The following is a 72,089-nucleotide window of genomic DNA, read 5'->3' on the forward strand; positions in this document are numbered from 1 at the left end:
AGCAGCGCGCCAAAATTCGGGTGAGCGGGGGACGAGGAACGTTACTGTCTCCACCCGTGCTCCACCCTTATACGCCTTTTATGGGAAACCACCCATTTTTTGTAAATCCATCTAGCGGGGAATAGGATAATTAAAATCTAACCCTAAACTAACATCGACCACTAGTGACATACTCAAAAGTAAAGTAAATACTCAAAATTAATAATTCTTTAAAAATAGTAATTGAATTAGAAAGTTTGAAGAAGCATTCATTGGAAATGAACGAAAAAAAGTGAGAGATAAAAGAGTTAGAAAATTAATTGTAATATAATATTATTTTGTGCACAGACTTGCCCCACAACAATTTATTTACTCCCCCAGAAATGAAATACCTAGGTATAATTCTACTAGGAATTATTAAACGGAGACTCGATGAAAAATCATTTTTAGTCACCACAGGTCTAAAATACCCCCATGGTGTAATTTCAGTATCAACTTATGTAATTGTGTTAGTTCATCTACTAGCCACTATGGCATCACAAGCACGAAAATTCGTTCTATTTGTTCTAGAACCGTGCTGCGATGACTGTTGTTATTTTCGATGTTGCCATATTACGAAATCCACCAAGAAAAATGGGAATTAGAATTATAGGGACAGTGTTTATCAAATTAGAGTTTTCACAACTGTATCATAACGGCGCATCCACTAAATAGCAGACTTTATGTGAGTCGGATATTGCTCTAAGTAAAGGTACATTCAAAAAGTATGTACGGCAAGAGAGATATACCTATGTAAAACATTACTGAAGAATATAAATAAATCTACGCTAATTTTCGTCACATCTTATATTTGTTATAAATTTTTGGAGCCATTGCAAAAATACTGTTTTTAAAATGTAGTCTTAGATCTTATTACATGTAACTGATCACAACGACGCTGACTGGTTACTAAAAGAAATACATAGTTAGAGTTATGATTAATTTTAAGATAATTGCAGCTTTTTTAAATAAGACCTTTTTTATGGGTGATTGAATTTTCGATATCTGGTAGCACTTAATTTTGTAACGGGTCTCTCTGTCCTGATGAACACAATTTTACTTCAAATATACGTAAGTCTAACTACTTACCGAAAGATGGTGTTTTTATAATTTTAAATTTTCATGATAATATATCATATGTTTTGGTTTGTAAATAATCTATAAAAAAAACTTGTAAGATGCAAGGAAAAATGAAGCTGCTTTTTAAGGCAAAAATTGGTACCAATAATGTACATTGATTCAAGATTCATACGAAAATAATACAAATTCACTTAGAGGTTCTAGAAATGCAGCTATTCGACGACAGATGTCTCTAGCAAAAAATATGTTTTAAAGTTAAAATATTAATTACACGTGAAATGTTATCCTATGGTATGTTTGAGTTTGGATCCTGAGCAATTTCTACAATTAATGATAGCGCATTTCATCGTTTTAATCGAGTAACAAATAAAATCTGTTGAAATTGTGGTAAAAATACAACTATGACAAGATGTCAGTTAGTTAGTGTGAAGGACGGCATATGGGCGGTGTCCAGCCACGCCTGCCGTGACGTAGTCGTGACGTATTTGACCTACTTGAAGGCGCGTGACCTACCTGCGTTAGGGCATCTCCGCTAGTCTTTTCTCCTCCGTGGTACCAGTCCTTTACAAGGAGCGACTGCCCTATCTGACCTCCTCAACCCAGTTACCCGGGCAACTGTTACGTGGGATACGTTTTCGTCACTAACTTCAATTTTTTGCTTTATTATCAAATTGCCCAACTGTCATGTAGCAATATAATAATGCCCGTGCAATGTGATAAATAATGAAGTTAAGATAGTTATTAATCACTTGGCCCGATAAAGCTAGACATTATTCATAATGCTCGGGCATTATTAATAATGCCCGAATTAATCACATGGTCCATAACATATATAAAGAAAGTATATAACGAAGTACATAAGGGAGTGCACAAGGAAGTATGTAAAGGGAGTACATAAGGAAGTATATAAAGGGAGTACACAAAGAAGTATATAAAGGGAGTACATAAGGAAGTATATAACGAAGTACATAAGGAAGTATATAACGAAGTACATAAGGAAGTATATAAAGGGAGTACACAAAGAAGTATGTAAAGGGACATAAGGAACATAAGGAAATGTTCCTTATGTACATAAGGAAGTACATAAAGGGAGTACACAAAGAAGTATATAAAGGGAGTACATAAGGAAGTATATAAAGGGAGTACACAAAGAAGTATATAAAGGGAGTACATGGATGGGGATGATGGGAATCATTTGATGATTTTTGATGTCGTTAAAAAAAACAAGATTTAAACACCATGAATATGTACTTTAGTAGGTAAACTTGCATATGCAAACGACTGTCTGTGGACGTGTTGCTGACCATACCTTACAATATTACCCTTTTTTGTGAACCTTATTTTGTTGCATTTGTCTAGCTAGATGCACCTTGTTAGGTAGATATTTCTTCACATACATTCTCATTTTTATTGCAAAATAAATGCCTAACTTCCGCCAACGTTTCCACCCGGATACCGCTTCCTGCACCCGGTAAAAACTAGCGTGAAGCCTGAGTGAGCTATTTAATTATATGTATATGTGGAAAAATATCTACATAACAACCTTTTATAGTATAATACCCGTTTTTTCGCGGCTTCACTCGCGTCCCGTGAGAACTTCTGCCCCTACCGGGATAAAATATAGCCGATGTTACTCAGAAAGAGTGTAGCTTTCCAACAGTGAAAGAATTTATCAAATCCGTTGTAGCCTCAAAACTACAAACAAACAAAAAATGTTTCCTCTTTATTATTGTATTAGTATACCTAGATATCATGTAGTATAGCACTGTTACTTTATTAGAACTTTTAGGGGGTGGATATAAAATAAAACATCAACATAAAGTTCAATAATTTATGAAGTGCATAATACACAAGTTTCATTTAGCTCTTACATAAATAGGTATATACACGAATTATTTTTGAAGCTTTACATGTAAATCAAAGCAGTCTACAAATAATATCAATAATTGATGGTGCAGTTATCAACACGCACAACATTATCTTTCGTTCTGAAATGCCGCTTTTGTCCTCATTTGTGAGGACTGAGAATAAGCAAACATCAGCTCTTATACTACTTCCTTGTTTGTATGCATGAGACATTGCATGCGACTTGTTGTGCTCAACTTTCGTTGCGAAATTAGTACTTTTTAAATGCATTATATTCCTTAAATCTAAGATTTCCACATACAAAAATATTTCGCCCTAATAAATCACTATAAACACACTTTGTCTAATCACAAACATTATTCGAAATAATATAATTAAATAAGTAAGTTAAGAAAATTGAAAAGAATCAGAAAAATAATGGCGATAAGAGTAAATTTCACCACCACTAAGCTTACAACAGTCATTTCAGCTGCCGATACGGTATGAGAATTGTCAGACTTATATTACGTATGTAATACATGGCTATAAAAATTCATATGCTATTGCCTTTACAAATTGTTAGCTTATGAGAACCAGCATGAATCCATAACACTTTATTCAACCAGAATAAAGCAAACCTACTAATTATTATAAGCATGGATATTAATAATATTAATATATCTAAATAAAATACCGCTTAACCAATACATCATTCACTGGATAATAAATGCTTAAATATCTGCAACTAATTCGAGTTTAAATTGAGTATGTTAAAACTAGCATCTACGGTCAGTCGTTATTCACAAGTTGCATAAGAATATATTTCAAAACTTCGAATATTGAGGTCCAGTTGCATATACAAAAATAACATTATAGTCATTTTACATAACAGTAACAATTTGTTTCTAACCATTGAAGATTTCTTTACAAAACATACTAAATAATATACTGAGTCTTACATCTATTTATAAAATCTTTGGCATTTTCATATGCTTAAATATAAGCAGAAAATATAAATAAAAATAGTTGTGTGATGATCCAGATACAATTATTAACATTTGTAGTATCACTATGCAGTATGGAGAATGTGTTTTATGGCACTTATTGGGATGCATTTACTGTAATTTTGTTCAATATTCTTTAAAAAAAATCAGTTGTTTGTTACATTGGAAGAGCATACTGGTATAGAAACACATTATTACTGTCGTCGCGAGATTTCTGCATGTATAATTGTCGAATTTGTCATGGAGTCTTATTTACATAATTAAACACTTCCGCTGATGTCTCTTCTGCGGTTCAGGTCTTAATACTGCGCGCACAGCTTCATCAAACACCTGCATGGCAAAGAAAAAATGCAAATATAAAAACTATACCAACTATCTCCTAAGAAAATATCATGACATGGAATAGTATTGTGTGTGTCCATGGTGAGAACATAAAGGAACATAAAAGTTTCTCTTTGAATAGATTTCCATGGCCTTTCATCAATTCCTTCAGCACTAGTATTACAATTCTTAGTACAACTACATTCTGCAGGAATCTACATTAAGAAAGGATCTTGGCTTATAAAGCTGTAAACTACAGGACATTACCAATTCAATATGTTATAATTATGTAATTTGTATGCAACGGAAATACCTATACTTCATTTGAGCAAGCACGTAACTAAAGGTAACCCTTCTTGGTATGACTTTAGCGTAAATGCATATTAAACAAATATACTACTGCTTAAAATGATAATTGAATACATTTAGTAATAGTTATTATTGTATGTACATTAACTTTTTGCCATGTTTTAAACTGATTTTATAAGTAAGAAAAGTTATATCAAGATTGTTGACTTTTAGTTACATGCCTACTGTAATGTACAAGTCATTATCATCATTACAGCCTATTTATCGTCCCAATGCTGGGCACAGGCCTCCTCTCACACGGAGAAGGATTGAGCATTAATCACCAGGCTTGCTCAATGCGGGTTGGTGATTTCAGTCTTAATATTCCAGGTTTCCACCATCACTTTTTTTTTAATGTACGTAGTAGTAAAATCAATTTAACATACTTGTTTGAGTCCACGCTGAGTCAATGCAGAGCATTCCATATATTTAACGGCTCTAATTTTGTTGGCCAGCTTCTGACCTTGTTCCCTTTTCAAAGGCGACATTCCTTGTTCCGACAGCAAACTGAGGGTCTCACGATCATCCCTCAAATCAATCTTTGTACCTATAATTAGAAAGCTTTTTTAATTTACTTGTTTATGTGGTGGACTGAAAGTAACAAACAAGTCTAACAGAAAAGAGACATTATGAAGGATTTAGTTTTCACATTTCTATCATACAAATATTTTTTTAAAATAAATTAGTGATAATTATAGCAATAAATTAATGCTCATGATTTGCTAATCTATTTCACTCATAGTAACATTAACCTGTGATTAAAAGTATTTAAGTAATTAGATAAAACTAATGAATTAATCAGTGATAAATCAATTATCATAATTCATTTGATAACATAACATAGCAACTAAAAACATAGCTACCTAAAGATATAATTGCTTGGTTAAAAAATTACTGTTAAATAAATAGACCATGTTTTATAACAAATTGTTTTTACTCACCAACCAATATTATGGGAGCATCAGGACAGTGATGCTTTATCTCAGGATACCACTTTGAAGTCACATTTTCATAAGATGATGGGCTAAAATAACACAAAAAATTACATAAACATATCACCTTTTAGTCTATTCTATAAATAAATAATATTCATATACTCTAGAACCAGTTCTGCATACATTAAGCATTTAAATGAGTTCTATTTCCTACCGGGCAGACTTAGTGTAAATGTATGCTTATCAATGGAATTTTACAGGATAATTTGAAGCATACCGAGTGACTTCAACAGAACAAGTTAAGTAGGAGGATAATGCCTATTAGGCTATTAGTGGCTAGAGGTAGAACCGGTAGAAACCAGTTCAGAATTTTAGACTTGGTATTATTGGAGACACTCAATATTGTCCCTATTCTCTGAAGTTTCAATGTGTCCATTGTGGTGGCTCTATTAATTAGAAGAAGTAGAGTAATTAAAAGCATTTAACATTCTTCATTATTTAGTCACATGGAGGTTATTTCCGGATCTTCTTTCTGCAGCCATTACTTAGAATTGCATGGTTATTGTTTGATGTTTAATAGAAGAACTTTGAGCCTATGAAGACCCCTCTTTGTTCATTGTTATATGTTAACACATTCCATTCAGAGAATTACAGTGAACTGACCACTAGTGACTACATACCTTGTTACACTGAAGCATATGAGGAAGACATCTGTTTGTGGATAACTTAATGGTCTAAGTCTGTCATAGTCTTCTTGGCCAGCAGTATCCCACAGTCCTAGAGATACTGCTACTCCATCCACAACCATAGGTGCTGAATAATTGTCAAATCTGGAATTATTACAGTCATGGTAAAATTATGTGGGATATCTCTAACTTCACAATCACTTGTAGAATTAGGGCTTAAACACTATTTAGAACTTCCAATACAACGTGAATATAACTTACACTGTAGGTACATATTCCCCAGGAAAACTGTCTGTAGTGTACGATATTAACATACAAGTTTTACCGACAGTACCATCTCCGACGACCACACATTTGATCGGCCTTCCTGATGACATCTATGGAAGAGAATATTATTGATAAATAAAGGCAAACCTATGACTCATTGTAAAACCGAAACGTATGTTGAAAACAATCAGATATTATTACCGTATAAAAAGTTTTTTTCACTTCTTTTGAATTACAAACACTACACGAACAACAAAGAGTTGAAGCACTGACAAACTATTTATAGAAGGGCAAGTTTTTCAAAATTTTACATCGAATTAGAATAGGAAACGCATTGAAAGATGGATGGGGACATTTACGGAAGAGCTACAGATAATAAATTGAACTGAGTTGACGGATGATGTTGCGTTCATTTATATGCAATAATTTATTTAGTAGTTCTGCTTAAGCGACACATTAGTTAATCACTTGTCACAATTAAGAAACTTTGCATGACTAATTAAAATGAGTAATTAGGGTATTTCTTTAATGAGTGTTGGCATAACTTAAGTGTCTACCTCGTAATTTTATCGCATTCAAGTTGATTACTTTCAGAGTTGATAAATAAGTTATTTAATCATGAACTAACAATTCATATGTTTTTATAAATTGTGTATAATGTGATTTTCGCTTCTATTCCTTGCAATTTATTTATTTTTCTATCGATAATTTTTGAGTTGTAAAACTTATAATAGTGCTGTCAGTCACGTACGTCATGATGTCATGATATTATTATCTATTGTTCAACACTGATTCGGAAGCTTTAATATTTATCTAGTTTTTCCGCTGGCTTTTGGTTGTGTGACTGTTTAGTTAATATAATTTTTTGCTTAGCTAGACTCATGTCATAGAGGGAGAAAACCAGTATAATGTCTAAGTTTCAGGATAAAAAGGTAAATAAAAAGTTATGAAACTTTGTGCTTGGGTGCTTCAAACTTTGTGGATTACCATTTGTACTTAGTGATAACAATAATTGATAACATAAAACGTGGTTTTTAGATGAGTGGCTCTTGTGTGGAGACTCCGGAAGCACCAGCTTGGCTGTCGAAGCTAGAAAGTCAGAGGGAAAAGTTAAGCAAAGCGCGACTTGGGCATGATAGTGGAGCCGGTGCGCCTTGCAACTCTTGCGGTAAAGAATATTTATTAATTATACTTTTTACTTAAAAAGTATTCAATATAAAAGCAGTTACGTCTTACAGCAGGTTGTTGGTTTCTTAAATGGAGATATTTGCCAATAAACATTAGATTCGAACATCCTATTTACAGCAGAAATGACGTCATTAATAAAACAATGCAAACGTTATCATTGTGTAAGGTGCACGCGTTTAACGGATTTAGCCAATGTATGAGTGTGTCTGGAATTTAATGAATGAACATTAATATTTCTAAGAAACCACGTGTTATTTCATACTAATTCCTACATTAATTTAAAATACTTTAGTAAAATTCCCTATTTATTTAAATGATTCACCCTCTCAGGAATTATTATAAATAAGGAATAATGTATCTTTTATTTATAATTGTGTTCCTGGAAGATTTTGTATATTTATTAATAATTTTCCTAAGTGATTCATGTCTATATGAATGAGGAATTTCCCTAATGACTTATTTTATATACTTCTGGCCATTGTTAAAACCATAAGAAATTTTTATAATAGTGAAACCATTACAATAAATCTTTTCTAAGAATTATAGAATATTTTGTGTGTGATAAGGTACTTTTTGGAAGGGAGTTGCTGATTGCAACTGCCTACCGAAGATGTGGTGACTGCATGAAAATGGTTGATATCTGAGGGTGACTGTGCATATTGCTGCTGTTTTGATCTGAAACAATTTCATATAAATACATACAAAGGGGGAGGCCTATGTTCAGCAGTGGACATCCTATGGCTGAGATGATGATGATGACATACAAAGAAGTATTGCAGCTGTTGTAGTCAACAACTGGCTTTCAATATGTACCTTAAGACATTATTTTGTTCGATATTTCACGTGACTAACTATATGGTTTCAGGCATCATTACTCATGAAAAGTCTTTCCATATTATCTATCATCATCCTCCGAGCCTTTTCCCAACTATGTTGGGGTCGGCTTCCAGTCTAACCGGATTCAGCTGAGTACCAGTGCTTTACGAGAAGCGACTGCCTATCTGACCTCCTCAACCCAGTTACCCGGGCAACCCGATACCCCTTGGTTAGACTGGTATCAGACTTACTGGCTTCTCACTACCCGTAACGACTGCCAATATTCTATATTATCTATATCCCACCCAAAACAAAAATGTGAAAGGCTGCCAAGTTCGATAATATGGGAATGCTTCGCCTATAAAAGAAGTGAGATCTGAATAAGTACCAAGTTCCATACACATACCTCAGTTAAAAATAGTTACTTTTTAATGGTGTTACTTGGCAAGTTTTCACACACCTTGTTATAAACCTACTAAACGCAATGAATCAAGTATATAATTTTCTATTAAAACTTGCCAAGTTACGAACTCTTAACTATTGCACTTTTATTACCTTAATTGAAATGCATTATAATATTAATCGACAAATACGAGGTATTGAACGATATTTTTTTTACCGACTTCAAAAAATGGAGGAGTTTCTCAGTTCGTTTGTATTCTTTTCACGTAAGTACGTGCATAACTCCGTCGTTTACCAACCGATTTAAACAATCATTTTATTGTTTAAAAGGATTTACTTTCCAAATAGTTCCAGGGTCCAGGGTCTGGTGATAGAAACCTTAAAACAATAGGGAAATCTCGGAAATTGTAATCACATATCGAATAAAAACTTGTCATTCGGGTATATGTCTCCGACACCACAAAACTGTGGAGGTTAAGACCTGACCTGACGATGGAGACGACAGTGAGACGAGGGAACTCCTCAACGGTATCTATTTACTACCTCGTGTTTGAGCTTATTTTATTCGTCTTGATAAGATTTTTCCATTGCCATTACGGATATTAATTGCATGACGCTACTCGAACTTAGGACTGATTGTGGTAGATAGAGACTGAAAAGCAAGAGAAACAACAATTACCTTCAAACGTCTATTTCTGTTTTTTTATCCTGTTAACAGTGAAACCACTAACTATCTGAATGTTATTTCAAGAAAAGAGGTTGTTAGGTTTGTGGCTGCTTAAAATGGCTTGTTAACAATGGCTGGCTAACATTAGAACCGGGTTTTCTCGGGACCTCTGGGACCGATTTCAAAAATATTTGGATTCCGTCTTAAGAGTGAAGTAAAGAACCTATTTTAACCATTCCCACTACTGCGCAAATGGCTTAGGCTTTATAAAGTGACTGTTCAAGTTGAACATTGGAACCGGTTTTTCTCGGGACCTCTGGGACCGATTTCTAAAATATTTGGATTTCGTATTAACAGTGAAGTAAAGAACCTATTCTAACCATTCCCACTACTAGGCAAATGGCTTGGGCTTTATAAAGTGACTGTTCAAGTTTGACATTAGAACCAGTTTTTCTCGGGACTTCTGGGACCGATTTCCAAAATATTTGGATTTCGTGATAACAGTGAAGTAAAGAACCTATTCTAACCATTCCCACTTCTGTACAAATGGCTTGGGCTTCATAAAGTGACTGTTCAAGTTTAACATTAGAACCGGTTTTTCTCGGGACCTCTGGGACCGATTTCCAAAATATTTGGATTTCGTGTTCAGAGTGCACTATGGAACCAGCTGGAACTACTCCCACTGCTGGGCAAACTTTGAGCCCACACCCTGGCATTGTCCTTTAGTTCGTTTTAGTTCCTTAGGGGTACAAATTTACACCGGGTATAAAACACCTTCTTTATTTTGAAACTGACTCACACTTGGCCATTTTCAGATTTTTCCCTTTACCTTGACATAAAGACCTACCTCAATGCCAAATTTCAAGTCAATACGACCATTGGAAGTGGTCTAGGTTTTTGATGAGTGAGTCAGTCAGTCAGTCAGTGAGTGTATAGTAAAAATAGCGATTTTCTGACGTCAATATCTCAAGACCTACAATGGGTATTTTAATGAAATTTTGTATTTTAGATAAGTGAGGGGGTCTCAACAGATACTAGAAATTTGATATGCGTAAATAAAATATATTTTGAGTTATAGGGGGGTCGAATTTGGCCCGAAATGGTTCCTGTAATATAACCCATGGCCGGTGTGTCGCTTTTTTTTGCTCGAACTTGGCGGACACACTGCCGTGTGTCTAGATACAAACAATTCACTCCACCACAGACACCTATAGTTTCATAAAAAAATTTCAGTATTTTAGGTCATAAGTGTACTTTAGTGTACCTAACAAATCCAGTTTTTTTTTTTTTTTTTTAAATAATATCAGTACTAGACATTTCTGGTAGTTTTGTCTACATCCTGAGGAAACTTCTTCGCACACCAATAAAATCAGCTTATTTATTTTCACCATGGTTTTATTATATGGGAGATGATAAGGTTCAGGTGTATCTATACTTTTCAAAAAGTGAGTCAGAGGTGATAGCAGTATAACAATATTGTTCTATAAATAAAACTCCACAAGATACAAGTACCACTTAATTTGTGGCTCACTCCTGTCTGTTTTTAGTTTAAGGTTATCTAAGAATAAACATTTAAATAAATAAATGATGCAACCTTCTGCATAAATAAACTATTTTGATTCTTTATTTGAATTTATAAGTTTATTAATTTTTTTACTCTGGTTATACAGGACCATCATGTCCTGGCCTAGACCTACACTTCTGGAGGAAGGTGTGCCGCTCCTGTCATTGCAGCAAAGATGTCCATGATGTACAAGATGATGACCTATCGGGATGGGCACAGTTTGAGCTTCTTGGCACTGCTAGGCCGAAAAAGGCTTCATGTGAGTATGACCTCTTTGCATATTTTTATCTACGTATACTAGTAAAGTGTCTGCTTGTGTGCTTGAATATGTTATAAAGGCTATGTGAGTTTAGCAGTAGCTAGTTAAGAAAATCCTGTGTGCTTCTTATGCATATTATTCTATAAATCAAAGATATTAACAAGGTCACACACCCTTGACCATGATATTTTCAAGAGCCCTTTTAATCTATTACAAGCTGATTAAACGGACAAGGTTGAGCTGTAACTTGATAAGATACCTACAAGACTTTAGACTAACTTTAAAATGGTATTTTTTTCAGTACCACTGATAAAAATTCGAGGAGTAACAGACAAACCTGTGAAACTTGATTGGGTGCCTCCAAATGCATCTACAGAGTTGGTAAGTTATACACATTTTGTGTTTTCCTTTATTTTCTACCCAACCTGCCTTCACCTTTATGTGGACAACTGGAATACCACAGTTATTCATCACAGAAGAATCTTTCATTTAAATTCATATTATGAACAGTAATAAACACATAGACCATTGTTGTTCTAATAACCATCATCTTAAACAGAACCTCCATTGCTAGAACTTCTTAATGTCTCTCATTCCATCTTTGAATTATCTCAACAGATACCTGGCCCGTCTTACCTACTGGGCACTAGAATCGTTATTGTGAAAACCTTTTTTATTTTTCTATTCACCAGGTATCAGAGTATATGTCATGCCTGGGCTCCTTGGCCCCAGTATCCGGTTCGGAAGCGGCCCGGCGTCGTCGCGCTCAACTGCGGACGCAACTACCACCTCACGATGTCGCTCCAGATGTCAGACAACATGCCAGTGACTTTGAGAAGTCAGAACACACTGTGAGTCAAACCTCCTTTGATATTTATTTGAACCGGATTATGACTGATATCTTATCTTGCCTAATATAATTTGTTCTATAAATAGTAAGTATTCGTTGTTGTTGTCGAATTTGGGAATTTTGGAGAGTCATGTACACTTTTATATATTCCAGTCATTAAAAAGCTTTTGAAACATATAAAAAGTTCTTAAATCCAAAATTTTCATAGGTGGCTGTTTTTTTGCAAAAGACTTTATTTTCTATTGTCTTGTTTAATTATACAATGTTTTAGAAATGTTCCTGGTACTGTGTCATAGAGTCAACTGCACATTTTATGCAAAAGGGCATCATGCATATTAACCCGAGTTGCATAGACAGTTACGTCATTCAATTTAGGTCAGACTGCCGGTGATAAAGCAGTGATAGTGCGCCTTACTTACCCTTATTAAATCATAGTATAGGTACTACCTATCATATATTTTTGTATACTATATCTATATATAATTTGTAATTAAGTAGATAAATTGACTTATGTTTTTTTTTTCCCAGGAATACATTACTCGCATCAAAGATCATGTCGTGGGTATGGGTAACGTCGTCAGAGTGGGACCTCTGCAAAATGGAGATGTCTTCTCAGTCGAAAGCAGCAAAACCCATTCCGCAACAAAATCCTATGCCTTGCCTCTTAAAATATCCAACGTATCTCGAGGAGTCAAATACAATATCGTGCCTAAAAATGCTTCCGACAAAAAGTTGGTCTTAGATACACAAGGAAATGTCGTGAGCAGTGCCGCTAATCTTCCAGATTACAAGTCCAGTCCTATACTGAGTCGTATCGTCAAAGACAAACTCCATGTGATGCGCATTGAATCGGACAGAATTAAGAGCGCAGTTGAACATGGTCCTGTTTACGATAAACTGTTTAAGAACTTGGAGGACTTGAACATGCCTGTTACTAATGACGTTTATCTGCAACCAATCAAGCTCTTCCGCGAAGAGTACAACAATAATGCTCAGTTCAAGGATGAAACCACTGAGTTCTCCAGCAAATCCCTTGGCGCCCAAATCATGCCAGACTTATGGTCTAACAGCAATAACAACGTAATGGGTACAGCTAAAATGCTAGATAGCAGAATACAGAAGGGCACTATATTTGCGCCGAATGGAGAGATTTGGAGCTGGAAACATGAACCTGTGACTCCTGAACACAGCGGTACTCTCTGCTCTACAAAGATCAATCCGCAGTACTCTACTGTCACTAAGCCTATAAATCAGGTGGAACCACAACAGACTGCGCCTCTGCGAGAGTACCTTAGAAGTCACTCCGAAGATGACCTCCCACCTCCACCTCTGCCAAACTATAGCACATATCCCGGTGCTGTCCCTCCACCACCAGTACCAGACTGGAACAACCAGCCTGTTGACAATATTCACCCTGTTGGAGAAAATGCCGATTATCTGGCACTCCCACAGAACTATGGTGAAGGTACTGAGCAGATTATTGACCAGCTTGCAGACTTGTCGCTCAGTCCTGCTGAGGTGGAGTTCAACAGGAAGCTGTACAATGAAGGAGTTCCCTGCCAGCGCTGTAATAAGTCGATGTTCGCGGGCGAAGTCGCGGTGAAGGCAGAGAGGGCTGGACACGAGGCCATCTGGCATCCTCAGTGCTTCACATGCAGCAAATGTAACGAGTTACTCGCCGATCTTGTGTACTTCTTCTACAAAGGCGAGATTTACTGCGCTAGAGATTTGGCCGATGTTTTGGAGATTCCCCGTTGCGCAGGATGTGACGAGCTGATATTTACCCGTCCGTATACAGCTGCGGAAGGAAGGGCGTTCCATGTACAACATTTCTGCTGTTATCACTGCGATGCTCCGCTTGGCGGGAAAAAGTACGTCCCCGATGATAAGACGGGTCTACCGATTTGTTTGCAATGTTATGACCAGTTCTATGCAGAGCGTTGTCGCGCTTGCAGTGGGGTCATAGGGCCGGAGCAGCAGGGAGTATCGTGGGGCAACATGCACTGGCACGCAGATTGCTTTATATGTTCAGGCCGTATGTGCGGAAAGAGCCTGTTAAGCGGACGCTTTGTCGTCAAACAAGAGATGCCATTTTGTAGCGTGCCATGTGTTCAGAGCAGAATTAAGTAAATGTAATGTAAGTTGTTTGTGTAATGCAAAGAGTATATTTTGTCCCTAGATGCCAATTATAATATTTTTATATAAAGGGTTTTTTATATAAGTATACATTTTACAGTATATATATTTATATACACTAACAGATTTTTAGAAAGATATATGTCTCTCTATATTGAATAGTAATTCACGTAAAAGACTTGTAGTTACAATGTGCCTATGTATATTGTTGTGATTTAAGAAATTAATGTTCCTCCAATTTTGGGACCATTTACTTTTATGACGTATTTCTTAGATTAATTATAAAGCATTCCAACGCAGTTTCAGTTAGGGCGTAATTATATTATATAAGGTGCTTTAATATTACCTGCCAGGACTTAAATGGGGGGTAGTATTGCGTTTATAGAATATAATAGTAAGGATAAATAATTGATTATTTGTCATTTTTTTTTCACACAAAAAATAATACGTATAAATTTGACTTAATTTATTCGTTTAAAACCATCCAGTAGAGTTGCGCGTTGCCACTCGTGCAGAACAGATAGAAAGAGATAGCAGTTGTTTTGATTGACGAAGCGACACTACGCGCATAATTTGTGAACCACGTTATGCAGAATAGAGCCAATATTAATTTAACTTGTTTAATGTGTCAAATTGAATTGACTGTTCCGGGGTATAAAATTTCTTCACTATTGTAATCTATAAACGCAATAATACCCCCCATTCAAGTCCTGGCAGGTAATATTAAAGCACCTTATATATTTTTCATTGCTTTGAAATAAGATATTTAGGAATATAAATAAAACATATTTTTTCTAATAATAATTTATTTTGATGTTATTCAATTCCAAAATTTTAGTTTATTACATTAGAAAGTAAGAGCCAAGTGTAAGTTAGTCTTATTATTAAATTGTGATAATTTTAAACGAAAAGGGAGCTCTATACTAAGCAACTGTTTCTTAAAAATTTTGATTACAGCATAAGAAATATATTTATATTTAGTATTATTGGGCACAGCAGGATAAAAGTGCCATAAAATATGTATTATTTTTGGATGATATACAATTAATAAAGATTAGAGTATACATGCATGTTTTATTCATTTTCGTACCCTTCCTATACTACTTTTATAATAATTAATACTTAGCACAAAAGTTAAAATATTTCTTATTAAAATTCCTTACAATTTTATGACATCTCTGACTATACTTAAAAAGATGTATTATGCAAAAACTAATTAAGAGGTTGAGAGGTTTTTTGAGTGAAATAGCAAGCAAGTGTTCAATAATAAGAATTCCTGTGAAATAAAGTAGCCAAGTTTATATTGATGTTGGGAAAAGTTATAATCCACTACATAAGTCATTGTCTGATCGGAATCATGACTCATTTCAATGGCCTACCAGGGTCTACATTTTTTCTTCAGAATACACTGTTCTTAGAATACTGTTGTATTACAGGAATTAAATTTACAAGAAAAATAACAGCAATAGGTATTAAAAGTATAGTATAATTAGTTAAATACACAATGCAAAAGTAATTAATTGCAAACTGAAGCGTTTTCTTGAGGTATAAGAACTAAGCCTTTAACTTGAGTTTATTTATATCATTCTTTAACTTCGTCAGGTTTTCTTGAAGGGCTTCCTGTTTGTTTTCTAACGCAGATATGTGGTCATCTGTTCTTTTGATCTCTTTGCTGATGTACTCCATACGCTTTGCGACGTTTTGATTAGCTTCTTCTGGGTCCTGCTTCACGAGCACGGGCCCAATAAGTTTGTATACTTCCGCATCTTTCTTCAATAGTGATAATTCTTCTTTAACAGCCTTATTTTCATTTAACTGACTATCTAATTGTTGTTTCTGAGCGACCGCCTTACGGTATTCTTTTTGTATACCACTCAACAGTTCCAGCTCTTTCTGCATTTTTCTTTGGATTTCCTCAGTCATTGTAGCAAAAAGTTTTATGCACTATGTATCTGGTAAATGGAATAAGCTATTTTTTATTATAATTCTGCTATCCAAATCACGATTGCCTCACAAAATCTATTTTTGAAGAGAAGTGAAGTGAGGTTATAATTTTGACATTTGAGTACGTTTAGTTTTCCCATTAAATTAGGCAGACCACACAAAACTCTTTAATAATATTTTATAACCTCGTGTATGTAATATACACATGCAATTATTATTTAGTTTAAAGATATTTCTTATAAGAATGAAACTACACTAACCAATAAATTATTTATTTTTTTAATATGCTACATTCTCCCGTATAAGCTGGCACTAAACGGAAGATTTTTTTGAAATACGTTAGTGGATGTGGTTCTCCTCTTTGTTCTCCTATTCTCTTTGGGTCTCAGATTAATGCAAGATACTCCAGCCATAGATAAAATTTTCTGCTTATAATACTATATACTATCCTCAATATACTACCCCTTTGGACTATCGCTTTTTGTTTGGAATTGTGTGAATGTAGTGGACATTATACTAACTTATGTAGTCTCTCCACGCGGAGGTACTCACTCCACTGTTGTGCTGTGGAGGATGGGATGAGGATACAGAAAGTAAAAAAGTTAAATATAGAAAGAAAAATATTTTATTTAAATAAATCGGTATTTACTTAAAATAAGTCATCACATGAGATCCTACATTAGCTACATTTGTTTTATACAAGAGCTTTGATGTAATGCGCTTTTTGCTTTAATTTACATCCATTGTGGGTGATGATTTCTACATACATCGATATGAAGACACGGTCCCGGGAACATGATTGGCGGAACTCTTGTTTGATTACCGAATTTCCATAATACGTTTTGATATACTTAATTAATAAGCTTTCTCGTCAAAATAACTGCTGTGCATTGAAGCCATTTCTGTGGTACAACCTACCAATATTGTTTAAATGCGGTGTCTAATTTTTACACGCTGAATACCTATTTCACTACTACTTAAACGCTATCAGACTATCAAAAAATTATAAAATTATTTATATAACATTATTTTATTTTATGCATAACTTATAGCGTAATTAAAATTATGCAGTGTAACATTACAACTTTTCTCCATACTCAAGAGTCCACATGTAACCTGCGTTGGGATCTCCACTCTTTTTGGCTTGCTCGTCAATATCTGCAGTCTTTTTAAGAATATGTTTGATAGTTTTATACAATTCAGGATTAACAGGGTTCATAGCTTCTAATTTTTCAGACCTTTTCTCAAATGTGCCTCGTTTGCCAAATCGTTCACGAACAAACTTTTCGTACAAATCTTCGTCTTCATCACTTTCTTCGTCTGCTTCGTTCGCTTCTGCGTCCTTCTTTTTATATTGTTGTTTTTCCTCATCGTCACCATGGTATCCGTAATAACGAGGTGCGTGATCATCATTATGATCATCTGAATCATCGTCATCTTCTTTAGCATTTTTATTTTCTTGTGATTTTCCTCTATCGGCGTAATTACGGTAGTAACTTGGTTTATAACTAGAAACATCATCATTATTTTGCTTGTTGTCATAATCGTCATCATCATGACCATATGGAGAACCATCTCTAGTGTATGCTAAAATATCATCTGGCAACTTGATGTCCGGTAACTTAATAGATACATCATCAAACTTTATTTTTAAATGCTCGTCATATTTGATATCAGGTATAAAAACGTCTAGGGTACCATCGCTTGGCGTTTCTTCTGTGGCATCTTTAGGGGCTTCAGTTTGACTGTTCTCATTTTTACTTTTCTCAGCATGATTGTAATTTAATGGAATTCTTTCAAATTCTTGTTTTACGTCTCCATCTTGAGCTGCCTTCTGCTCAACTATTTTGTCATTTTGATCATTGTGTTTGTCGTTCACAATTTCTGGTTCCTTTACTCCTAGAATTGATTCTAAACTTTCAACTTCATCACTTACGTTTGACTTATTATTTTCTTCACTTGATTCGCTATCTTTCTCGGGATTTATTTCAACAACAGGTTTAACTTCGCCGTCATCTATCTGAATTAGTTTGTTTTCATTTCCTTCTATCTTAGGAGTTTCTGGAGCATTGCCCTCTGTCAACGAATTCAGTGTTCTATCATTATTTTCAACTATGTCGGGTGTAGCTGTGGAAAGGGGTAATATTTCTACAGCTTGTTTGGGATCTACGAGTTCTAGATTGTCTTTCAGCGGTTCAACTTTCCCATCTTTATTTACGTTTACCCTTTCATAGCTAAAGTCATCTAAGTCAATTTCACGAATAGGAGCTGGTGTAGCTTGATTGCTATCATCTGCCGAGTTAGCCTCCTTTTGTGGTAGTTTAGTTTCTTTACTTTCGTTGCTTTCATCACTGTTTTCATTCGATGATTCTGGGCCCTTTCTGTGATGAGATCCTACTTGATTTGGTGTTTCATAAGACCTGTCATTATCAAGGTACTTTTCATTTGTTCTTGGTGCATAATCCTTACCACGCGATTTCAAGTTTTTGTTGCCGGTTTCCGCACTTTCTTGACTTTCAGCACTATTGGGATCATTTTTCCTATTTTCACCACTATCTGAATTGTCTTCATTAATTTGTCGCGAGGAAGGCCTCGTGACAGGTCTGCGATTATTTTCATTACTCTCCGCACTACTGTAAGTTTCACCGGAACCATTTCTCTTGTTTTGATAATTTCCACGTTCGCCGCTGTCGTCTTGATCTTGTCTGTATTTATCATTTTTATTTATTTCCCGGTTTCCACTTTCACCTCTTTCGTGGCTACGTTCTCCACTGGTATCTAAATATTGACCAGATTGTCTATTTTTATAACCTGTGTGCTCAGCACTATTATCGTTTTCACGACTAGATTTCGTGTTTCGGTAATCACCGCGTTCACCACTTTCATCACTTTCAGATTTGGATGTTTTATAGTCTTCCCGTTCAGAGCTGTCTCGAGTGGGTTTCCTTTTTTGGTAATCTCTGTCTTCACCACTATTGTCATTATCACTTTCTGATTTTCTATTCTTATATTCTCCACGTTCTCTGCTATCTTCAGTATTTCTAAGGGTATTTCTGTTGCTATTTCTTTCATTGCTTGCTTCATTTGAATGAACTTCCCCACTCGAGTCGTTGTTGGTTTTAGGGGCTATATTTTCTTTGCTGTTTGCATCAGTGTTTTGATGAACAGTTTCAATATTAAAATCAGCTAAGTCGGCTCCTAATATTTTGTTTTCAGTATTTCGGAGAGGAGCTAAGGGTTCTACTTCTCTAGGTCCATGTAAAGTTTCATAATTGACTGTTATGGGTTTTTGGAACTTGCTGGGGAGTGGACTTCTGCTATGTAATTCATTTGTCGCTCGTTTTCGTCGTAAGCTGTTTTTGATATGACCTTTATCTTTTATAGGAATTTCTGCTTTGTCGCCTTTTTTGTATACGTATTTCAAAACTGTGTCTTTGTCTTGAATTTCATTTTCCTTGGTATTATTCAATGATTCTAATTTGATTTTATTGTTGGCTGCGCAATGACTGTTCAGGTCAGAACTGTTATTGCTAGTATTATTAGTGCAGTCGTCGTGTAGTATTCGAAGCGTATTGATAATACATTTTTGTAGTTCCTCATCATTATTTGATGTTTGGTTGCACTTTTCTTTGTTGGTTTCGTAGTAATTCGTGCTATTGTTTTCAGCAGTCGTGGCATTAGTCATCTGAGAAATAAATAAATGGACGATGATTATAAAAATATACGAAATAGGTACCTACATATTTGTAAAATTAAAAAAAAATACAAAATCCTACTTACCTTAGCGAACACAGGTGCAGTTTCTTGTATTTAAAAGAATAAGGTATTTGTATTTGCATATAATAAAACCAGTGCTTTATGCTAACATTTATTACAACATACTTGTATTTACACAATCTACTACAACTTAACCATGCATAATTACAAATTAAACATTAACTTGCACTAAAAATAAATAAAAAGTAACAAAACTGATTTAGGTACATATACATTTCCACCGGGTTTGATGAAGATAAAATGCTACGAATTAATTATTTTATTCATCTACTGATTGACTATATAAACTGTTGTATGCATGTGACTTCAAGCGTTCTATTGTATAAGTGCGAGTTTACTGTTTACAACCCTCTGAACATCCTCATAAAGCAATGACAAATACCTACTTTGTTTTTTGATGATATCTCGTTAGCGATTTTGTCCTTAAGTTATATCGATAAGAATAATGGGTGACCATTCGATAGTTACTTTTGTTCTGATAGTAGGTATGTGGATGTCTAAATACCTAGGGTTTAAAACGATCGTGGTTTCAGACAGACTAGATGATATAGGTCAACTACACCAAAAATTATGTGTTTAACATATGATTTTTCATGTAATGTTTGACGATGAAAATGGAGAATTACTTATGGATTGAACATTTAAAAACTCTTCTACATCAAATACTACTTACACAATACAGCTGATTTACTGAGGTTCTACTAACTACGGCAATAATTGGGTTATTCTGGAGGCCTCACACAAAATTATTATGAGGTGGCTGTTATATATGAAGAAAATTATCACTAGGTACCTTTTACATTGAAGAATATTGTACCTTTGCAAAATATTGGCAATTGACAAACATTCATTTTGTTCTGACGACCTCCAGTAAGGCATTAACTGAATTCTACTTCTACAAGTGCTTATTTAATTACTACATAAAATGTGAATAGGTATTTTCGAACAAAACTACATTTACTTAATTATATGGCAATAAAAAGCACATTAGCTCGACTAAGCCATCATCTATGATTTTGTACAAAGTTCCTATTCTATTTATAAATAGTTTTCTTAAAGCTAACATGCGTGATTGATAGATTGCACTTCGAAGTTATTTTGGCACATTTGGTGTGAACGAAGAATGTCAACCACCAAATGTAAACTAGGGTTTATATTAAAAGATGACTTGAAGGAACACTACGATAACTTAAGTAGGATAGCTTGGAATTAATCAGACATTTTATTTTTACATTTTTAGCTATCTAACCAAAGCTATCGTGTGCTTTCGTATACTTAATTTTATAATACACTATAACTGTCTAGGATAAATTTTAACAAAGACCTTCTTTCTCTACATTATACAGTGAAGACCAAACATTGTGAAAAGTATACAAAACTATCGTGGTCAGTGTTAAAAATTCAAGTTGTGCAACCTCTGCGCAAATACTACTTACATCCTTAAAAGAAGAACTTATTGAAAAAAAACTTTTACTGTATCTACTTTCCTGAATTCGATGAAAATGTGAAATCGTTTCCTAAAGTATGCGTTGCATATAGGTACTAGGATCACAGAATTTGCGAGAGGATACGCAGCTTGAACAGCGTACAGTTACACCGTTGACTACAACAATACTCTATCTATGTGAACACTAGTCTAAGTGCTGGTGCGACTACTTCTTGCCCACGTAGTGGTCGTATGAGAAGCTACTCACGAATTGCTTGGCGGCACCGGCACCGTGGAAGGGCGCGGGTTCGGCCCACTTGCTGAAGTCCATTGAGGGAATCACACCGCTTCTGCAGGGTACACGTGGGTTCCTAAAAAGAGAAAAAGGGTTTATAACGATTCGATTTTTGAACAGTTTATAACGATTCGATTTTTAAAAGTAGGTACTTACAGTTCATGGTCAGGCAGAACGAATGGGTAAAGCTGAACAGTGTCGATGATGTCCGTGTTATCACAAATGACTCGCGCTAAGCGTGCTTTCCTGACTTCAGCCAATTGCTCAGGCGTGAACGATGATGGCTGGTTGGGCAGCTCAAACCTGATAAAGAAATATCATTTGTTCAAGAAATGTTACAGTTTAAGAATATAACTTCGTGAATTATATTTATTTATTTATTTATTTATACTTTATGTACAAAAAAGGTACATTGGCGGACTTAATGCCTCAAGGCATTCTCTACCAGTCAACCATCGGGTTAAAGGGAGAAAATAAATAGGTAGTGCAAAAAAAAAAAAAGAGAAAGTCATTAAACGATATGAATAAAAACATGATACAATACATAAATACTCAATACATAATATTTATATATATATATAATACAACATAAAAATAAAATATAAAATCAATAAGATATATTATGATATATTAGATATATTATGATTGACACTTACCAAAATCTGTCACCACGTCTCGAGTAAGAGAACTGAGTAGCGATGATGCAAGCAAAAGTGGGCCCCAACATAGAACCAGGGAGAGGTCGCTCAGACACACCACCGGACCAAAGATCCACATCGATGGGGTGGTCAAAGATAGTCTCGTATTTCTGCACAGTTGCGTTAGGCATTGATCCAAAGAGGTCCTGGAAGGTTTCAGCCGGAGGAAGACCGCAGAACTTTCTGAACTCCATGTATCCGGGAATACCGAACTCACGACCTCTCTGCATGTTGAATGACACCAAGTCCATACCGAAGCGAGCTCCGACCTTCTTGAAGAGATGGTTTGTGACTTCCTGAGTGATGGAGTCGTCCATAGCTTGGGCGACCTGGTTCATTAGACCCATGACATATTCATCAAGAACACCGGCTCTGTATAAGTCGTAAGGCCTACGGATGAGGTCTGACAGTCTCTTCGATGCTGGAAATAACAAGTGTTCATTAGTTAAAAGGTACATGTGAGATGGCAATAAAATAAGTGAGTACATAATTTAGTTTGATAAGTAAAAGCTTACCGATGAATTTGTGAGCCTTCGACCATCTTTCAACAGCAGTAGGTAACAATGAGTGTCCAAATCGGTAAGCAGCTGAAGCGAACGATGCGATGACGTCAGGGTTTACTTCTGGATCGTATCCGTCCCAGTAACCCTGAAACCAATCAGTCAATCAGTTGCAATCGCTAAGTAGATCACCGTGGCGAGGTGTCACAAGTTCAATTACCTAGCTGCAACATTCTTACATAACTTTGATGGATGAACAACTTTGATCGGCATCAAATTTTGCAAAGACGTTAAGAAATTCTATTAAATCTTAAGAAATTTAGTTTTCCATTATTTTAGCTGTTCTCACCTCTTTCTCGAGCACTAGACCGAACTTCTCCATAACGTCCTTTCCGAGTAGGATGGGCAAGAACTCGTTGTAGGTAATGTGTTGTATCTCAGCAATGTTGATGCGTCTCGCTTCTTGGAACAGTGTCTCATCGTCCCAATGAGGGTTGACCTCGGCAAGCCCGTTCGCTACTCTGTTGTGTTCACGGGCCATTAAAGTGTGCATCACGGTCAAAACTAATTGCTCGTTTACTCGGATTTCACCTTAAAAAGAAATGCCATCTTATTTAAAAAGAGAACGATGGAATACAACTATTTGGAATTTCGAATGACTCATCCTTATTCTAAATTTGAATAAGGTCCTTACCAGCTTCGAAGCAGTACATGTTCTTGTTAGGTCTGGTGCATCCTTCATCAGGGATGTCAAGTTTGAGTGGCAGCAAGTCCTTGAGACCATATTCTTTGAACACTGGGTTCATGCGCAACAAACCACCGAAGCCTGTCCTCAGTTTTCTGCAATTTGCCAAATTGAATAAAATTAAGTTATGAAATGAGAGAATGGCTACATAATATTTTTAGTTTAATTTAAATAAGTATTGAAAAGTTAAGGTGACAATTGGCTAACCATTTCCTTTTCTATTTCCTGCAGATTGTGGTTGATAACCAAATGTCACTGACATTGATTCTTGTGCAATAGTTTCTAAGCCATTTCCTACATACAGTAATTATATTTAAGCAATTTTTCTTATGTAAATATGTGTACATGTGTACTTTACCTGGCAAACTTCTCAGTTACACCATAGACCGTGTTTCCATCAATAGTTCCAGTCAAAGTGTTGAAAGGAACCCTTGAACCTAAAACACCAATATTAGCTTTAACAAAACAGTTTATTTTAAAGCAGCCATGTCATGTCACATGTCTTAAGTCTGTCGTGATTAGCTCCGGTCTTATCTATGCAATTATGGACAATCAAATTATTAAATAGGTCTATTATCCATCAAGTGGACTGGTCAACCTTCAACTAGCGTACCAGATTAGCCCAGTCTCCCCATAATGTCTGTATATTTTGCTCTAGGTAACGAATTTATCGTGTGTCGTTAAACACACAATATATTAACATAAAAATTACTTTCAGTTTGCAATCGATTTCTTAATAACATACTTGCAACAGAGCTATTGCAACTTAGTTGAGTGTCTTTTAGTCCGTTGCTAGCATGAATGGCGTACCTATTCCTCATTTGTTTTTTTTTTAGTGAAAGTGTATTCAGTAAATATCTATTTTGATATGAAGCTACATTGTCTGTATAGATATTGGATACCTAGCTTGCTGGTTGATTAGTCATCCTTCACATCTCTTATTTATAAACTGAACTACCACTTCCTTTAATATCACTAGTAATTTAGGTAGAGGCAAAGCTTACCATGATAGGTGGATTATGTGAACATAACGCAACAAATAATAAAAATGCACCAAAAAATTAAAAAGTCAGTGGGTACTGGGTAGTGCGTTGCAACATTTAGCGCATAATAATTCACTGATAATGCAACACCTAATGATAGTCAGGTGCTCTCCGCATAAAGCAACCTACACTTATCTCTGAATGCCAAACACGAGCGGTCAGGCAATGTTCTGAACCAAATTGCGCAATATGAGAACAGAGGTAACCACGTAATAATCACCGCTTTCTCTGTCCGTTGGCAGATGACGAGATGTTAAGATAACCATCGGATCTAACGTAATGCGCGAACAATGCCAAGAGGGGTCACTGCGCCTGAGTACGTGCTACCAGTTCGGACATAATGCGCTTAAAACGCCAGTTTGTATGCGGTTTCCTTCGTAATCGTAAAACGAAAGCGAAATATCCTCTAGTTTATTTCCGGAGAGATAAAACTAGATTAGCGTGAAACTGAAGGTAATGTTGAATAATTTATTGCAATTTCAAGTGTCCGTATGTTCGCACAATGTGTGTCAAACAACCGCAAAGTAGACCAAACAAATGAATATCGAATTGTATTATTATCCAAGCATTGTTAAATGATTTGTTTTGGTTGGACACAATTACAGGTACAATGCTAAAGAAAATGTGAATCGTGTGTGACTCCGCGACTGTATGTGACCTTAGGAATGTCCAAATTAAATATTTGAGTTTTAGATTGTGGAACCATGACCTAACAATTTTGCGACTCAAAAATCTAAAAGTATTTGCAGACTTTCAAAAACTCGAAGGTTTTAATTTTATGTCTAGTATAGGTAGATACGTTTAAAGAGTGTCTTACCCAGACGGCAGCCGGGCCTTGGCGACGGGAAACCTCGCACGAAGTCAATGCACTTGACTCCGAACAGACGGTAGAAGTAGTCATCATCAGGGATACGGATCTCGTTACAGTAAGGATGCTTCAGGTGAGGGGGGCGCTTGCAACATTCCTCGGGGTCGTTACGGTTGACAGGGTCTGTTGGAAGATTAATATCGATATAGAGAAACGCAGAAACATTCAAGCTTCGTAATTGTTGATCGTGATATGAAACATACCAAGTGGAGTCGCAGTAAGAGTGTAATCGTGGTCCATGAACTGTCCCCAAGCGATGACCATGACAGTACCAGCGTGGTCATGGAATCCTTCATCAGGGTGCATAGTACGGGACACAACACGAGAAAGTGGCAAGTCCTTTCCATGATGAGCAATTCTCGGCGAGTTTATACCGTCAGCGAAAAGCGGTCCTATTAATCTGAAAAGAGGAAACAAATGACACACAAGCTCCATATGTGAGCGGGTATTTCTATTTTATATACCTGCTCCGGGCTTTGCACTGCGAATTTCACTTTCTCGTTGAACCAGAAATCTACTACTTATCTTGAATCTTGATTGTGTTTTATTTAGAGATAGTTCGTACAGATGCTGTTTTAAAAACAACGACGAATGTTACGGTACTTTTGGGTTGACTCGGATTTCATTATTGACAGTCAGTTAAAAATGGCTGATCACTAACTTTATGACACGATTTCTGATAAACCATTCCTTTATTTTCAACCGGTTTGTAGACATCGGCCTAATATTAAAGTTCTTTTCATACCAAACCCACGATAACTTACAGATGCACTTTATGCCATCACTTTTTTGTAAAACACCCTTTCTAAAGTACCTAAGTAAGTGTCAGTTACCTCTGGAAAGGCGCCATAGTAGCGCCCCATGTAGGGTGCTGCAAATTGTTGCAAAGTCCGTCGAATCTCCTGTACTTGCCGGCGCGGCACTCCACGTGAGAGAACACTGGGGGACATACTTCTCGGATGAGGGTGCGAGATGTGTCGATAAGTGGGAGACCCTTCTCGATTTCTTCGTAGGTTAGACCGTATCTGGGGAAGAGAGAATATGTTTACTGCTTATTTTAATGTTGATTATGAACATCGTGATGAATGGTGACGGACATATTGCTTAAAAGAGGACCTGTGCTTAAAGAGGCATTTATGATAAAGGGAATGACAATTAGTAAATAAATAAATTATTTCGCTATGGATAGAAAGAAGTTTACAAAGCATCTGAGAGACTAAGTTTCGATGTAGGGAGCTTAAATAAATTCAAAGAATATTTCTGTGAAGACAGAATTCCATTCCTTCCATAAGTACCTATCTGATCGTAAATAGCATTTCACATGTTGTAAACGAGTATCATAACGATCAAACCAAATCGAAATTGTATTAAAATATATTTAAATGAACACATACAATCGGCATTTCATTTCCCTACTTCCTTATTATCTACTACTGACTATATAAGGAGTTTCAGGTAGAAGATTATGGTTTTATATTTTGATATCTAACTTTGTGAATATCTCACACATCTGTGATCATGGGTCTATGTTTAGTTATCCAAGCTTATGAATGTCTTGCAAAGCTGCTTGGATTTGTGGATTTACTACCTACTTCGATAAGTCTTTTAAGTGCACTAAAAGTACACTTAGCAAAGGCTTCTTCGAAATTGGTATCGTTTTAATTAACATCATTCCACACAAAGATGCCGAACGACATCCTATAGGTTCCTTCTTTGGACAAATAAATTCTGACCCAGAATCATGTAACGGGATAGGTGTTTTTGTCGTATTGTAACCGGTGCAAGTTTGAAAACAAAAAAAAATGTAGCATTGGCAATCGTATCCAATAAATAAATAAACAATAGAACGAACCTTAACATGGCATTTAAATTGCCTTAAAAATTGAAACAAATCGATTCTATAACACGTTATAAAATTGCAATAGGCGTTTATTTAACAAAATAATTGATTGATACACTTTAAAGCCGTTTACTGCAATAGATTCGGTAACGGATATCCAAATGCCAAGGTTTATAGCTATCGTAACAAGAGTTTTAAGATTTATTTGGGTACACCATTTATGATGTTAAGAGATTAAGAGTCCCTTGGCATTTTCAATGTTAAGTATAGTATGAGATCATTCAAATCCGTTACATGACACATATCCTCCGGTAATTAAGTTATTTTTAATTAATAGCAAAGAATGTAGCTAATATAATTAATATCTTTGATTGGGTAATGTGTTATTGAAAATGTGAATTGATTACCTTCGTTACCTTGAAGGAAAACTCGAGAATGAGAATCTATCTTAAGTCGATATTATTCGGACTAAATAACGAATGTAATATCAATGAATGTAATATCTTAACTATTATCACCGAATGAATGAAAAGCGAAGTAGGGTTTGCAGAGCGTTTAATAATTTACTCCAGTTCGTGAGTATGAGTGTCTACGGATAATGCATCAAGATGCATGTATAACATATATTACTCCATAATATTAAAGGTCAAAAATAATCTACATGTAGTTCAAGGCATTCACATACCAGTTTCTTAATTGCATTAAATGTACGACAATGTGTTGTAGGCCAAAACTACACCCACGTTAGTTTTGCACGAAGATTTTGCACCAATTGATTAATATTTTTATTCTCTAAGTATTGGTTCCGGTATTAAATAATACCTCTTTTCACGCTATAGAACGTGACTTGTTTGGAAGTCAAGGATAACTTTCAAGTTTTAAGTTATAGAAAAGCTACGAAAAAATGTATGATATGAGGCAATATTTTTTGACAGAGGAATGGAGTACCTATTATGGTAGATTCTTAATTAAATTGCTAGAAAACTAACTATAAAAATACTTGTTTTCTTGCACAACGTATTAAGAAATTCCTACCCAATTCTTTGATCAACTGATCTTATTTATAAAATGTTTTGTTTTTTTTTTATTGTTTGCACTTACCAGCTTAAAGGTAAAGCACAAAAAATCAATGGCAACTTTCAAGGGTACACATTTAAAACAAAAGTTAGCAATGATAACCACTGTTATTAAAACTGACCTTTAAATTGCGGAACATTTGCAATTATGCATTTTGTAGATCGAATTTTATCGAGAACACGTCATTAGTATAGTTACCTACCTATAATGTAATAATCAATTATTATTCTAGGTATTATATGTTCTGCAATGGCTGTGGGATTGTTCGAAAGAGTTACTGCGGCCCTGGTACACAAAGGGCTCCAGAAGGAACATGGTGGGTTTCAGTCAGTAAGAGTCTGACACTCCCCCAGGCTGCATCCACAGCGGGAAGAACCATTTGATGATTTCACACCAAAAAGAAAAGGTATTTATTTTAAGTTCAAATTCTCAATATATTGCATTTCTATTGTGTTATATAAGTAATTGGATAGTTTCATCACAATACCAAAGAGTTCACAATAAACTAAATTATGTAATCGCATTTTTGTGAACGTTATTTTTCCTTAAATGGCAATTTTATTATATCAATATGCATACATTTCCATAAAAGTGAATTTACAACAATCTACACCTTTTTACTTGTTATCAGTTTAAGCTTAGTGGTCTGCCTCGTTGGTCTAGCTGTCGCAAGTACGGCTGACGAGCACGAGGTCTCGGGTTCGATTCCCGAGTCGGGCCGAAATCGCTTTGTGGGTTTTAGAAGACTTTCACAAAGCAGCCCGGAGCCTGGAAGCTGGTGATTGATACACCCGTGCATCGGAGAGCACGTAAATGTCGGTCCTGCGCCTGATCTCTCTCCGGTCGTGTCGGATTACCGTCCCATCGGGCTATGAGAGTTAAGGAATAGTGAGTGCACCTATGTCTGCGCAAATGCTCGTGCACTATAATATGTCCTGCGTAGTTGGTTAATCTCCTTACACGAGAACAGCCGCCGTAGCCGATAATCGGCTAGGAGGACATCATCAGTGGTCTGCCATAGTGAGAGAGCTTTTAAAATTTGACCTACGTGTTCTAAGCTAAACACTCTTGAACTTAATTGATTATACTATGATACCTATATGGTCCTCTTGAAGACTGTGATATAGTTATTGATGACTCAAACAACATTTGTACACACCTGTAATCTTAATAATTGCCGAAAAATATTATTATTACCTACTCCTTTCAATTGGATGAACTAATTAGTTTCATAACTCAATCTTTCTTTAAAAACTGTAATTACCACCGTGTATTGTAAATAAATACATTATATAAATAACAATACACAACTAAGAGTTATTAGCGATTTATTTTCAGCAGTCTATTATTTACAAGAGAACGGATTGTGTTTGATGATGCTTTAAACATAAACACAATGTAACAAATTAGATTGTATCCGTCTTTTGTTCTTTACAGAGAGAGATAGGGTACAAAAGAAAGTAAAAGTAGCGCTTTAATAATAAAACAAAGAAAGTCCTATGTTTTATAACATATCTGACTAAAAACTTTTGTAACTGTTGTAATTTGTCTACCTATATGATCGCATTTCTGTTAATATCAATGTAAGTAAAGTAGGCAGAGATACATTACACATATATGTCCTACAATATTGACTTCCTAATATCCTGTCGTTTACAAAAATATAATGTAACATCGTAATATGAAAGAAATATGATCTAGGCAATTAAATCATTATCTGGTATCGATCAAACAGTAGCCGTTTGACAAGTTACATTGAAACAATACGAGTATCTAATATCGACCTAGTTCCGTCAATCACAACAGACAGACAGACAAGCAAGAATTAAATTCTTTTTGTTTCGACCTTCACGATGTGATACGCAACGGCGAATTTGTACAGACGGAATCTAAATTATCTAGATGTTATTCAGAACGGTACATTAATTTGGAAATTATGTATTATGTATTTCAAAACTCATTAAATTAATCTCCTTTGTAGATGTGTCTGCGTGTTAGAAGGTCGATGAAAGCACGAAGCTAGATTATTCGAATTGTTTTAAGATTCCAATTGAAGGTGTGCGGGCGCTATATAAAAGTTCATAATTGAATCCTTGTATTAATAAGTACATATCTAAACAATGCGTGACGCAAACGAAACCTATTCACATTTCACATATTTGCATGCAACATCGTAATTAAGTAGGCTTGTTACAATATTAATTGCAACTTAAAATAACCTTGTTGATTATCTAAGAGTTAACATTAATCAAAATTAACTCGCCGATTTCAACGCCCAGTTTCTTAAGAGATTTGCAAACTGCTTGTGGGTCAAGTCATGCACATTATGATGTCTAGTTATACGCATACTTTATGCAAATTCTAATTTGTAATTCCTAAATTCGTAACTAACCATAGCGGATGTCATAACAATTAAAATTTGTTAGACGCGGCAAAAGTGACTCAGAGAATTTGCATCATAAATTGGTATGACACCAAATAAAACAAATGTTTGAGGTTGTTACATGCATTCAATTGCGGTTTAAATTAAAATGCCAGGCCACATAAAAAGCGAAGGAAAACGCTGGCATTTGACGAACTCCAAAGAGGTTTAAGTATATTTAATGTCTTTGGCTGACTAGTACTTATTGAAATCGGTAACAACTGGATACCTGTTAAGTTATGAATGGTAAGTATTTTTTAATGCATCCTTTTTGTTTAAGATCATGTTGGACCTAATAAGACAATGAGATCAGATAACAACCGGAATACAAAACTTCTTAAGTACAAGGTAATATTTATAGATCTGCACGAAAGATTGACAGGCTGATAAGTAAAACATAAATCGTTTAACAGATATTAAACATTTTACCGATTCAACATGTTATCTAATTACTGAAAGCATGTATGAGCTTTCAGGTAGGTACTGTCATCGAATTGTGTCTTTTGTAGTAAATTGGAGTTAGTAAACATGTTTCAATTTATCCATTCATAGATCGATAGTCAAGTCTGACTGAGGGAAAGACTTCTCTGTGCAACGATTCAAAGCACCTTTCAAACGATTAACGATGGTCGATCGTCCAATCTCTATTCGATAACCACCCTTTACTATCACACGAGGAAGTGAACGGCCATCGCACTGTCATCGTACCGTACAAAGGAACAGCTCGAGTCTCGACAGAACCACTCTCGCTCTCTTCCGCGCCAACTGTGACGTGTTCCCAGCATTCACGGCTGCCGGTGATTCACTGCTCCGGTTACCGCTAATGAGCTGAGATGGCATTTGCACAGGACATTCACTACAAAGGTCACTACACCTTGTAGGCGACACCGATCAAGGTTTAGCTTTAACACCATTTCAATGTGCACCTACATGTTCGGCACATAATTAAAATAAATCGATTTGTGCACTCAATAATTATAGCTTCGTTTTTGAGAATTTATTTTTAAATTACTTCCTCGATGTTAATGTGATTGTATTAGTCACTGACAAACTGAATCCGTCTAATTTTGCATGCGCAAATGGTCTATGTGTGTCGTTGCGGTCGAGGTTTCAAATTAAACGATCATTTTACGGCTCCTTGATCGTGTGTTCGGTCACATGAGTAGCTTGCGATTCGATACGGGGTCGACTAGAATGAGGTCCATGACAGTTGAAGAATAAATGTTATTTGATAAAGTGCTGCCACAATAGACTCATTGATTCGAGTATCTTTCCGCGTCGTGAGTGGACGTTGGCATTGAACAAATTGACATAGAAGACAAAAGAGCGGATTTGAAAGAAGACCAGCCTTGTACGTCGTGTTTATAGTTTTCAATTAAAACTTGTGTAAGGATAAAGAGATCACGTAACCTCTTTTAAGGCTTCAAGTTCAGTGGGTGAATGTCGAACGAAAGTTCACTGGAAAATAATTAATATTAATCCTCGACTTTTTATGAGCCTACATTATTATCAAAAAGGTTATGCATTGTAATAATCCCGTCTAGTTTACCTTTGTTGACATTAAGTGATCGAGACGAATGTAGAAAGTAGTTTGGAGCTTGTATATCACTGAAATGAATCTTAATGTCAGAATAATTTTAGCTTACCTTCGGGCCAAGTTGATGGATATGTCGAGTATGAGCTCTCCGACGCTCGCGAAGTGTTCAGCCTTCCAATCGCCTTTCGGTTGTGAGACCACTGTAGAACAAACGAATATTAAGCTTCAAGAAAGATTATAAAGTCGTTTATTAACACGTTTCCGATTTTTCTATCGTATTCTTACCTAACGCAAACTTTAACGTAAGTTTAATAAACTTTGGCACCTGTCACATCAAAATGCTAAGGCTAAAAGTTTTTTTATAAACAGAATAATGACTCAACGTACAATATTGGACGTGATGATGTAAATAGAGATGTTATAATAATGTTGTTGCATTATAATAAATCGAAAGGTGTATTACGGTAACTACATAACGAGTTGAGATGTTCACGCACTTGATGGCACAGTAACGTGACTTGCGTGTTTGCGGTCGCGTATTATTTTTATTATTTATTGTGTCATACAACTTCGTACTTACATTACCAATCTCACACATGCAAATATGAATAAAAAAGTTAAAATATTTGTGTTCATAATCACGCAATATGTTTGATATTTACCAAAAACGGAAATATTTAAGAAATCACAGATATCAACGGTCAAAATACTTACAAATTCTGTTTCTGGCTTCGAGATAAGCTTGATTGATAGCTTCGTATGTGATGCAATTGGACTGTCCTTCGTACCCACTGCAACAGACAGAAAACACGTTTAATTACTTTGCGCCATAATATTTATTACTTAGACTCGTGAGTACGTTCCTATAATTTAATTGTAAAATAAACATTAGTGGTGTTTATTGCAAGTGCTCTCATACTTGTCGAATGTTGATGCAATTCCACTTGGATTTTATGTTCTGCGATTGACTGAATACAATTTACGAGTATTACATTCGTAAATGGATAAAACTGGCTGTGAGTTTCGATGGGTTCAACAAGGCCTTATGAATGGTCGGCATATTGAGTACTTGGTGAGAGACAATAATGTAGCCTCGAAGATTACTTTGGGCTAATGTGCCCTTAAATAACAGATGATCGAAAAATCCATTTGTAACATATGTTCAACTTAATTAACAGCAGTAACCTCACCCGATATTAATACTAAGATTCACATTATTCGCAATTGGCCTCGTGGCCTACATCCGATGGTAAGTGTGTATAAGGCCATCAGTTACTTAACTAACGTGATAGTAATCAGTGTTATCCAACATGTTTAAGTATTTTCACGTGATTCTTGAATTTGGTAACATCTCTAGGAGATGGTGCGCCGATACTGGGGCACTCATTACCTTCTAGATAGAGAAACAAATGGCCTGTTACGTGAACTGGTGGGAACATTGTAGCTTTATTTATTGTAGAAATAGGCAATTTGTACGTGTAATATAAAAGGCAATTGTTACCGAGAGTGTTAAAATATTAAATAATCAAACACGTAACGATATGGTAATTGTAAAATAATATTATTTCAATGGTAGGTATCACAATTTCGAGTATGAAAAACATGAAATATTTATTATTTGCATACAAACAACTTTTTGCGGAAGGGGCGTGCGTCAAATTAATTTATGGACATTATAATTAAATCAACAAGCGCTTCTGATCATTAAGTGTGTGATATTCAGATAAGAATCAGAAGTTGAGTTCCTTAGAAACTAAACTACACACCCAAATACTTAAGTAAATGCTGCAAAAATGTTCTAAGCAAGTTAAAAAGTAAAAAGTATGTAGAAGTTTAATTTAGTTAATATATTTTTATTGTCAGATTCAAATTTAAATACAGTTTTTTTTACTCAGTAATCAGTTTTATACAATTCATAAAAAGTAAAGTACCTAAACTAAATCTATATTGTTATGCGGAACCATTCTATTCAAATATAAGCTATAAATGTGGAAATCCAAATTTTTATGAGTGTTTTAAATTTGTTCCGGTTTCTGCTGAATATTTTAACATAAATAATCGATAGAAACAAAATGGTTACATCGTACAAATTATTGTTTTTATTAGAAAATAACTTTCATTGTGTTTCTGTACTAAAGAAATCACATGACTAGGTATTGGAAAAGTTTCTAGGCTAGACTATGCATATTTTTATGCTTCTTGTTTTAGAGAAATCTTGACAAATTGTTTGATAAATAACTCAGTTGTTACTCATACTTGACCAAGGGGAAATTCATGTTTCCCTATATTTTATCGTAGGACCGACTTTCCCTTTTCCCAGACAGTTAAAAAACGCTCATAAACAAAAGAAGTCTAGAAACCTTAAACAGCAAATAAAACTGTTGATAAATCTTTATCGTCCAATTTCAACAACAATTCAATTAATTACTCAGTTGCTTTATAGCGTGTTGTAATTATAAGGCGTTAACATTGGTAATGACACCAGTTACTGCCAGTTAGTGGTTACCAAACGTCCCGTTCCCACGACCACGATACACATTACTGGGCGTCTTCGATTCTCACCATGTCTGTCACTCAAAGGCCACACACTGCCAACTAAAATGTGAGTCGATAGTTGACCCGATGGTTGGTCGACAGCAATAAAATTTTCCGGCTGGATACCTCGTAATGTGCGAACTATATACTTTACTTTATCTCAGTCAAACTATCGGCCGACTAAAAGTTTGCAGTCTACTGGGGTTCCAATGCCTACGTTATTCTTGCAACATGCCTTCTTTACTTACTACTTATTACTTTGCATGCGAAAATAAATATGTTTACGTAGCGGTTGTCTAGTCTGGGTGAGCTTTAATGTGTTTTCTTAACCCAGTGAAGAATGACTGGGCATTTTCGTGTGTATTTTTGAAATTATTGCGTGAAAATACTCGTAGTTTTCTATAGAGTCATTATTTTGTGTGAAATATATGGTATATTTTTGTGGTTGTTACTAAACCGTTGGTATTTGTTTTATTGCATTGTGATTCTTGTATTTACTATAAAAGGTAACAAATAGAAAGTGGATACCTACATGAAATCCAATACTTATGATTTTATTGAAATTTTATGGCACCGAAGTACCTACACATTTGGTAACAACACGTTTTTATTTGATTCTCAGTCCTACGCGCCTTCATCAACATAATTCCAAATTCAAAAGTGATAAGAGTTGGGCCAACCGGTAGTCGATATATCCACTATATAGTGATATAGTAAGTTCAACTCAGTCTTGCGCGCGGCCTTATGTGTGGGTAACCCTTGTACATACACAGTGACTTTGTGTGCGTGACAAGAGGTACAGTCGGGTACAAATACAGTTATTTAGGGGTTACGGCTGTTTAAAGAAAAACAGTTATTACGTAATTTAATGTTTATTTATTTATAATGATTCTGAATCGCTACTTGAAAAATCAAATGATGAATTTTCGGATTCGCTACTCTCACCGAGGTAAATTATAAATTTTGACTCCATGTCAAAATGTCTATAGTATTTTTCTTTTTTCTTTTGTACATGTCGACAAGTATTACCCAACATCCCTTCATCAATATGACTTAAACGTTCATTTATGAGTTTCATTATTTCCGTCTTATTTTGGTCGACATTATGCGAAGCAATATTATTTTTTAAAATTCCTCACACATTTTGTTTACATTATTATACTAGATTATACGTCTTTTTACATTCTTAGTCCACACTTTTATTTATTGTCCGCGTACCCCGAGATCTAGAAAATATGTAAGGAGTATTTAATTCATCTTAGATATTTCACCTCATTTATTTCTTAGATACTGTCAACGTCAATTTGAAAAAACTTATGAGAAAATAATGAAAAACTGTAAAATGTAATAATAAAAAGCTTTGAATTTTTTGAAACGCTACCTGACTCCTTAAACATTTTCTCCGTGAAGAACTAGACATTTTCGTAAACGACTGTACCCATAACAAAAAGCGATAAGAACACGTCATGCTCGGACTACGTCACTGTCACACGAATGAAAGTTGTATATTTACAAGCCGACGCACACATAGGGCCGCGCGCAAATCTGAGTTGAACTATCTATAGATTTCTTTAACTTTTCTATCTCTCATTTTGCGATTAGGTAAAGATTGTTTCACACAATATCTATGAAGCTGAGGTATGTCAAAATTCAATATTTAATCCCAAAACAACGGATAAATCGGTGTTAGAAACCCGCAGTAAGTAAGCTTTTAGAACAACGCTTTAATATTCTCATCGATTGCCGTTTCATTTAGTATCGATTATGATGTGTCCGCGACTAGTTTACCGTTTTGCCTCAATATAGTCAAGAGGAGCCGTGACCAAGTGCTAGACAAACGACGAGAGGTAGGTATACCTGGAACGGGTCGCACCGTTATACGGACACACAAGTGTCGGACAAATGTTTGCGCGATGATCAATGCGTGCGCGTGATTGATGACAACTGCATAGGCTGCGCGGTTCCAATTTCGAATGTGTTTACGTGATTACGAATGATCAATGCGGAATTATGCTACTTTCAAATGTAGGTAGGTGTGTTCTGGACATTGCGCATTTTGCAGGGCAAAGTGAGCTTTGGTTGAATTCGATGTAGTAGAAAAAATATTTTATGCAAAATATGTGTTAAAAGGCCTTAGTTGTTAAAACCCATGATGACGTTACTAGGGTAATCATGCTTTCATTCCCATTTTGATTGTAAATTATTTTCGTACTTACAGCCTCTTTACTGAGTATTTCAGTAGCCTGTTCCCAAACTCAGCCAAAGGCAATCAAGCATTCCGAATAAATGCCGTATCATACAGCCAAGTTTGGACGTGGACACTGATAAAACGACTCAAACATAATTGAAAAACAGATTAAATATCGAAAAAAAAAAATTAAGAGAGCCTTATATTACGTACACGCATTTATTTGCACAAAAAGCTTTTGAAGGTTGATAGGGTCATTGTTACTGATGTCTATCAGTCTCGTTATGTAGATTACGCGAACTGTATTAACTTTACAAGAAAACCATGAGATTATAACGGGCTTAACCAAGACCCTTTTCTACAAGCACAACAGTCTTTTCCTCTCTATTACTAATTAGACATATTACTGCTTCCTCTCTATACATATTGATATTGGTAGGAGGAAACTCTTTTTGTTTTTATTTTTTATTTGTTGGTACCCCGAAGGCTACTGAACTTTACTGATTGAAAGCTACAGTATTTCTTTTTATGCGGGTACGGGCAGAAGTTCCCCTGGAACACGAGTGAAAAGCGGGAAAACAGCAAGTAGGAGTGTTATACCTACTGTGAATTGTGAAATGTTATTTCCATTAATGTTTTACATTTCTACAAACGTTTAGGTAGTATTGAAAGTAAGACGATCTTTCGTATCCCGCAGAGTCTGGTAACGTTGTTTACCAGATAAAGGTACAACAAATTAAGCGAAAGGATTTTGAAAGTGAACGCGAGTCGATCCGTCAGTTAGCTAATGTTACGCTCCGTGGAGATGAAAGCACGAGACCTGCGTTATGTAGTGTTACGACATGAGGTCATCTCGGAGAGCGGGATGGAGAACAAAAGCTTGATCTTGGAGTTTGGATTAGATTGTGTGGTAGAAAGTGGTTATTACTCTCATTTCTGTTTGTTAATTTGTTCTTGATTACTGGAAGTTGCATACTATGGCATCGGACCAACTGTCGGCCGACTGTTTAATCTGTAGTATGTGGGTATTATGATTGTGACACACGTATAATATTGTTGACTGCTGGTATTTCTTTTTATTGTAAGATATTAAAAAATGTAATAAAGTATTTATAGTTCGGCCGTTCAGAGAATGCGTTCCTGACACGTCGCGATTGAACTGACGACGTAACTTTGTAATGGCGTTGCAGTTACGATAAAAATATTTTTGCTGGTTGTTTACCGTTATAACAATTGATGAGCATTAAAACAACATTATTATTTCAATTATCAATGAATGTTATAATTTTGTGCCAAACTGAGTGTCAAATAACTTGGTAAACAATATTTTTCTAAATCTATACTGCGCTATTACAAGGTTATGTCAGCGCTTTATATTTTGTAGTGCTGTGCTAAAAATAACAGGCAAGTATCGTAATCTGTTCTTATACAGTTATACTTATAATATAAAATAATACGTTTTGTTTTTCTTTTTAAGAATTTGAAAATAATGGACTATAAGATAACTTTTATGAAATATAAGAATAAAACTATGACCAAACCGAACGCGCGAAAGAAAGTACCATTTTTATATTTAGGTTGAAAATGGTAACCCCAAATGGCGTTATGGGCCGCCAAATCGATGAACTGGCTCTGGAGTACGGTCATCATCATCATCCTCATCATCATCAGCCTATCGGAGTCCACTGCTGGACATAGGCCTCTCCAAGTGCACGCCACTGAGATCGATTTTCGCGATTTCGGAGTACGGTCATCGCGTTCTAAGAATTCGGGCTAATCTGGGCTCAAATAAAAGGTTACGCCGCCTGCCACAATACTACTATATGAATATTACCTTTTTTGGTTTCCACTTCATCATCATCCTCCGAGCCTTTTTCCCAAACTATGTTGGGGTCGGCTTCCAGTCTAACCGGATTCAGCTGAGTACCAGTGCTTTACAAGAAGCGACTGCCTATCTGACCTCCTCAACCCAGTTACCCGGGCAACCCGATACCCCTTTGGTTAGACTAGTGTCAGACTTACTGGCTTCTGACTACCCGTAACGACTGCCAAGGATGTTCAAAGACAGCCGGGACCTACAGTTTAACGTGCCATCCGAAACACAGTCATTGGTGTCTAAGATATACTTAGAAAGTACATACAAACTTAGAAAAGTTGCATTGGTACTTGCCTTTTGGTTTCCACTTAAATAACTAAAATATAAATTTTAAATGATTCCGCCAATTTAAAACGAAAATAATCATAAAATAATTCGGCGGTTCATTTTGGAGGAACAGTAATGAACTCAGTGTTATGCTGTGCCCATCACTAGTCGTGACAAACTGATAGGTGTCAGGAACGCATTCTCTGAACGGCCGAACTATAATGCTATTAAGATACGGTTTCCAGCAAACTTTTTTGTTATATCATGAAAAATTAAACGTCCATAGGTCATTGGCTTCTCGCATTAACTTCAGTTGAATGCGCATGTCGTATCATTTATCACCTGTTGGAGAAAGATGTCGGAGTGTCAAGTGTGTCGCGAAGTGTGTCAAGTTTGCGGCAGCGTGATGTAACGGTGACAACTCCCGCGCAGGTGACATTGTACTGAGATGGTGTAGGGCTGGCGCAAGGCTTGGGTCGTTGTGGGCTTGGATGGGTTTGTGAAAAATGAAGTGGGAATATCCCACTAGCTCAGTTTAGCTATGTTAAGGTTTGAATTTCAACCAATAAAGGTCTCGACCCTTTTGTGTTAATACCATGGAAGTGAGCATTAAAAAACTAAAAGTACTAAATAAATATAGTGTGTCCTCTTGCTATTTTGAATTGTGCAGTTTCTTTGGACTTCGGAAAAGAAGCAACTAAGATTCCATCATTGTCTTTGGCAAGATCGGAATGCGGTAATTATAAATAGTAATTTGCTTTAGTAGTGCTTTCATTGTTCACTATGAGACTACGAATAGTAGCTATTAGGACAAGATCTACATTTATTTACTTTCACACAATAGGTCTTGTTTGTCATATGGACTGGTAAAGGCGTCTGCGAAAGCGTAACATTAGCCGCATGTTCAATGAGACGAGTGACAGTGAAATTGAATGCTCTAAGCGTAATTTGATACAGATTTATATCTTGGACAAGTGCCTACTTACTTACTTACTCTTTGTGGCTCGTTCTATTGATACATTACATATCAACCTCTTCTTAAAAATAGGGTTTCTAGACATCACTAAAGTTATTTACCAGTCCCATTTAGCCAAGATTCCAGATTTTTTTTAATCAGCTAAGGATGTTGTGTTAAAAATATGTATATCTAACCTAGCTTCCAACCACGGTTTCACGGCACATGGATTAAAAAGTAGCCTATGTGTTTTTTTGATACATAAGCCAAGTTTCATCAAAATTCTTCCAGCAGTTTATGCATAAAAGATGAACAAACATCCGTATATCCTTCCATCCATATATACAAACTTTAGCGGATCAACTTTAGTAGGATCAGTAGAAATGATTGTTGGTGACCCTCTCACAAGAAACCAGTATATTAATACTGCATGCTTGTTGCAATACATACCTACCGTTAATTTCAAGTGAATTTAACATAAACAGGAAATAAATTGTACACCACTCAATTTTGTCGGCCATACATTTCGGAGGCTGATTGAAATACGTTCAAGCTGTCGTTTAAATCGATCCAATACATTATTTATGGTGAGAATGGTAATTTCAGACCAATTTAACATGTCCCCACGTACGTGTGTGTACATAAGTGATTCGATACATACTCCCGCTTACTTAAATGGCCTAATAGCCGTGCAATGGCTATCTATCATCGTTAATGTTAATATGGATTAAGCAATATCATGTATTTACTGTACAGAATTGAATTATTATAGTCTACAATCTACATGTATGTAGGTTATAAATTAATGATGCAAGTTGTTTGTATGATTGCTAGGACATTGTTGTAAGATTGGCTATACTTGCTTTCAGTTTAGATGTCGAAATTACTTGCATGATAAGGACAATCACACATAATAATCTGATTTTGTATTGCGAATGTTTCCCATTCTTGTGACTGACTGCGTTTTTTCATGGTACTAAATTTGATACCGTTTAAGTAGACCACATTTCCATGGCCTAGGTAAGATGCTGTGCCCTTCGAGGGTCGAGGGAAAATCGCCATGATTTCATGTTGGAATAGAAATCCAATATTTCGTCAAAAGTGATATTTTTATAGTACAGCAGTACTTACAAATTGCCCTTGAGTAGGTTGATGCTGTAGTCGTAGGCTGACGTGCGGCCGGGCCCGTTGAGATAGAGGGCACAGTCCCCGCTGTCACCCACCGCGTGTGGGGGCGCCAGCGGCGACAGCGCCGCGGCGTAGGTGCAGCATAGCGCTGCTAGAAATATCCTGGAAAGAGGAATAATGTGGTTAGATTTTACAGAAGAAATGAGATTCAACAAGGTTGGTTGTGTCTGCTGGTTGGTGCTAAATAATTCGATACTCAGATGATTATCGAACTAGAAACTAAAGTGAAGCATAAATAATTATATCCAAACATATTCAATATGAAAGAAGAATTAAATATTTTAATTTTCAAGTTTGTGACTGACTGAAAAATTTTCAAATTTTTTGCAGTGCCATCCAAGATAGATTTCGTTTTCGTTTTCAATTCTGCGCTGCATACCAATTGAAAGGAAAATCGATTTTATTTGTAAGTATAAATCATCTTTTTTTGGGTAACGTAATTGAATGAAGTTGGGAATCGAATCTTACAGATTCGTTTTACCATTTATAGAAGGTATTGCAATTACAAGCGGGCGCCGGGCGCCGCAGTTGTCTGTAACTGGGTCGCCGAGACCGACTCGGTTTAGAGTCTGTGTTTAAAACCGCATCGCACTTTTTCTATGTGATTCAATTAGATTAATTACATGGTTGTTACTCATTCAATTAAGCATAGTTTTGCATGCATTAAATAAGTTGAATGTAATGGTATTATTGAAAAATATTTTAATCTCTGTACGCTGTATGTTTATTTGCCACTAGTTCTTCTGTGTATAAAATTTACTTCGCATGAATCGAAATTAAGGTTCGTCTCCAAGGCTCCTAAATTGAATTTTAGACCTCTTTTATATCTTCTTAAGTAAATGTTATCTTATGATACCAGAGCATATTGATTATAACATCATAACGAGCTGTCTAATGTTTAGACATACCGTCCTTGTGATTATGTGTTACAACACCGAAACACATACTTAATACCACGGTAAATATTTATTAGGAAAATTCCAATTATCTACACTTTATGATGAAAGATTTCCTTGGCTGTTAGGACGGTCATTATGAATACTTACTTTAGAGTTTAATATTAATCAGTGCGGTGCCTTGCCTCTAAAGTTTTTCATTAAGAAACAACTAAAACCTATTCATCATTGTTTCTTAAACTACCGATTTACAGGTAATTTAGATGCCCAAAGTCTGTTTATAGGTTTGGTTCAGTTTTATCATGTTATTACAGTTTAACCCTTCAAGCAAAATTTTCTTGATTCAAGGAATATATGACGCCTTAGTGGTGGCACTAATATGACGTCTATCAACGTCTCTGATAATACATATTCGTATATTGTAGACGACAAAATCTATAACTAAGTATCTACATAGTTACAAAGTAATTGAGTGTCAGACGACTCAGACGGCGTGGCCAGTGAAAGCTCGACGGCTGACCACCCAATGTACCGGCTGCCGGCAGTTCAAGCGATCGCGACGTGACTAATGATCCGGCCTGACACCTCTAAATAACAACATCTGTCTTAGTAACACGGAGTTTTAGGGCTATTCCAAATTGTATTTTAACACACAAAGCTGCTATGCAATAATCTGTGAGGTTCTTTGTGTGCGTTATGACAATAACAATGCACAATTGGTTCAAAACTATTCAATCGAGTATCGATAATATTCAATTTTATATTGGTTCTCGAACTGAAGATCATGCCTGAACAATCGATTGGCTCCAATTAAAATGTCTCACAATCTTTCAGATCGATCTTTTACGATGAAGTCATCAATGATTACACTAAACTGCTTATTAGTTCATTATGATTGAGAGAGATTTTAGGCCGTGATAAGTACCTACTGCGTTTTGCAAGTAATCCAATACGTACGCCTGTGGCAAAGTAACAAAAGTAATGTGAATTTCAAAATCTATGTATTTATTTTGCAAGTTTAACTAGAGCATTGCTTGAATCCTAGGCTGTTCATTGCGAAATAAAGACGGTTTATGTACATGTGAAGCAATACTGAAATAATTAATAGGTCTAGTCTAACATGCTTAGACAAACTTTTTAACTGACGTCGAGAACTAGTTAAAAGTAATTATCCAAAATAAAATGCTGGTTAATTACGAAAGCATAGTGCATTCTTGACATAGATATCAATAGAATTCTTGCAAGGAGGTGGACATTACCTATATTTATAAGCGCTGCAATTGAAAAGCTGGCTGGAAATATGATTTTATGGCATTTCAATTGACACAAGAAAAAATGCGAGGTACACAGCAAACTACACACTAACTACTACTACTACTACAAGCTACGTTAAATGTTTTATTTATTCTTTTGAACATAATGTAATGGTGCAATAAGCAATTGGAACATTTTTTTGGTGCAGTAGTTGTCATATCCTTTCGTCTTGGCCAACTTGACTACAATAAACTAAAAACTTTTGACAAAGTTTTCAATGAATACAAGAAAGAGTCAAGATTTTTTTATGTAGCATTAGCTGTTGGTCTGAACTGTGTAAGTTATAAGCTGGATGCACCAGTTTCACAGCTTTGCCATAATATATCATAAGTACATGCATATAACGAGGTTCCTGCTACATTTGTCTTGCCTATAAGCCACCTCTTGGTGAGAACTATCAATCAATCACCCGTCATTGCATAACTATTACCAACTTTCCGTAGAATAAACTGGAGGTAATATAGCCATTAATTTAATTAGGAGTAATACACAAACTTGGCCAATTATTTTACTAAGTATATTGGTATTTTGTTTTTGAATTACAACTTTCTATTTCTTTCGACTTTCTGCCTTGCGGCTGAGTTTTATCGAAACAGATTTTTATGGTATTTTTATCTTTGAGTGTTAATTGATCCATCTCATTGGTAATGGTAATGTGTTTGCATGTTAATTTGGAACGATAAAAGCTAATCGTTATCGTGGGAAATACATTTGAATATTTTTAAGGTGTTTGATTTATTGATATTGGTATGTTTGAGTGATCTATTCGTATTGCATCAAGTAAAGTGTTAAAGATGTAAAGTGTGGTAAGGTACGTGATTAATTAAAGTGTTTTCAAATTGTAGATTGATTTATTAGCAAAAGTAAGATAGGTATATAGGTGTGAACTTCAACGTAAAAACTTCGCGTGGAACCGATTACGTATATAAATAATTTCATTGCGACAGATTTGTTATTCAAATAATTATGTTTAAAATATTCAACAGTTACAAAAATAATATTTGTTACAAAACGTAGAATTTTGTAACGAGTATTCTTTTTAAAAATTCTACATTTAGTAAGAAGGATACTACTTTGTAAGAAGGACAACTGTTGGCTTTTGTTTTATGAATTAAATGCCAAATTAATTATATAAAGCAGTTTTTAAACATATAACCAAGAAAACTAACTAAAAATAACTGAAGTTCTCACTCATCATAAAACCTACTTAAGCATGCTCTAAAATTCATTTTAGAGTCAGAACCTCTTTATATTAATTAGACCGTCGACAAATTGGCAAACTTGAACTACAACGGACGTTGTAAACACTATTACGTACGTAATAAAATAACCATGTTTGCCATTACAGGACAAGTAAACGTGTACCACGGAGTAAGGAAAGATACGATGGAGATGCCATAATGCAGGTAAATCGGGCGCCTTCTCCTTGGTCAAATTCGTACAGTGCGCATGACCAAAATGATCCAGTAACGAGTAAATACTTTCAGGTTCTTTGAGACATCTGTCAACGATTTTGTTATTAAAATTGGTCGGGTCCAAAGAAGGCGTATAAAGGCTGAGGCAGTAGCGTTTCTCGTCGTCCGCATACCCGCACTATGGCGCGCTACTTTTTTATGTGATTTTCCGCTAAGGCACCTTCGCTAGTCATTTTATTCTCCATGGCGTGTACTCATTTGTGAAAAGCGTCCATTTCCGTTTGTCACGTCCCTCGTGACTCGGGTAACTCGACGGCCTCGTGACTAAATGCCATCGCTTAATCCTCTCACTGCGAATATTGATCAATGTTTACTGCGAACTTGATTAACGTATATAATTGCTCTATTTTACGTACTTTAGTTGTGACATCTGACAAATTATGTGGTTTATCGCATTTGAATGCTTTATAAAGGGTTCTTAATGTTGTTGCCACACGATTCGCTTGTTTACATGTGTGTCTGTTTGTGTTCAAGTTTGTTGCCATTGTCTGTATGCCCTTCATGTGTATAATGTTATTCTAATAGCTATAATTACATAGATGTTTAAATCGCATTTGTTCTACATTAGATTTAGGTCGGTCTTTCTTTTATAAGATTTGTCAATGTCAATTTTTTAATTAATAAGTACGATACCTATATTTAAGATGGCCTTGTAAAAAGGTTCCATATATGGAAAATGAACAGATAAAATATTCTCTCACCATTAAAGTTTTTTGCAACAAAAAACCATTGAACCAAATACAATAAAAGGCGGAACATTTTTGTTATTTTGTCTCGGCGCCATTATGCAAGATGGCTGCCCCAGTGACCGCGGCGCCGGCGCATCTTGCGTGACCGACATGATGAGTGCTTTGCGAGCTAACTCGAGAACAAACAAACAATTTGAGAATACTCCATTGAAGTTTATGTTTACTGTTACGTGACTCGCATGTTTCGGAAAAATTGAGGGGGTTTTATTTTTTGACATGTCTGCTCGACCGTGTTGTAAGAATTTAATCAGTGGAGAGGAGATAATTGAATATTTTGCATAAAGTGATTTTAAAGTAACTTTAGGATATTTGTTACTAAATAATCAATAACATTTTTCTGTTCATTCTTCTACACAATTACTTTAAAATCGGCAGTGGCAATCACACAGCACACCAACCAATAAATTCACAGATGACATTAAAAATCAATTGGGTACAGTACAGTAAAGAATCTAAAACTAGAGAGAAGCTGGCGCCTCTGTCACAGTAAACATCATCTCCGTATAAAAAAATCTTTAAAAATAGTTTTCTGAGTACTAAGTAGTTTAAACTATGAGTAATTTGTGTCAAATCGTGTAATAGTGACTATGTAATGTTAGCAACTGTTTTTTAAAAAGAACTGTTTACTTTATTGACAAAATACTTTGTTAAAGAAAACATTATGTGCTTTCAGTGAATTATGCATAAAAACTGTAAATATATAACTTTGAACTAAATAATATCTGTGCAGTGGAACAATACATAATAAAATTTCTAATTAATTGTGTAAAAAGTGATTATCTTCAAATATCAGCCGGGAAAAAAGTCGTTTTTTATTCAAATTTAAAAATCTTTCTTCAAAACTATAAATAGCGCCATCTACTAAAAAATATTCTCGACTAAAGCTGCCATGTTATAAATAGTGTTTCTAGAGTAAAAAATTCACAAGTCTAATTAAAGCTAATAACAGCGACATCTATTACTCAACTAGAGAACTACATGGTTGAGAAAAGCAATAGATCACTCAATTCGTCAAGATACACATATGCACGAATAGCGCCGTGGTGCAGGTGCGAGTTATTGGAGTCGACTGTCCTCGAGTTCAAATCCTGCCGACGACATATTTTTGAAGCTGTTATTTAGTTGAAGTAATAATGAATTTCTTAGAGAATATTACGCTCCGGCGTACTAAAACAACCGTGGAACAAAATGACAGCCGTAGTGAATTTATCCGCCCAACATTGGCTGGTACCACCAACAATACGCCAGAAATATCAGAAGACGAAGACGACAAGGAACTAAACATTCTTAGAAAGGAAGTCCAAAATCTTAAGACTCAGTTAAAAAACGCTCACAAACAAATAGAATTATTATCTTCTGAAATATGTACCTTAAAGCAAGCAAACTCAAATCCTATAAAAAATAATGAATTAATTCAAGAAGTCCACAAAGTTCCTACAAATGCTCCTCAAAAAACAAAAACTCCAAAGCGCAGTAAAACTAAGAAATGGGCTCCCGATAACAAGCAAGCCACCACCGAACAAATTCCTGTTCAACAGATTGGAAAAAATCAATCGTCGTTTTCAGAAGATGCCATTTTAGAAGCTAACGTGTTGCAAGTCGATGAATCTTTGCTATTGCCTGTACACACCTCTTCAAATGAGAAAGCCTCGGCGACACAACGCTCTGTTAAAGTAAATAACTTGCATCAAAATAAGCTATGTATCATAAGCGATAATAATGTAAATAACATATTACACCATGCTGAAAATACATTCCCAAACAAGAAAATCTGCCATTACTGTATACCAAAGGCAGGTATCATAGAACTTTTAGCAACATTAGAGATAAAACTGTCTAATTACACTCTGGACGACTTTTGTATAATTCTTATAGGCGAAAGGGATTTTATTGTCTCAAAAAATTATGCTTACCTTATTGATTATATAAAATGTAAACTTGAAAAGTTGTTGCATACAAATATTGTGATCTGCTGTCCTGCCTTTAAGTTAGGATGGGACACCAATTTGTTTAATTCAAGAATAGAAGCTTTCAATCGACTATTCTACGAAAGCAACAGGGTTTTTAATTATGTGTATACTTTCGATACTAATAAGCAACTAAAATATTCATATGAAATGTTTTCTAAGTATACCAGCAAAGTTAATAATACAGGTATGGAGAAAATTTTCCGGAACTTAAAAAACTATTTGGACCTTTTTGAACAGCCAATATTTGACGATAGCTATAATCTTAATACTAAGCAAATAAATCACACTAAAAACTGTCAGTTTAAACCCGGTACTATTCCATATTATTTCAATAAAATGAACTTAGATCCAGTTTTATCTAAAACTAAAGTCAATTGTAGTACGGTAATCAACGACAGTGATTTTTTTCGTGCCTAATTTACTACCGAATACAACCTGTGAAGACAAATGTATTAGAGAAACCAGTTGCTTAAATATATTTCATCAAAATGTTTGTGGGATAAGTAATAAAAAAGTTGAGCTTGAATTGTACATTGAGATTGTAGGTTTTCAGGTTGACTACCTATGTATAACAGAACATTTTTTAAATGCACAATCTGCTGAAGTGATTAATATCCCCAACTATAAATTAGCTGCATACAATACAAGGTCAAACAAAAAAAGGGGAGGTAGTCTGATTTTTGCACGAACGAATAAAGAATATGAAAATATTGATTTTGTTAAAAAATTGTATAACACAGATAGTTTTGAAATATGTGGGGTTAAAGATCTTGATACTGGGCTATGTCTGTGTTGCTGCTACAGAAGTCCTTATGACAAAAACTTTGATAGTTTCCTAACCAGCTTAGAAAAAATATTGGAACATTTTATTAACAAGAAGTGTATGATATGTGGTGATTTTAATATTGACATACTCGTTGGAAGTAAGAAATCTGAAGATTTTTTAAGTATTTTGACATGTTATAATTTTCGGTACCTAATAAATGCTCCCACTTTTATTCGGGGCAATGCTCATTCATGTTTAGACAACATAATCACAAACATCTCTGATGATGAAATTAATCAGTGTGTTGTTGATCACAATGGTTTGGCAGATGGCCATGGCGCACTTCTCTGTAACTTAGTTCTCGATAAAATCCGTAATAAATCTAAAAAGTCTGAACAAACCGTAATAATCAGTAAAAGATTGTTTAACTATAAAAATAATGTTGTTTTCAAAAACTGTATAAAAAATAAAACTTGGACTGAAACAGGAATAAATAGTTTTATAAATAGCTTTAATAAAATATTTCATAATTGTTACCGAAAGAAACATATCAGAATAAATCCATTCAAAGACACAACAAACAAGTGGATTACCACTGGGGTTAAAGTTTCAAGTAAAATGAAAAGACTACTATGTGTAGGTACGTTAAATAACGCAAGCCTTATAACATATAAAAATAACTATACAAGAATTTTTAGAAGGGTAATTCAGCAAGCCAAGAAAAATGCCATAATAAATAAATTGAATAATGCTACAAACATAACTAAACAGACATGGAAACTAGTAAATGAAAGTACAAAAAAGAAGAAAACGAGTAGATGCAGTAAGATTTTGTTTCTAAAAGTTAACGATGAATTGATAACTGATCCTCAGCAGGTCGCTGATATTTTTGTTGATAGTTTCGTTTTTAAATCAGCAACAAGTAGCATCGATAAAGAAAGAGCAATGTCGTATCTATTAGAGTCGACAAACAGAGTAGATGAAAATTTAACGTACCATCCAACCACACCATATGAGATAGCTAATATTATTAATAAAATGGCAAATAAAACATCTTGCGGCTTTGACGATTTACCAATATCTATTCTAAAGGAGAATATAGAGTTTTTGGCTTTGCCTTTATCAGATTTTTTTTAATAAATGTTTTGAAGACTCAGTCTTTCCAGACCAATTCAAACTGGCTAAAGTAGTTCCAATATTCAAAAAAGGTACAAAGACTGAGCCGAAAAACTATCGACCAATATCTTTATTACCCACTTTATCTAAAGTGTTTGAAAAATTAATTAAACATAGACTAATGGCACATTTAAATGTAAACAAAATAATTAATCTAAGACAATTCGGTTACCAAAAAGGCGTCGGTTGCTCTGATGCCATAGACACTCTTATAAATGACATAATTCATAAATTAAATGACAAAATGAAAGTTGCTGGGTTATTCATCGACCTCAGCTCTGCTTTTGATACAGTGGATTACGATCTTTTACTTAATAAACTAGAGCACTACGGTGTCAGAGGAAAGTTTTTACTACTTTTAAAATCTTACCTACAAAATAGACGAATGTATGTAGAAATAAAAAGTGTTGATGAAACTAATCATGAAGTAGTGAATACGTCTAAAATTGCAAATATAAAACGCGGAGTACCCCAAGGCTCAATCCTTGGACCTATACTTTTCATTATATTCACAAATGACTTAATAAATTATATGCATAATGTTCAGCCAGATGTTAGACTTGTTGTTTTTGCAGATGACACAAATATAATAACTGCTGCAAATGACTTAAAAAATTTGACAGTAACTGTTAATAAGTGCCTCCAAAATCTCAGTGACTGGTTTTCAGTCAATATGTTAATATTAAACACTAGTAAGACTAACATAATTTTATTTAAGACTACAACTCGCAATAGAGATAATTTAGATGTACAGATCCAAGGAGATAAGATCGAATTAGTAGACAAAGCCAAATTTTTAGGAGTTATCATAGATGCAAATTTAAATTGGAAACATGAACTCACTGCTGTTGACTCTTCTGTTTCATCAGCGTGCTATGCACTCAGGAGCCTTAGAGATTTTTTGGATCTTAAGCAGCTTAAGGCTATTTACTATGCACTAGTAGAATCTCGTTTGAGATACAGCATCATGCTTTGGGGAAACAGCTACAATTATAACAGCCAGAGAGCGTTTGTCTTGCAAAAACGTGCCATAAGGACTATTGTTAGGATCGCACAGACAGAGTCATGCAAAGAACACTTTAAAGTATTAAAAATACTAACAGTTCCAAGTTTATATATATTAACTACCTTAAGTCACTTTGCTAAGTATATTCATCAGTTTGAATCACAAGAGGAAAGAAAGATACGAGAAAGTACAAGAAGGAAAACCTTCAAGCACAAGATAGCTCCGAATTTTAATATAGCTAAGCATTGCTCCGGGTACCAAGCAGTGGAATTGTTTAATAGGCTACCAACTAATCTCAAACTATTAATTTATAGCCCTAATTCATTTAAGAAGGAATTAAAGGCATTTTTGTTAGAAAAATGTTTGTACTCTGTGTCAGATTTCTTACAATTATAACTGTGTCAGGGAATTAAATTGTAACATCATTTTAACTATTAGTTGTAAGTTGTATGTTCTACACAATGTAATGTTGTTCTGAATAAATGAAATGAAAGAAAACTAACAAAACGCTTCCTGAAGCCTTACATAAGTTAGCAAACAAGATAGGTATCAACTTGTCTTATATTTCATGTTAGGAGACGCAGACTGTTACGTCACGAATCATGAATGTGAAAAAAGTCGAATATAAATCGCGCACTTTTCTCTTTGGTTCGGTTCCCGTGTGTTGCGCAAGCGACGATGTTGACGGTCAGTGCGATGCGCGGCTTACGTCATCGACCCCTCACCCTTCACTAGACGCTGATATAATTAAAAGGATCTAGGTATAAGAGAACGATTAGGAATGTAATTATCGATAAATTGTTCAGTCTTTTAAATATCGAAAATCAAAAACAAAACAAGTTTGTTAAAGTTCAGAAATAATTACAATGTGAACTTATTTTGAAGATTAAGTTTAGAAACAAACATAATTTTGCTATCGATTAGATATGTTTAGATAGTAGATATGAGTTCATTAGAAAGTAACAGATTTGCGAATGTGAACCGGTCAAACATCCGAACGTCTAAGTAATCATACAACACTTGAACTTTGTTACTTTACTTTTATATGCACTTATGTGCTTACTTTTTTTATTACGATTCTCTAAGTCACCATCAAATTAGCTAAGCTGTCTTGTGTAAAATGTAACTGAATTTATTTTTAGTTTTGAATGCTCTGTTGGTAATTTAAAAAAAAATGTGTTCATTTTTATTTATCATTCATCATCTGATACTTAACCTGTGAAAATAGGTATGCATTTCTTAGTTATTTTTGTTGAAAGTATTTTGTCTTTCTGTTATAGAATGCAAATAAATTAAATTCTTCAAACCCAAATTCTATTCTTGGCCACTTTTGAGATATTTGGGTTAACGGTACTTTGTTCTGAGATATCTGTTTCACGTTTTTATATTTATAAGTGTTCCACGTTTTTAATTTATTACTAGTAACAAAAATATTAATTTATAGGTATGCGCTAAGTTCTAAAGAAATATTGCAGTTCAAACGTTTGAATACAAATTACGAAGTCGTTAAGAAAATTAATGTGATAGGCATCTGTTTCATAAGGCCTTAACCTTGAAGGCAACTGTTATGCAAAATGTTCGTAAAAAACGCATATTTGGAATCACATTGACATACATACAATAGGTAGTCAAGAAAATTTTATTTTATTACAATTTTACGGTGTTTTTCTAAATAATGGAAATACAATTTTACTTTTCAAATCATGTTGTCCCATCTACTATTAAATTAACTTATCTCAGTTCGTAATGGCGATTTCCATGCAGTCAAATATACAGTTAACATTACCTCACATAAATAAACAAATCACCAAAATTACAATATCAAACGCGTTTGTATAAATTAACTGCGACTATTTATAGAACCTTCTAAAACTTACTCGAGGAGACAGGCCTACATCTGAGGTCACTCAAGGTCCAAAACATGACCTCTCGTTAGCCTAACTAACAAGTGCAGGTCAAATGTCACTTGTATTAAATAAGCACTATGATAAAATACAAGTATGATATATGAGCACTTTCGAGCATCATTACTCAGACGCTCAATGCTTAATGCTCATACGGCACTAAACGTAACGAGTATAATGTTATCTATCAAATCTTGAGTTAGCTTTCGCTTTCGGTGGTACGTAGTTCGAAGTTACAGTTAAGGCTTGTGCACAAGAATCTTCTTGTAAATGCTCTACTGTTCCTTATGAATATAACTTCAGAAATGCATCTTAGATTTTTTATAGCCGACGCATCGCTTTGATAACATTAGTAAGCAACATGTTCTAGAATGTTAAGAGTGGACTCTCCCTTAGGACTTATATTATCTCTTTAGTAATTTAGGTCTTAAGGTTAGTCTGCTTTCGAGCTGATTGAGACTTAACTTGGTTAGACTGTGTAAAATATCAGATTCACCATTAAAAAATGTGTTGAATAATATAATTAGTATTACTGTCACTGCGGCAGAAACTTTATAGTGATATTTTTGTCGCATTTTAAGCTGCATTAAAAGTAATCTTGTGTATTTACCCTAACTTCATGACGTCAAAAACTAGGCGTGATTCTCCACAGCAAATTGTCTAATAAATATAATAGAGCCCAGTTATAATAGCCGTTATTATGTAGATTATTGTTTTTGTTATTAATGGCTCTAAGTCATGTGTCACTGGAGTTGTTCAAATTGTTTCTTTTTTGTTTTTGTTCTAGTTGTTGAGTCATATAGGTGTTGCTTTCGTTTTCTAAGGAGTGTGGTAGGCGGATGATTAATTTCTTTTGACTTTAGTTTCACTTGAAGTAGTTTTATGTAGATGGTATATTGTTTTTGTGGTTATTATGGTCTTGTATGACCTTTGGTGCAACGCAGATTGTTACAAAGTTGAGAAGGTGAAATATTTCGTTCTCTGTCTCGTAAGGAATCATATGAATCCCGAACCAGGTATATTAGCCATCCTAGTTTCACTAATACGTTTTCCTTAAAGATGTCTTATTAATCCAGAACCAGGTCTTTTAATCCCAGGTAACATCACTCATACCAATTTAGTAGATGTTATTTCAAAAATACACAAACATCCGTGTACCAATCATACAGACTAAACCATTCACACATACTCTAAGCTAATCATCTTTTCCTTAACCAGTCAAACACTTTCGTTTACCCACAGATCCCATAGAGAACCGTCTATGGCTTGCCCACAAGACGAGTTAGTAAGTAACGGTACAAGCTAATCTCATTATTGATGGAGCTGGTTTTCGCACGTGCGGGTTTCACCTGCTTATCCGTACTTACACGTGTGTGAGAACTTAAGACGAAATTGGATCTTATGCTATTGGAATTACGGTTCAGAAAATTATTGTGTGTAAATTGTGGGTATCATGTACAGTATTTAATAATTTTGGAAATATATGGAATTTTGGCATTAAGGAAAGGCTAGCCAAAAACTCTGTGTGCTCTAAGAGAAGAAAAAGAAAGCACACTGAAAACTTTTAGTGTTACTGTTTGTTTGTGGTTTTAAATCATTATGCCGATGAATATTAGTCGGTATTCAGATCCACTGAAAACTTTACCGGAATCAAGATAGATAGATGTCCTTTTTTATTTTTCGATGAAAGGAGTTATCATTTGATGATTGTTTTATGGTTGCGCAACTTGGAGGTTAACTAGGCCACATTTATCAGCAATCTAAGCTCACACATTGCACTATTGAATCAATATAAAAAATATCAAACAGCAATTTAATAGGACTTGCAATTTTTGCTGCGCAGGAGTGGACACTGTAATTACGTCATTTTGTTTAACTCCTGCCTCACTGAATTAAGTGACAGTTCTCATGAAATATTGCCATATGGATCCCTCACGCTGGCAACAGTAACTGGATGTAACTGGCCAGTAATAATGCCTTAAAATGGTAAAAAAGGTTGGCCCACTTTAAATTGAATTGATAACTAATGAGGATTTATTGCTTTGTAAGTTTTTCAATTAGGATCTATTTATCTTGTTGTTTTTTGTCAAAATAAGTACATGTGTTATTAAAATTGTTATTTACAGTCTTAATACTTATAAATATTTAAATATTTTTGTCCAATTTCATAACTTAAAAACGCATGACGAAAATTTTAAATTATGTAGAATAGATTAAGATAAAAATGTAAGGACCTAATAAGATGACTAATTATAATTATTTCTTAATTAATTCATGTAAATTAATTCGTCCTACCGTGGGCTGTATGATATATGCAAATATTGCATATATGCGTGCCTATGTAGATGTATGCAAACTTGCTAATGTTAGAACATAAAGATATTGAACCTTCTTGCTAAAACTATGCCACGAGGTCAAATAACAATGACTTTGCAAAAATATTAATGGTATTCTTTAAAGTCGATATTAATTGTTATTATAGTTCGGCCATTCAGAGAATGCGTTCCTGACACGTCGCGATTGAACTGACGACGTAACTTTGCAATGGCGTTGCAGTTACGATAAAAATATTTTTGCTGGTTGTTTACCGTTTTAACAATTGAGGAGCATTAAAACAATATTATTATATCAATAATCAATGAATGTAGTTACGTCGTCAGTTCAATCGCGACGTGTCAGGAACGCATTCTCTGAATGGCCGAACTATAATATAGCTATATGGTTATTATTTAAATTTTATTGTTGAAGAAAAATTTGATTTTGGAGTTCAAAAAATTGCATTCGAATTTTTAGGGTCTCGAAGTCAATGCAACAACTCTAGAGTTAAGTAGCTTCTAGATAAGGCTAGTCAGATTATTTCTTACTTTATTCGCAAATTAAATTAAATTATTTGAGATGTCTAAATATTATTGGCTTATTGAAAAAAAAAAATTGGTACACCATTTATATTTTAAAGCCACTTCAGTCTCAAGATTCCTTTGACCTCACAACAAGATCACCATTGAGTACCAGTCTATTCAAACAACCGCAAGCACGTATACAACTTTACGCATATTCATTAGATATAGTATGCTAAAAGCTTTACAATTACGCGCTACGCCATTGTCCGTAGCGCGTTCGTAGCCGCTACGATCTACTTCCTTACAAAAGACTTCAACGATATTTTACTGAAAGGAATATTTATTGTGACATCCTTTTTCTTAATAAATCGAGCGTTTTTATTGTCCAAAATAATATTAAAATATTGTCGTCATGAGAAAAAGAGGCTTTGAATTTCTAAAAATTAAAATTCATTTTTTTTTCTGAAAAACAATAAAAAAAAAAAATTAAACGTACCTCGATATCATCATAAGAATCTCCTCACTGTCCAATTAAAAGTCCTTCACAAATCACTTATATATACCATTAGGCACAAAGACGAGCACTAAGTCCAGTTTAAGTTATGTTCATAACTTCAAACTTTCAGTGTGAAAATATTAATAATATAAGGTACTATTGTGGTAGACGTGCTTACGTCGGTGCGGTATGTTAGGCACTGAAGGCTCGCGTTCGGACCGCCGCGTCGAAGCCTGTCGACAGATGAAAGTCGCGCGCTTTGCAACCGCCCTCGACTCTCAGAAGGACGTTTGCAAACTAACTTCGATACTAAAAGACATGCTAAATATAACTTGGAACTTCACGGTGAATCTGTTAGTGTTAGATAAAAAAAATTGTCCTATAGTATGTCTTTTTGTTAAGGCCTATTTTTGCGACAGTACAATTGTAGTTGTTCGATTTGTAATCGATTGAGACTCGTCATAGTTTACATAATTATATTCTAGGAACTAAGTTATGATTCTAGATTGGAAATAAAATAAGATGTGAACCTAATGTAACTTTCTAACTGTCTGGGATTTTAACATTTCTCTTAAGTTCATTCACTTATGAAGGTGTGGGACACAGTCGGATAGTCTGATATGTTTAGGTATTTATTATGTCTACAATACCTATGCTAAGAGAATGAAAGAATGTATGTATGCGTTATTGTTTTTATTTCTAGAAATTTCTGCAGACCATATTTTTTTATTTATTATATCTAAAAATATATTGTTCAATAGCTTCCAATTTTAGCACATTATAAAAAATTCCAACGTGTCGGAATTGAACTGTAAATTGTTTGACTAACAGCCAGTTAAACGACTGCTTTAACCGCGCGCTGAACTTTGATCTCTGCCGATGCAACATGGTCAGAGTTTACCGTTTTGTGCGACCATTACAGGCTTCTATTCACTGCTTAACATTAATTTACACTCTCGGGTGATGACTTGTATTTCTAATACTAGTTTTAAACTTCTTAGCTAAGTTTAGTATTGTGTAGGTATGTGTTTTATTTCTAATTAAAGATATGTTGAAAATGCAAAAATAAGTCACATATATTCTTACATACATACATCTTTTAGGATGATGATAAATCCTGTTGTTTAAACTTTTGAATCCGAACGAAATTTTCGTCTTGTTTCAATGGTCTCATCATTTCAATGGCCATTTTGCATTAAAAGTGTTACTATTAGTGTTACCATTATGAAGAGAAAATCCGTAACAGTCAGCAATGCAGTTGCTTCTTTATCACATATTACAAGTCAGACAGATTAGCTTCTATACTCAGCATGTTGATTCTATATACAGCCATGCGCGGGTGTTAGTCACTTAAAACCAGTAATGCATTGTATTTATCTAACTAATTAACAAGTTTGATAGTAAACATTACATTTCATTTAATCACATTCAGATGTAAATGATCGTTGACTTTGTGCATACTTAAGCACGTACAAATAGAGGTTATTAACAGTAAACCACCCACATATGTTAGGAAATAAATGCTTAATGAACATAACATTATTATAATTATCAAAGCATTATGTAAATTAAAATAACCTTGTCGTAAGAAATGCAACAAAAATGCATCTTGAATTCTTTGATTTTGAATAAAGCATTAATTTCGATATTTCCAAATTCATGTAATTTTGTAACATGTTTCAAATTATTAGGATACTAGTTCCAGCTCACAATATCACTCGCAGTGATGATTGAAAATTTGTTTCTTTCAATATATGAAACCATGTAAGTATTTTTTTAAATAATGATAATATTACCGAACCAAATAGATTTTTATTACAATTCTACATGTAAGGGTGTAATCTGACGGAAGATTGTGTATTAACCTACAATATGTTCTATGGCTCTTTCGAACAGACAAACCTGGGTAAGTGTTAAACACCTTTACATTTTTGTATTACAATGCAGTTTAAAGCCAGACAGAACGTTGTGTCTTATAATATGTTGGGAGCCAAAAATTATAAAGTTAAGACATAAAAATATTTTCAAAAACTAATCTTTAAACTTGGACAAGTTATGATAGTGGCATTTAAAGGTGCGTCAGAGATGAGGTAAGCTCTTCACGTGATCCAACTGTTTATACTTGAGAATTCTCATGTGAATTAAATAATTACCAAAATTGACTTCTCAAGGATATGCTTTTGAATTTGGGAAACACAATTAAATTGGGATCTTTTATTATGATTTATCCAGAGAACTGCTAATCGATCCACTGTTAAGTTTGCAATACAGAAAAATAATATGCTATCGCCTATGATCGCCGTGATTACGGGCAGCAAAAGCGCTTTGTATCGTTGTATATAAAGTAATAAATGCCTGACCGATCGATCAATGTTTTGGTTTTCAATCAGTTTTTGTTATATATTGATTTAAATGAATACATCACACCCATTTTGATCCGCATTGGAGTTTTGGACCCTACAAGAGTTATTACACACAAAAATAAAAAGCAAATGCATAAGTAAACCGATATTGTTGATTGAGTAATTTTCACCTAAGTGATGTTAATAAGAGAGCCCACTTACATGGTTGGTATGTAAATAAATGACTGTGGAATTTAAGTGGATAGTTACCGTAATATGCATAGCACTGATGTGTGAATTAGTATAAATGATTACGAGTTAGAAGCTGTTATACGCGCTCTAACTAAACGCTAATTTAATGTGAGTACCTATATGGTATATTTCTACGGTACCTATATAACGTATGCAAGATAGATTGCAACTTTGGAAGAAAAAAAAAAGTTCCTTTTTGGCATCTCAATTATTGAACTTTCCATCTGACGATCGAATCATATTAAGAAGAGTAGTTTTAATAGAAATCTTATTTTTGGTATCCCATTAATATTTCTACTGATAATAGAAAAGCTTGCAAACAGATTGACGTAAAAGAAAATTATATGACTTTTACGAAACTGCCTAAGATACGATCGCTCTCAAGCCATTGCGTTGCTATGATTTATATCAAATGGAAGGAATCGTGACTAAAACCCATAATTTGTAATATTATCTACCAACAGTCACACAGTTACCATCTTGTACCTACTTTTATGACGGGTATGCAGATACGCTTACTTAATTCTAATTGAATTTTCTATGATTTCAAGCTTTTACAACATGACTTATTATAGCGGCAACTGTTTTTTGTATGACAAAGACTTTACTAATTTTCATCTGATGTTATTGTATCAATAATTAAGAAATTGTTCGTCTTGAATTAATTGAATTGAAGGTTGTGACTTTTTCATTTCAGCCTCATTTAAATACAAACATTTTGAATTTATATTTGTACATTTGGAATTTGGAAGTTTATTTTTCGTGATATACCTCTGTAAAGTTTCGCATTTTTACATTTCTTATCAAAATAGCCAGCTCCTATACTAAATTACCAAATTACACCTACCTGTGAACATATTTCACATAACACACCTACGGTCTATATTTTGTAACCGCAGCCATTGCGGTTTATCTTAACGAGTATCTACCCAGAAGGGATTTATGGCTGTGATTGTATATACTTTTGCTTGGATTCTGTAGAATTGAAAAGTGAAGATTTCGAAGTGTAACAAAGTATATATGTGCCAGAGAAGCCTGCTATTTCTATTAGAAGGAATATTAAACTACATCCGTCTTACCACAAAAAACTTTTTAACGTCAGTGGTTAAAGTTTTTGTAGTAAGGCCACATATGTCTTTCTGTTCCAAGGAACTAAAATCGTACATTCTTCGTGTGACCTATACATACATTATATATATACCTATACATTATGACGTGCTGAGCTTTGTTATTTGTATCGTACCTAAGTAAACTTTAGTTTTGTGTTTTTTTTTTGGTATTTATAATAATAAGATTTCAATTGTGTTACGTCAATAAAATTAATGTATATTGATACTTCCCTGCAACTCGTTAGTATTGGACTTTTCAATTTAACAAACATTCTCAGCAAGGCAATAAAAAGTTAATTGATTGAAAAGTCGTGACTGCAAAACCACCCCACCGAATCACGAGCAGAACTCCACCTTACATAATTAACTGAAATATTCATCGTGTATTCGACATTGCTAATAAAAAATGCGATAATGGCCATAAACTACTAAATCGATAGATTGGCAAACATTTGATTACGAGCACTATAAAGTTAGTAATCATTTTCAATCTATATCCTATTTGAATTAATTTCATGCCGTGTTTAGGATTCTGTAACTTGACCGTCTGCTGACCAGGCAGTCCTCTGAACATGGATCAATGAACACAGTTTCCCAACACATCCATAATCTCATTAAGTAGTTAACAATGAACCGATAGTTATGTGAGCGGATCGAATAATTTGTCTCTAACCATGGAATCGATTACGCCACCAATGATCAGTGACTCGATTTATTTATACAACGAGAATCGAGCATGCAACGCCCGATGTTTTCGTAACCACAGATGCAACTGTGTTCAAACAGTTTTTATTCTACTCGAGTCCTTAACAGTTGCGCCAAAATAATCGGTAAACTGTTATCTGTGTCAATTACGAAATGACTAACGTTCATCCGCCGATCTGCCTTATTACCGTGTGAATAACTGACACAAGGATAAAAAGCCGAAATTATTCTACTATTAATATTAAACTAATAAACAATAATGAGAAGATACACATTCATTTGTATACTAAATTGTGTGCATCATAGATTTCTCTGTTATGTATGCGAATTTGAGACTTTCACGGAATCACGTGCGCCACCATACGCTCGCTCTAATCTTTATTACGTGTATAATGTAGTATGCAGATTACTGACGTTGTATGGATGTTATGATATTCTGTTACAATAAGTGTGAGATAATATCGTATTGATGGAGGATGTTAGAAAGTGATCTGTCGGAGTTTGTAGTCGGCATTATCCGGGTAATTAAGCGGGATGCGTTGGAACTGTGAGTAATTGAGAGTGTTTACTGTAACTTTAAGTATGAACGGTTTGTAAAAAAGTGTTTGTATATTTTGGACACTAATCTTTGGAATTTTAATGCGCACTACTGTTATCTATATATCCATATACCAGGACACCTGCTTATTTCCTTAATTGTGTTTGCAGCTCTTATCTGGTATCTCTGATATAATATAAACTTAAATCCATTTAATGAAAACCAGCGATCTAAAACAGCTTGTATCTTAAACAGCAGTATGAAAATTGACCAATTCATTATAATTTGTTTTTAATATCTTTTTGAAAATGATCTAATCAAAAATGTTGCGATATCAATCAAATTAGCTATATTGCGTGAAAGTAGAATTTGTTTTTGCAAATATTACATAAACTGTATATCATCATCCAATCAATGAAAAGTATAAACTCTTCATAAATACAAAATTCTGCTTTGTATTCTTATTTAGACTTTGGATGGTCATAATTGTCTATGTGAGAAGATAGCACCTTCTTATATAATGATGTAAAGGAGGTTGTTATCCGATTGTTGTTTTTCTAGAACATCAGTGTGACCATCATGTGACTGTTGCGGTCTTTGACCCCATGCCGGTGTTATTGTGGTCTGGACTTGCAGATCCAAGATAGCGAAAGTTGATCTATGAGACATAATGTATCCTAACTATGTATGAATTGTTAAAAACTTTTTGTAAATCACGCAGATATCAAAAAATATGCTACGATTTGAAATTACCCAAAAATTATATAAGAAAATTATTTGAATTTGTAATTAATTCTTATCCATAATATTTACATTAACACGCACTGCTATATGCGTCTAGAAATAATTCAGTCACCACGGGACACGAAACACAATCACCGAACACGAATACGAGAATGCCGCGGCTCTCAAAATTGTTAATATTGTCTCTCTATTAACTTTAACATTAAGCTGTTGGTTGGAATTAACGCTTTTTAAAACATAACAGGTAAAAATAAAAGTTTGGAGCTAGCCACCGTAAGGTGAGATAGGTTCCGGCTGTCCAGCGAAAATGTCTAATGCAAAAAGTAATTATTGCTGCAGGGATATTTATTTATATATTCTAATCAAACTCTTTCATCCAATGTTTGTTGTTCAATAGAATAAAGTGCCTATCTAAATTTACCCTTACGTGCCTGCCTGTTGCTAGCCGTAGACAAGTTATCCTTAGCAAATACTAAATGAATAGAAAAACGGTGCTCATATTGACCTTTTCAATATAGTAGGTACTAGCATGCGACAGGTTCTAGCAATATTAGTAACTGGTCATTATTTGTACTCGATTATTCTGTGACGAGGTTTGTGGACTAAACTTACATGTTATAAACTTAAGTTTAAAAAAATAATGAACAGTCAGAAATGTGCACTCAGAAATCAGGTATGCTTAACTAGTAGTCTAATTATTTCTTTAGTATTAATATGATTGCTTTATTCGATGAAATTCTGGTGTAAAATGTTACGTGGAGTCATGTGATCAATGTTGCAGCTGCGGGGGCATGCTCGCCCATTGTCTGAAGATTCACAACTGTTTACTACATCCGTTCGCCATCTACCATTTATAGAACACAAAACGCTTTCATTCTTATAAATCACTTGTTACCATTGTTATAAGTTCACACTTCGATTTTCAACAACTTAGATAAGTGAATCTTAAATTAAACGTAACATTGTTTCCGACACTAATGTTACGTAAAATGATTTTCAGAACATCACTAATTGGGCTCGACTGGATGATCAAACGTTGCTAAACGACGCGAATAACTAATTGAAATTAAGCTCAAATTGTCTTGCGATACACAGAATAAACAGACCGAAAAATGTTAATAGCATTTTTACTGAAAAATAATGTTTATTTATTAACAAAAGACTTTTACAACAAAAACAAAATAGCAACTCTTGTGAAACTTTTCGAAGATTAGAGCGAGCGAGAGAGACAATGGCTCGTAAAGTCAATAGCCAATCAAATATTTTGGCTGAACCACAATAGCTTTGAAAAGGCTATTGAATATGAAGGTTCCATTGAAGTAATAGACAAACATTAAATTCGCGTGTTGCCGAGTGTGTGTCGGCCGCAAGTCAAACAATGTTAATGTAATTACTGGTCTGATTCGACGTTTGTAATGTATTCGTACTGACATGTTCGTGCTCATTGCGCAAATGTGCATACGTTAGCATTGTCTCTCATTATTAGCCCTTGTAGATCTAGGACAATTATAACCTTTGACAAGCTACGTATACTTGGTACTACTATATGAATATATGAGGAATTTACATTCCAGTTTGAAATGAAAAATTATTTAGATTTTTTTCTGTATCAATAATGCTGCCAGAACTTTGCTAATTTATCTAATAAAATTAGAATACTAGAAAAATCCAGAATGCACTGCTGATCATGCTTCACGAATGACTTTGCTGAATTACAATACACTTTTTATTAGACTTGAAGCATAAGTCTTATCCATAGCTTATGGATGCAGATATTCGATGTAAGTGTTGGCAGCATGTGCAAAAATTATGATCGTGGTTGTGCAACTACTATAGTTACAATAAGAATAATGAAAAGTGTGGGTGAATACAGATGTCATGATACGCGAAAATGTCGACCTGATTTTAGTCTTGGTTCCATTTCAGACAAAAGGAGATGCGAGTTGTTACAAATAAACATTTTATTATTAAAAAGATTTACTTATATTTATTCTGTATTTCAAAATGGGAGATATTTGTTATGATTCAGTATTTGATCTGAAAGTCTAGATCCATAATTTGTATGTTAAACGTTACAACATTAACACAAGCATTTATCTAAATTGTATTTGTTACTATTAAGATTTTACTTTTATTAGTTTATTTATACATAATTAATTACTCTTATGTTGCAAACATAGGCATAATTTGCATACATCTACATGTAAATTAATATAAACAGAATAAATACTCAAAATTAAACAAAAAGCCTGATGAAAGCGTATAATTTGTTTAAAATTATATCATTATTTTGTGTTAATGTATAGCATCCTTGCTACTTACGTGTCCACAATATAATATTGTGCAACGATTTGAGTGTACCTATATATAATTAAAGTTTGTAACACTGAAATACTTTCAGTAACGTTATATGATCTCCGCTTAATAACAATGCCATTTCAATTTTGTATGAAATTATATTGTTGTCGACTAAAATTATGTTCCGTTTTTTGTCTGCTATGTTACCTAAATATCTGTCTAAAATACTGCTTCTTTTCTACAATATAAGTATCGTGTTTTTATGTATTCAGTATCACTTTTACGCTAGACGGCACTGATGAAATCAATCTTGGTTTCGTTAGGACCATCCGCCTTGTAAGTTATATATTGCTTTAACACTAATTAATTGCTGATATATTATACGTTTGCATCAGTATTAAAAAGGCCGTCAGTCATTACGTCAACTGGTTAACTCGGCTGCTTAAATAAATGTATTTTAGCATGAACAATTAACCTTCTTCTTTATCTCAACCAACCTTTTCCTACCGATATTTTTCTATGTAGATCAGTAGGTAATGTTTGGACATCCATACTTCTTTACCATTAAAAGACCTTGACGACGGAAGTAGACATAGAAATATTTACACACCCACTAAACATATCTTGATCTTTTAACACACCATTAAACATTAACGGCCAACCTGTGAAGATTCTTCTCACCTTCAACAATGGGCGTGTCGCTTATCAGATGATTACAAACTTCATAGTAACGTATTCACTAACATGACTTGATGAGCACGAGGGAAAGGAGCGAACATCCATTCACAGAGGAAAGGCCTTGTCGTAACCAACTCTTGCAAACAGTCATGTGATTCTTGCGTCTACGTCATGAGAACGTCAGCTAGCACAATGATGAACTGTTTCAAATGTTGCCTCAAATCTGTCATGTTAAAGCCATTTAATTGAGAATTTATGCAGCTTTGTCATGGTTACTTAATTCTATAATTATTTTAAACCAAGCGGCCATTTGTTACCCAATTAAAAGGTTAAGCTTAATTGTCATGAGCTACAGTATGCGCAACTCCCCAATCATTGGTTGACGAATGTCAAAGGTAAATACGATGCTTCAGTCATTTGTTGACTAACATTAAATGTTTCTACATCCACAAAATGGTGAGTTGCGTAAAACAGAAGTCAGCACGTAGTAATTTGACAAACAATGGAACATAGAAAGAGTCATCACAAGTCATCAATCATTTCATTCATAAGTTCTAGACGTATGTAAATATTTGTGTAATATTTTAGTGTTTGTTGTCAGTATTCAACCTTGTGGATGTAGGATGGTTAATAGTTTAATCATCTATTCTTGTTTTCGCACGCTCACTAGGCCGTTGCATACGCCTCATTTTACAAACCAATATCAATATTGCGTTGACGTAACTCTCTTTGACACGTTGGTCAATATTAATCCAACGTTCGTCGTAAGTCATTCGATCAATTCGTCAATGGTGACAGATTAGACTGGATCCATTGAGGCTGTCATGTATCACCGTCAGACACTGGTAACCTTGACAACTCAGAACAAGCATTGAGAGCACAATAGCATTGTAACAGAAATGTGTTCGGATATATTGATGTCTTCATCGGGGCTTATTCAATTGTTTTTTAACAAAGATCGATGTTATGTTTTATAGTTCTATAAGGGGATTTTTATCTACAACTTTTATGGAGCTGGATCGGATTTTGAACGTAGTTGATTCCGAGGATCAACGATGAGGCTTTGGGATTTATCATGCGTAAATAGTGAAGTAGGTAATGAATACACCTCTGGCTCACCCTTCAGGCAAAACATGCGTGATGGTTATATATTATATATTATTGCAATTGCAAAATGTTCTATTTGCTATCGCCACATCGCGGCGTACACAGTTTGCAATAAAATGTTGATGATTGCCGCTCCCGGTCACGACTGTTATCGACCGCAGCGTGTAATATGAGGTGTCTGTTCGTCCGCCCCCCACATCTTCGATATCTACAACCTTCATTGAAAGCTCGTATGTAATTCAAATAGCTTACACACGACTCAAATAGCAATGTAGTTCGAGGTCGATCTCTTATTAGAGTGTTGATCTGTGGTATCGATGTTGCAACCCGCCCCGGGACTGCCCGCGAGTCTCCCAGCTATCATTAATCAAGCCTTCAATCAGACCGCTAATATCGATAATGAATAATCAACATTTCATGCTGTCAACTTTTCAAATGCCGCGGAAGTTTGCATACAATATATTCCCAGAATTTGCGTAGTAAATAAACTTATGGATGTCGCGAATAATTCTCCATGATTGGAAAATTGTAAGCGCAATTTCAATATTTCGGTATTCCAGATCAGGTATTAAGTATGTGAAGAGGAAAATGAAGACTGTTCAAGTCACGTATAGAAGTAATATTTTATTTTAAGTCTGCATTGCAAGGTTGCTTTTTGTTTCAGTTGACATATGCAGAATGCTAATACACTTACTTAGGTACCTTTCATTCGTATACCCACACTGAATACCAAAACTTTGAAATCTTTATATATTTACTATTTAAACAGATATATTGTTTCTGAAGAGCATGAGTTTCAGTTTCTTTACCTTTACCAGTTACATATCCTGGCTTCCAACATTCTGCAAGTATATTAACTAATTAGTTATCTAATCTACTATTCATGTCAGTTTAACAATGTCTCGTCGATACCTATATCAATTATAATTTTAGGCTTATTTGTTGCTTTTAACTCGGCTCCATGTGCGATCTGCCACATTGTTTAATCGCTAAGTCCTTTAGAACACACAGACGGCGATAAATGACGTAATTTCCATCAAGAATGTATTGATTTTTTTCTCTATTTGCCTTTAAGGTTTGATGAAGACATTACTTCAATTTACATAGTTGATATCAGCATGTGGTATCATGGCAAATGAAATCTATCTAATATTCGATTCTAACTCGTGAGCTGCCCGTAAAAACTAAACGGCTATTTAGTCAACTATTTAATTTAAAATATCCTGTCAATTACACGTCGTGCAAAATTGATTACAAGTAAATCATATGGGTGTGGCTAGAATTCGCTGCAACTCAAGAAGCAGTTTAGATCAACCGTTGCGTTGTTGACATTGGCCTTCTTCCAAACTATTTTAAGCCAATTAGTGTGGGCTTTAGCCATATCACGCTATATCGATGCTAGATTAATGCCTAACTTCACTAATAGCCTTTTAGGTGGCGGCCTCAATAACTAGGTAGCGTGCACTAAATAAGGCGTATATGAATAGGCTGAGTATATATTTTCTTGTATATTAACTGTTGAAGTGAATTTGTTGCATCACAATTTTATTTTATAGGCACCTAGTTTTAATAAGTACATTTCATTATGTTTTATTAAAAAGCCTGGTTGGCAATGCAGTGTGAAAAGATACATTCATATTATTGTTTACATTGCATCAGATTTTAATTGCAATAACCTCAGAAATAAAATCTTTGATCATTTTACGGTTCTTATATTTCATGAGTTCCTTGGAACAAACTCGTTAATTTATAACAGGCTTGTAAAAACTGATACGTTTCAATTCAATGTATGAGTCCTAGTTTACACTGATTTAATAATTAGGTACCTACTTAGAATTCGATTGCAGTTAAAAGTGACCTTCTTACTTATGAAATATAGGCACCCGTTTGGAATTGACTTGTAGGTACAAATTATGGAGGCATATAAGGATATTTACTAATACCACCTAGGTACATATTTCTTCATTTACTGCCTCTTTACCAAGCATAAAATAAATTAATATGTCCACCTACGTAGTTACTTAAATTCGTTCTCAAGTTTTATGAATTATCACACTCATTTGACTTTAAATCCTAAATGATGGCCCAGTGTCATTTTGTAATCGTGGATCGCTTGTTGTCATATTGTAAATTAAATTCAATTGATTACAAGTAAATTCCAGTTCTAAGACTAAACTATTAATAAATGGTTGTCATAATTTATTCACCGCAGACTTCTATGGGCTCAACAACGTGTGAATAAAATCAATTGAGGATTAACCGAAGCTATCGACCAATCTAAAGGCAATCAATTAAAATACAATTAGTTACCGTCAAGTTTAGTGCAGTTCTCGACAAATGAGTACAAACATGTGTTGTACGACAAACATGTCGACTGGATTATAATTCGATCTCCTTACTAGCTAATCACAATTATGTCTTCAGACAGACTGTTAATATTTATCACTTAATACACATTTACGAAGGCAAATATAATTTATTAACTTTAAAGACTAATTCTCAAAGCCGCAATGTTTTATAGTGCTTGCATAATTTTGTCTATATAATCCGTTTAATTAAAGTTTATTTGTAAAGCAATTACGTTTGTTGGTATGTATGTCACCTCACTTGATAGGTGGTGTCAAGTGCCAATATTATATTGGTAATAAATAATTATGAACGTTTTGCGATTTGCATCTTTATGGTATCAGGGCGCATGTCAGGTTTCTTATTAGACAAGTTCTACTTACTATAATACGTTAGCCAGTTTTCGGTTGCAAAACTGCTCGACCATATTCGTACTAGGCCGAATTCATTTATAGAACATCAATATATACCGTGTGCTGTAGGAAAATATGGCTTTGGAAGCATATTGAGCATTCGAATTAATAGCCAATAAAAATGGAAATATAATTATATTGCTTATAGATATAGATTCAAATTGAGAGAGAGGTTGTTAAAAATAGACACACCTATGAAATAACAATATTACTTCCTGAGAATTTTGATTACATTTTAACTTCGACCGGCCGAGCAGCGCCCACGCAGTTAGATAACACGAAGCATCATCAGGTACAAAGTACAAAAGCCATTTGGATGCCACTTTTCCTCGTACGATAGAGAAATGAAATTGTAGTAACGTGCAGTAAAGGTATCTTTGTTCGATTTGTTTCATTTTAATGGATCATTTTCCGCAATCAGTTTGGGTAAGAGCATGTCGGAGTGATGAAACTGGGATGTACAAATAGTTGTTCGAGACGGACAGACGTTATGCAAGATGATCGAAGAGCCACAGAGCGTTCAACGAACCACCAATATCTATTGTCTGCAGCCCCTTTGTTTCAAATGTTTGTTTCACACAAAATATTTTTTTTTTTTTTGTGCTGAAGCGAAATTTACCTGCTTTGGTGGAGTATTTTTTTGGGTACAGCACTAAAAAGAGTCTGAAGAAGGCATACTATAGAAATAATAGTACCTACACCCACTTGATACTTGATCAAGCAGACAAGGCGTTCGCGAACTCGTCTAGGAAGAGATGCTGCAATCCTTTTTATTCTGATTTCGAAATGAACACAACTAAACAGGTACCTACAGTGTATACTATTTTTACCACTCCTTTAGTCTATCTTTAGTCCCACTTCTTATCAGTAGGTACTGCTTTACATAAGTATCAAATCCTAGTATTAATAAATAGCCATGTCCTGGCGTTGCTCTGAGGTTAATTGAGGAAAGAAGTACTTTTTTGAATATCAATACTATTTTTGTTGGCTGCCGCAATGTCATCTTTGTTAAAGGTATTTACGATTGCGTCCTACTGACTAATGCATAAACACTTCAATGATTGGAGTTCGTTCGTGAGCAGCATATGTTAATGTTGAAGAGAATTCATGTTATCTACATACACGTCTTATACTTAAGTCGTCATTGCATCCGTTTCGGAAATCAACTGCGTACGAACATGTGTAATAGTCGGCCGGAATGCGACCTTCTAGCCAGATCAAATATATGTAGTAAATAAAAATATGTTTTATAGTATTGATTGCGCAAGTGTCCATAAATTCATATCTACTTATAATTTATTGGTAAGCCTGATTAAGTTAATTGCGAAATTATGGACAGATATGATTGGGTTTTCTAATACAAGTTTATGTAGTTGCGTTGTGTATGCAGCCCACATACACGTCTGTTCTTCGAAATAAGTCTGTGTGATATTGTACTGAGACATATTACAGGTGTTGTTTTGACATTTGCTCTGAAACTTGCAACAACGAGTTGGATATGACTTCTAAATAAAATTTTGGCAACATAACCAGTCCTGCCCGTATTTGGTTGTTGCTAGATGCATGATAAATTCTTTCAGCTTTTTTCCATTGTCTATTTTAATGTTGCTCCATTGTGGCTAATCTTAACGTTGACTGCACCTGGACATATCCAACTTTTTCAAACCATTCGCAATTTATTTTCGCGCAATAATTCTTTTCTTCGTTCCTTAGCCTAATTCTATAGATATTACCACACAAAAACCCAATCAAATCTTAAACTAACATTCGTACATACTATAAACCAGTTTCGCAAAACAAAATAGTGTTCGTATGTGCAGCAAGTCGCTCGTAATTCCTTACATATGGTGTTCGGTTTGGACACAGTCTAGATCTGTGACTTAGTACTTAGGCGTGGCTTAATGGCTCGTACGATTTAGTGAACATGCTGTATGTAATAGATCATGTTGATTGTATGGAGTTATTTTGAGTGCATAGTAGTGTTCGGATTGGGATTGGAGTAAGAATTGGTCGAGAGTTCCATGGTGTAAGATTTTGTAAGATAATGATAAAATATGGCTACATAAGCTGCAGTCATGGAAAAACATATACCTACCTGTTTTTTTTTTTATAAATGACATATTTTAGTGTAAGTTGTAAAATGGTTCTGATTAACATCAAATAATATGTTCAAAATCAATAATCAAAAAAATATACTTTGTACCATTAGCTAAAGCTGCATTCAGGAACATTTATAAATCGTGTCATAAAAATTAGGACACGATTTATAAATGTTCCTGAGTTTATGACCAAGTCAAAATGATGATTACGACATTTATTGGACCCAATAAAGTGAGACCAAAGTGGTATTTCATTACGGATATAATCAGAGAACAGTCGTGATGATCAAGTCAATAATTCAGTCACAATTATAACGATAGCCAAGGCAACCAGGATTCAAATTCGTCCGTATTTAAAATATTAATAATCCCAATTTAAATTGTACTAATTAATGTTTACTAATAAAAATCAAACGAGTTCATTAGTGTTGCTATTAATTTATGGGCATATCCCGGATTTGATAGCACGTGACTATCGTTTATTTATTTTAATTACATACACTTATTTATATCAATACATATCATAAAACCGTTCAACCATTTGCAAGAGCCTCGGATAATGAATGAAATAAAAACCTTGTTAGACTAAAAGTTTTTTTGTCATTTCTTCCCTGAAACAAGGTACAAACTTCGCTGAAACTAAAGGTTATACACTGAAAAAAACTTAGGTAAACTTAAATTTATCCTTGTAAAGTGAAACCAGGCATTTCAGAAATATTCCGCGAATAGTCACGATTCTTTAAGAATTTCACTAAAGCAATATACCTACCTACATATTGCAGACATTTTAACAATAGAGTGCCTAGTTTCTATCCTTTCAGGTAATTTCACGATAAACAATGTACCAACAGCCAGACTCAAACTTGGCTAAGAATTCCCGCACACTGCAAACTAAACAGTCGACCGATAGGTGACCCAAAATATGTAATTTTTTGGAAGGAAATATTGATTCCAATCAAAGTCCGTCTATCTGATACCGGCTAAATAGGAGATTGCAATGCGCGTAATACCATTAATCTTCTTATTAGTTTTAAGTTGTATATATAAGTTTATTTTTAATTTTTAAAATTAATGTAAATATTATATAATTAATTAATCTTCGTACTGATTTATGAGCGCAAACATACTATCGGCCGACTAAAAGTTTGCAGTGTGCCGGTACCTGCTCTAAATAATTGTCGAGTGCAACCCAGTTTACATCATTTACATCGGAACCTTCCGCAGTTCTAAAAATAAAAAAGATCACGACACGAATGTTGCATCGGCTAAAAATAACATTTTATATCAATTTCAATTTAT

The 72,089-nt window shown here is 34.6% G+C and overlaps 5 protein-coding genes across 6 annotated transcripts; 1 reads left to right on the forward strand and 4 right to left on the reverse strand.

Moving 5' to 3' along the window:
- Positions 1-2,915: 2,915 nt before the first annotated feature.
- On the reverse strand, positions 2,916-6,884 carry LOC124634330 (ras-related C3 botulinum toxin substrate 1). Of its 2 annotated transcripts, none has more exons than XM_047169868.1 (6): positions 6,706-6,884; positions 6,499-6,604; positions 6,232-6,381; positions 5,558-5,640; positions 5,003-5,163; positions 2,916-4,277 (listed from the first exon to the last, which is right to left on the reverse strand). In XM_047169868.1, the coding sequence occupies exons 2-6, from the start codon at positions 6,549-6,551 to the stop codon at positions 4,200-4,202; spliced, it is 525 nt and encodes a 174-aa protein (XP_047025824.1). In that variant the 5' UTR covers positions 6,552-6,604; positions 6,706-6,884; the 3' UTR covers positions 2,916-4,199. The 2 variants fall into 2 exon arrangements, with proteins under 2 accessions (XP_047025824.1, XP_047025823.1); XM_047169867.1 differs by having other exon boundaries at positions 6,499-6,614.
- Positions 6,885-7,208: 324 nt separating this feature from the next.
- LOC124634329 (testin) lies at positions 7,209-14,456 on the forward strand. Its single transcript, XM_047169866.1, has 6 exons — positions 7,209-7,436; positions 7,543-7,672; positions 11,248-11,400; positions 11,702-11,781; positions 12,093-12,251; positions 12,779-14,456. Exons 1-6 carry the CDS (start codon positions 7,413-7,415, stop codon positions 14,378-14,380), a joined length of 2,148 nt encoding a protein of 715 aa, XP_047025822.1. The 5' UTR covers positions 7,209-7,412; the 3' UTR covers positions 14,381-14,456.
- Positions 14,457-15,852: 1,396 nt separating this feature from the next.
- Positions 15,853-16,442, reverse strand: LOC124634327 (probable prefoldin subunit 6). The gene has a single exon (XM_047169864.1). It carries the CDS (start codon positions 16,307-16,309, stop codon positions 15,941-15,943), a length of 369 nt encoding a protein of 122 aa, XP_047025820.1. The 5' UTR covers positions 16,310-16,442; the 3' UTR covers positions 15,853-15,940.
- Positions 16,443-16,722: 280 nt separating this feature from the next.
- Positions 16,723-20,140, reverse strand: LOC124634325 (uncharacterized protein DDB_G0283697-like). Its single transcript, XM_047169861.1, has one exon. It carries the CDS (start codon positions 20,013-20,015, stop codon positions 17,409-17,411), a length of 2,607 nt encoding a protein of 868 aa, XP_047025817.1. The 5' UTR covers positions 20,016-20,140; the 3' UTR covers positions 16,723-17,408.
- Positions 20,141-20,185: 45 nt separating this feature from the next.
- Positions 20,186-56,523, reverse strand: LOC124634326 (peroxidase). Its single transcript, XM_047169863.1, has 14 exons — positions 56,160-56,523; positions 41,511-41,669; positions 33,273-33,349; positions 32,668-32,758; positions 26,516-26,707; positions 25,886-26,082; positions 25,632-25,805; positions 24,130-24,208; positions 23,721-23,866; positions 23,376-23,617; positions 23,042-23,174; positions 22,485-22,947; positions 21,985-22,131; positions 20,186-21,904 (listed from the first exon to the last, which is right to left on the reverse strand). The coding sequence occupies exons 1-14, from the start codon at positions 56,171-56,173 to the stop codon at positions 21,760-21,762; spliced, it is 2,259 nt and encodes a 752-aa protein (XP_047025819.1). The 5' UTR covers positions 56,174-56,523; the 3' UTR covers positions 20,186-21,759.
- Between the last annotated feature and the right edge of the window lie 15,566 nt (positions 56,524-72,089).

Source organism: Helicoverpa zea, chromosome 11, assembly GCF_022581195.2.
Source record: "Helicoverpa zea isolate HzStark_Cry1AcR chromosome 11, ilHelZeax1.1, whole genome shotgun sequence".
Classification (NCBI taxonomy): domain Eukaryota; kingdom Metazoa; phylum Arthropoda; class Insecta; order Lepidoptera; family Noctuidae; genus Helicoverpa; species Helicoverpa zea.

Coding starts and splice junctions, on each gene's coding strand:
- LOC124634330 (XM_047169867.1), bottom strand. CDS start 6,614: ATGTCATCAGGAAGGCCGATCAAATGTGTGGTCGTCGGAGATGGTACT. Junction 6,382..6,498: donor GGGGAATATGTACCTACAGT/GTAAGTTATATT, acceptor TAATAATTCCAG/ATTTGACAATTATTCAGCAC. Junction 5,641..6,231: donor ATATGCTTCAGTGTAACAAG/GTATGTAGTCAC, acceptor GTGTTATTTTAG/CCCATCATCTTATGAAAATG.
- LOC124634329 (XM_047169866.1), top strand. CDS start 7,413: ATGTCTAAGTTTCAGGATAAAAAG. Junction 7,673..11,247: donor TGCGCCTTGCAACTCTTGCG/GTAAAGAATATT, acceptor CTGGTTATACAG/GACCATCATGTCCTGGCCTA. Junction 11,401..11,701: donor TAGGCCGAAAAAGGCTTCAT/GTGAGTATGACC, acceptor TATTTTTTTCAG/TACCACTGATAAAAATTCGA.
- LOC124634327 (XM_047169864.1), bottom strand. CDS start 16,309: ATGACTGAGGAAATCCAAAGAAAAATGCAGAAAGAGCTGGAACTGTTG.
- LOC124634325 (XM_047169861.1), bottom strand. CDS start 20,015: ATGACTAATGCCACGACTGCTGAAAACAATAGCACGAATTACTACGAA.
- LOC124634326 (XM_047169863.1), bottom strand. Junction 33,350..41,510: donor AACCTACTCAAGGGCAATTT/GTAAGTACTGCT, acceptor TGTCTGTTGCAG/TGGGTACGAAGGACAGTCCA. Junction 24,209..25,631: donor AAGGCCCGGCTGCCGTCTGG/GTAAGACACTCT, acceptor TTGGTGTTTTAG/GTTCAAGGGTTCCTTTCAAC.